We start from the raw sequence: 72,089 nt of genomic DNA on the forward strand, positions 1-72,089 counted from the left end.
TCATAGACCCACCACTAATTGTACAAGATATGGGACGGTGCAAGTTTTAGTTGGGAGGGCATACTAACTTAAACTTTGTGAGGGATCATTCTACTTCTAACATCATAGCATGCAGAAAGTAAAACATAAATAGAATAGCATTCACACAGTTGTGACACAGTATGGCCCATTTTTTCTTATGGTGATCTCCATCTCCATAGGATCTGTTCACCATGGTGATCTCCATCTCCATGTTCCATGTGCGCCATCCTCCTGGTGATGAGTCCTCCAAGAACTAGAACATGCTATTACGCCTAATAGCTAGTAAAGAAGCTAGTAATGAAGATTACATAGTTGCTTGGATCATCACAAATTGGTACGCAGACCATTAAATATATTAAGGTGACAACACATATGGCTCCTGCCGTGTTGCCGTACGCGCGACACGCAGGTCACGAATGAGTTACACACATGCATCACATACACAAAGGGCCATACTGATCATAAGATACATACATACATCCTGCAAAATAGAGTTAGGCGTTCTAACGTTCCAAACTTCGGATGCCCGAAACTCCATCTTCCAAGCCGAATTTGGGAAATCTAATTTCACCGAAAATGGCAAAGCATTTGAATTTCATGTGTAACTTTTTCTGTAGATCAATTTTCATATAAAATTCGCCCCGATCCAAGATCGTACCGAAAAGTTACGGCTGATTTACCGAAGCGGTAAAAATCCCAACCCCGGTAGTAGATCCCATCTACTTTTGCACATCTAATGCGCCTGGCGTATGACCCTGGATTTCGATTCGACCAATCATATTGATCTTCGCTCACTGCAACTGGATTTACGTGTATCACTTAACTCTGATGGCGGAAACCGACCAGTAGGAGTATGTCGTTACACTACCATTGTAGCAAGAGCACAAAACCAGGACATAGATCAAACTGAAAACTCGCATATCTCCATATGCACACATCCCGAATCCAAAACTAAACAGCTACGGCTCGGATACCACTGTTGGGATACGAGGTAGGCTACACTAGTGCAAATCAAAATTTCTACCGCGTAAAACCAGGAAGAACTGCCGTATAAGGATCACGGGATTACCACTCGACGCACTACTGGTGCGGAAGATGTAGATTTGCGTCGATGCAGTGAAGACGATCAACGTAGTCGTACGTAGTCGATCACGTCAACGTCCAGCAGTTCCTCATCAGCTCGTCCACGTGCAGCAAGATCGCCCTCGTGCCGCGGCTCGTCGGCGGCTCGTCGTGACTCGTCGGCGGCTCGTCGTGGCTCGTCAGCGGCTCATCGTGGCTCATCGGCGGCTCGTCCAAGTGCTACAGGCGCAACACCTTCAAGGTATCCACACGTGCAGGGAGGAAGCGTCGCAAGCCGGACTGCTAGATCCACGAGTTGCAACAGGCGAGGGCGTGGGAGGCGCGACAGATGTGTTTCGCCAAAAGGTGTAAATCCTAGGGCACCCCCACCCCTCTATTTATAGAGGTTCCTAACGGGCCTCTAGGTCTGAGGCCCATTAGTACTTCTAAACCTAATCCAACTCAGATCACATCCGAGCTGGGCTTCCAGCCCCTTAAGTGTGCGACCCTATGGGTTCGGATACGTATAGACATGGCCCGAGTACTCCTACTCGGCCCAATAGTCGGTAGCGGCCTCTAGCAAGACATGCCAACTCCTATACGCACTCGAAGATCATATTAGACGAACCATCACAACATAATATACATGCTATTCCCTTTGCCTCATGATATTTGGTCTAGCTTCAAGCCGACCGCTCTTTCTCGATCCTGTGATTCGGAATCCCTTTGTAGGTTAACTCTTAACCGTACGTAGCATGGCCATGCATTTTCGGATCCGATCACTCGAGGGGCCCTGAAATGTCACTCTCAATCAGAGAGGGGCAAATCCCATCTTGATTGACCATGTCTCATAGCATGCTTCTTGACAAACCCGAAAGCTACCTTTATAACTACCCTGTTACGGCGTAGCGTTTGATATCCCCTAAGTAGGTCGATCCACATCTTGAATACATGCGACAATCTCAGGTCTAAGGACAAAGCGTATTTGTTGTTTAAAGAGAGAACTACTTCTTGTTTTGGGTCAGTCCTAGCACATGTCTCCACATGTGTCCATATTATTAGTTCAACATCTCCATGTCCATCACTTGTGAAACATAGTCATCAACTAATACATGTGCTAGTCTAATATTCATGTGTGTCCTCACATGAACTCCGACTAGGGACAACTTTAGAATAACCATACAAGTAAAGAGTTTCACATACAATTCACATAATTGCAAATCAATTCAAGTAGCCTTTAATGGATATTCAATGAACACAATATACAAATCATGGATACAAATGGAATATCATCATCTCTATGATTGCCTCTAGGGCATACCTCCAACACGGCGCAGGATCCTTCCCGCATCCTCTTTGGTCTATGGAACTTTGCCGCCGAGTACTCCACCAAACTTGATTAGGTTTTCCAGATCCAATCTAGAGCCTTGCCTGAACCCGCCCACTTTTCGGACTATGGTGAATTCTAGGTGCCTCGCATCATCCTGACGCCAAATCCCTACGGAAGTGATGATGAGCAACTCCACGCCAGATCGTGAAGCTTTCATGGTCTTTGCTGACGAGCCACCTCAGGATGGCAAAATAGAATCTCAATAAGAAGACCGTAAGGCCAGGAACTAGAACCGCACAACATGGTGCTAACAAGAGCAAGCTGACGCTCAACAGCAACCTGCTGCTAACGCAGATGCAGTAGGCGACCAGCGCCAGCAGCTGCGCAACGACCGCGATGACACCGACCAAGGTGGCGCTTGGGAAAGACACAGGCGCCCTATACGTGTCGACAATATACTAGCCGACCTCGAGCAGGCTGGTCATAACGTCTTCACATCACCCCAGGCCAACCTGGGGGCTGCCTTTGCTAAGCTGGAAAATTTTCCAGATTCAGACTAAATGCGACAGATTCAAGCGTGACTCCAAGTCACACCTAGATCGGGAGCAGATCAACAACTGACTTGCACATTCTCGGTCTACATCTTCCAGGCACTCTCGAAGCTGGTTTGGGCATAGCAGATCTAACCACTGTCGAGACGACCGCGCAGGCTGTCGGCTGGAGCCAATCCGCGAAGAGAAGGTGGAGTAAAACACTATCTAACCTGCCAACCCACCTGCCAACATTAATGCCAACCCACTGGTCAACAACAACACCAACCCGCCCATCAACAACAACATCAACAATAAGTGACAGCGCGACAACAATGATAACCACCATCGTGGCGGGAGAGGCAATGATGACAACCGTGGCCGACCAGAACGGCAATGCGATCTTCGTGATGAGCTATGTGACCTTCGTCAGAACCGTGATAACCGCGCTGACCTCAATAATCGCCACAACGAGCGCGATGAGAATGAGCTCCGCTGCCGTGCCAAGTACGATCGTGACTATGGCGCTCCTATGCCCAACCGCCACGCAGAGCGTGAGGACCGCCGTCACCAGGAAGATGAGATGCGCTGCTGCGCCGGCTACGATCGTGTGTATGGCACCTCTGAAGACACCTACAACCCGCCCAAGCAAGACTATGACTACATGTACGGCGTTCCTAAAGATGCCTACTAGCCGCCCAGACGTAACCACAGTGGATGCTGCAGGGCTGCTCCCATTGAGTTCTACCTCGATGATGATTACGACGACGACACAGCGATCAACGGCTTCGCTGCTTTCACACCACGCCTCACGGTTGTTGATTGGCTGTCCACATTCAAGCCAACCATTAATGAAAAGTATGATGGTCACTCCGACCCCACCATTTGGTTCAAGACATACAGTATCGCGGTGAGAGCTACCAGTGGCACCTACGACCAGATGGCCGCCTACTTCGCGGTGGTGATGGGTCCGGCTCCGCTCCTGTGGCTGGAGAATCTCCCTCCAAAATAGCATCGACAGTTGGGGTCAGCTCGCTAGAGCTTTCACCCAGAATTACCAGGCCACCTATAGCCGACCTGGTAATAGGGAAAAACTTAGCCAAGTCCACCAAAGAATAGGCGAAACTATTCGAAAATATGCCAACTGCTTCTTCGAGAACCGGAACAGGCTGGCTAGCATCGAAGACCATGATATCATCTTGTATTTTTGCTCTGGATTGATGAACCACCCCATGTTCTGCAAGTTGTATGAGGCTGCCCCAAAGACGGTCGGGCAGATGATGGAAGTTGTCAATAGACAAGCAGACATAGAGGAGGCGGCAAAAGTTCAATTCTAGAACATCAAGCACCGCCCGGTCGATGACCACGATCAGCCAATCCACAACGAACCCCAAGCACGCCCAGAGTCCCAACTTCGAGAAAGGGCCCCAGAGGTCTACACTGCTAAAGGCGATCCGGCCAAGCCGACCACTTTCAACCGGGAAGAATTTGATGGAACCCTTAACGGTCCGTGCCCTTTGCACAAGGATGCACGTCATACTCTTTAGGATTGCACGGTCCTGAAGAAAGAGCTCGGTGCCCCGGTGGGATACAAGCGACTCCGCCGCAACGACAATCGCTGGGATAACAACAAGCACGACTACCGCAGTCGTGACGATCGCTACAACGATGACCAAGACCGCCATGTGGCAGAACCACCCAAGTTAACTCGGCTGAAGTGTTCTCAACATCACCTCAAATGTGAATAGACACTTTAATCGAATTAAAAATGGTAGTCTGTCATGTTCCACCCGATGCAACCATCTGTCTCGGATCGAAACAAAGCATACTCGCACGATGACGAGTCCAGAGATTACAACAATCCAGATATTTCATTATAGGTCCCAAATTAAGTTATTACAACTCAAGAGTTTAAATGCATAAAAGCAGTGTTCAGAGTTCAAAAGTAGCGGAAAACAATGATAGGTCTAACGTTGATACAAAATACCATGGTGAAGCCTGCCATCATATTAATCACCACATTCCTCACTGACTAAGGATGGGTCTTACCCGACCGTCCAACCCAGAGGGAGTTGGGTTGGCCAAGTCAAACTGACAACCAAATCCTCAAAATCAACATTACCTGAAAATATAGCCACAAGTAAGGCTGAGTATGCTAATACTCCGTAAGACTTACCCGTTAGGTGGTATCTAATCCACTATCTCCTAGACATGCAAGGCTTTTTGGCTGAGGGGTTTGTTTTTGCCCAAAACCTTCTAAAGTGGATCATTACTTTCAAGTTTTAGCATCAAGTTCTAGTTGATTGACCATTCTAAGTAAGCACCTATTCTAAGCAAGCATGGTGAAACAAGAAAATTAATCAAGCATCAATATTAATCATCAACCTTTGTTCCTCTTCTTACTCAATGCAGAAAGGCGATCAAGCAGTCCCAAACTATGAGAAACAGATGATTCGAATCAAGTTTCTTAACCTTGCAAGGTGGACCTAAACACATGACATGTGCGTACCACGACGGGTTCACATATATCAACGGTTCCATCAATTTGTGGCGCTTGTCTAGAGCCCACTTCACTTGGATACAAGGCCCTACCGGTCTTGGAACGATGTCGTACTATGGCTGCACTTGTACTCACATGGTGCACTAGGGGAAACTCGGTTCCAGAGAGAGCGGGGAAAGGTCCACGCCGATTCAATCAGGTACTAGGCTTCTTGATCTCATACTCGGTATGTGTTTAGTACTTTCAAACACTTGACCACAACTCTAACACATTTCAACCTTAGCAGTTTTCCTCTAAACAGATGGGGCATCCACCAATTCAGAACATAATTCCAAGCTCCGCCCGTTAACCTTATGATTCCAACATAAGTAAACAGGCAATTCCTATAGCTCGCGAGTGACACGAAATCACTCGACTTTTACCATGTCCCTATTTAGCATAGCAACTACTTGACTTAACATGCTAGTATTTAAGTCATCGGTACTAGGAGCATGCAACTAAGGTTTCAAGTAACTCCTATGAACTTAATGCACAAACATAAGTAACAAAAGTATTGAATAATTTTAGAAACCAAGGTTATGCTCCGGGACTTGCCTTCGTGTGTTATGTTAGTCTAGGGCTCGTTCGAAGCTTGACTTGGGTCTTGTATGACCTCGATTTTGTTCACCTCAACTGACGGCTCTTCCTCGGCTTTCGGGATCTACTCGTAGGTACCGTCGGCAAGATTTGCTTCTACATGAGATGCATATGCAAGATTTCAATTACATGCCTTTATGTGCAGGTTGCATTTCATGAATTATTACAGAAGCATAGATTGCACTCCGACCACATTCACCTAGACAAGATTCCAAACTTCTTTCTTCGTAAAGTAAGGTGTGTTGCAAATTGAAACTCGAGCTTGACTTTGATGGTGATTGCATACACATATAAAGTTTTTAACAACTTAGAAAGCACAAAGAAAGGTGGGGTCATTTTGGTGCTGCTTGGCATTCATTTGGAAAGTTATCTTGTTTTTGAATTTTTAAACCAACACAACTTAGCATTTAAGCATTTGGACTTAAAACAGTAAGATCATCAACTAAACCAGTAGTACAAATTTCATATCTAGAACAAGCATGCCAAGAGTGAACTAACAGAAGTGGTTTCACAATTTTCTCATTTTTCTAGGATGTATAAGGCATTTATTGTCTTTTACACAAAAGAAATCCTATTGTGAAATACAGAACAGTAGCATGTCCAAAAGTATTTTTCTTGTGAAACTAGACATCATCTGGAGTCCAACAAAACAAGTTTCATATTTTTACCTTTTTCTACAATTTTCGACAAGTTTTCAAAGTTTTGGCCCTTTTATTCATTTTAAAATAGAAAAGATTAAATGTGTTTTGCAGAGAGGCCTTTGGAACTTTTTAACTTCAAAGATTTAGGGGCTTGCAATGTGCCCCTCGGGCATCACCGGCGGCTTGCCGGCGCGATTCCGACAAAGTCCAGTGGGAAGGGGGTGAAATAAGGGCATGGGCATAGCCAGCAGCTCACTGGGAGTTGGCGTGCTGTGGAGGTCGAGGGCGGAGGGTGGCCAGTGGCGGTTGTCCGCGGCGGAGCTTCGGGCGCGGCGGATGGGCTTCTGCACCGGCGCCGGTGGTGGCTGAAGTGGCATGGAAGCTACTCAGGGAGCTGCGGTGGTGCACATGTGGTTCACTGGAGGGCTTAGACGACGGCGGGGATGCCCGGAGGGGAGGGCTCCATGGCGAGGTGCTACGGCGGCGCTTCGGTGTGGAGGCTATGGCGGGGCAGTGCCGGTGAGGGGCGGGGAGTCCTTTTTATAGCGACAGAGGGGTCTGGAGAGGATAAGGATGTCATGGGGAGCTTCGGCGATGATTGTAGGAGCACAAGCGCGGCCGGCGTCTGGCGGGTAGGCGTGCGAGCACGGTGGTTGGCCGCGACGGTAAGTGCGCGTGGGCGAGCGGCAAGGATTGGCGGGAAAGGATCGCTCGCGTGGAGAATCTGGTTTGCCTCACGTGCGGAGTGGCGAAGAGGGGCGTCCATTGGGTTGCATCACCAGCAGCTTTGGCCGGGCAGCGTCATGGTGGCGAACCAGGTAGGGGAGATGGCGCGCGTGCTGGGCACTGGTCAGGGCAGATCAGCTGGTCAGGAGGGAAGATGGCGCAGGCACGCAGTTGGGCGAGCGTTGGGCGCGACTTGTCTCATCGCTGGCGAGGATAGGCCGGTGACATTGTGCCAAGGGGCCATCACGACGTGGCGCGCCATGACACGCCGTGCACGATCACCCCGTGATCGCATGCATGTGTGTTCACGGTGGCGTGCACAGGCAACATGTTTGGGGTAGTTTTTCTGCAAAATTCAAATTCAAACATCAAATTTTCCAAATATAAAAGTTGTAGCCCAAACCATACTCTTCAACTTCTACAAAAGCGTATGGGTGAAATTCTCAACCGAATTTGGGATAAAACAGTTGGAATATTGGTGGAACGCCGGCTTGGCTGGTTTTGAATTTGTCCCCAAATTTAGCTGAACTTTGATTCAAATTTTGAAATATTTCCACTAAAAATCAAGGAAAGCTCAAATAACAAAAATTGTTTGCTTTCAAAATTTCTACAACTTTCATATTGGCCAAAAGTTATGTTCTTATATAGAAATTGGTTTTCAACTTTTGCCCCCAAAAGGTGCTTTTTAGGACATTTTCAACACTTCGAGATTTGAAAAGTCTTTTGAATTTTGGCACTTTGAACTTTGACTTGTTTCTAGTATTTTCTCCCTAATTCAACTTGTTTTTATTCTTTGAATCTTTTTTTCCCCTCTTGACTTCATATTGCCCCTTTTTGTGATGTTTTCCATCACTTAGAAACTTGAGTGCATTTGAATTTGACAAGTGGCAAATTTGAGTGTAGTGGGATTTGTTTGCTTAATCACTTTCTGACTCTTGATTTTCTTTGCTAATTACGAGGGATGTTATAGCCTACCCCCCTTAAAAAGAATCTCATCCCGAGATTCAAGTGATGAAAGGCTAGTGTGGTTGTGCACGTACCTCCCTGATCGAAAAGGAAACCGCAGAAATTTTTGTTGAGGTATTCTATGGTTTCCCATGTGGCTTCATCCTCTGTATGATGGCTCCACTGAATCTTAAACATTCTACCACTTGTCTCCGAGTCCTCCTTTCCTTACGGCCAAGAACTTTAATTGGAAACTCCACATAAGAAAGGTCCGGTTCTACCCATACTTCCTCAAGTTCGATAATCTCAGTGGGAATTCGAACACATTTCTTGAGTTGAGATACATGGAAGATGTCATGGATAGCGGAGAGTCTGGGTGGAAGTTTCACACGATAGGCAACCGGTCCACAAATTTTCGTGATTTCATAAGGACCAATATATCGAGGAGCTAATTTTCCTTTTACTTCGAACCTCTGCACACCCTTGGTTGGTGAAACCCATAGGTATACATGGTCACCAACTTCAAATTGAGTGGTTTCCTCCTCTTTTCGAAATAGCTCTTTTGCCTTGGTTGGGTAGCTTTAAGGTTTTCTCTTATTATCCTCACCTTCTCTTCCGCCTCAATTACCAAATCTGGCCCATATACTTTTCGTTTTCTCACCTGGGACCAACTCAACGGAGTTCGACACCTGCGATCATACAAGGCCTCAAATGGTGCCATCTTTAAGTTAGCTTGGTAGCTGTTGTTATAAGAAAACTTCGCTAAGGGCAAGCATTTGTCCCAGTTCTTGTCATAATGAATGACGCAAGCTCGAAGCCTATCTTCAAGAATCTGATTTACCCTCTTAGTTTGCCCATCCGTATGAGGGTGATAAGTCGAGCTGCGGATTAGCTTAGTTTGCCCAGAAGCGTGCTACAATTTGAGCACCTCGATCGGAGAGGATCATTTTGGGTACTCCATGTAGGCAAACAATGCGATCAAGATATAGCTCGGCATACTTCTTGGTTGTGTAGGTGGTTTGCACTGGAATAAAATCTGTAGTTTTGGTCAATCTATCAACTATAACCCATACAGAATCATGCTTTTGCGAGGTGTGGGACAAACCAATAATGAAATCCATGCTTATGTCCTCCCACTTCCATGATGGTATAGGCAATGGTTGAAGAGCACCAGCTACTTTTAAGTGGCTTGCTTTTACCCTTTGGCAAGTGTCGTACCCCGACACATATCTGTTGATGCCGGTTTTTAACATGTGTTAAAGGTTGGTGTCAAAGAGAGAAAAGTGGCCGATGTGGTTAAACAAGAAGCTGTGGTTAGGGGAATCGGCCGATCGAGCTATAGTGTTTTGGCCGATTAAGCCGAGGGAGTCAATGAAGACTGGCCGATTGGGAGCCAGAGCAGCTTGGCCGATGTGGGCCTAAAATGGGCCAAGGCGGTGACCAGATGAAGACGAGGATTGGCCCATGGAAAAGTTGAATAGTGTTCGACTCCGATGTGAGTTATATCCATATGTAAATATTTGTTATTTTGGATTAGAGATAAAATCATAGTCGGTTAAGAAATTAATTGTAGCAGGGTATAAATAGGTGCCTCGCAAGGCTTGTAAAATGATACAACAATCATCAATACAAATCTACTTTTTTCACGTAACTTTACTTTCAAGTTGGTGATTTCGCCAAATACTTTTTCTTTTTTACGAGTTTGTGCAAGTTGGCAGGACTGCGTTGACACGATCTCTGGCCAATTTGGAAGTTCCGCGTATCGAGTAATATCTAAGCTTTAACTTCAGGCGCATCCCTGTTGTTTCGTTTAGATTTATTCACCAGTTATCGATATTTACTAAGATCATAGGTTTTACCTGTTATTTTAGTGTTATCACCATTTATCCAGTTTGAGACACGATTTATCGGCTTTATCAATATTTTTTGTTTATCATCATACAGCCGATTAAGATCTGTTCCAAGTGTTGTCTCTGTAGCATTGTTTAGGTTACTCTAGTAGTTTCTTTTACAATTTCTATGTGATCTCGGCTGTTTCATAGCCGATAATCTTTATACTGATTTGGCTGATTCGCTGATACATCCTTTGAAATAGATCGGAACTTTAGTCGATCGAACCTTTGGAATTTAATACCTTTCTTTCCTTGTTAATCAATAGGTCAGATTGACTGGCACGCCGTGCGAACTACACCAGGGTGATAACCCGAATAGGAGCTAAGCAGATTATCCCGAGTTGTGTGTCCGACGCAGGAGCCGAAGCCATCGTCCAATTTTTAGCGTCAACAATATCTAGCAATCTCCGGTTTCATCCCAGTCCACCAAAAATTTTGTCAAAGGTCTTTGTACATTTTGGTGCTACCGGGGTGAATAGAGAATTCTGAGAGGTATGCCTCATCTAAGATTTTCTTTCGAAGATCGGGACTTGCTGGAAGCACTAATCGATCATGGTACCATACAACTCCCGTCCAGTCCTATCGGAAATGCTTATATCCTTCATCCCTTTGTGCAAGCTTTTTCTTGATGAGTTTTACCTCTTCATCTTCTAATTGTGCCAGGATGATTTGATCATGCAAGGTGGATTCAACAGAGATGTGGCTCAGTGTGCCGTGAAGGATAATTTCCAAATTAAGTTTCCTCATCTCATTACACAAAATTTCTGTGAAGTTTTCCGCGGAAAGGCAATTGCAATGAGCCTTGCAGCTTAATGCATCTGCAACCATATTTGCTTTTCTAGGGTGATAGTGCACTTCTAGATCATAATTCTTTATCAACTCCAACCATTTCCTTTGACGCATGTTCAGATCGGCTTGAGTGAAGATGTACTTGAGAATTTTATGATCGGTGTAAATATTGCAATGAGCACCCATCAAATAATGTCTCCATATCTTCAGAGTATGAATCACCGCTGCTAACTCAAGGTCATGTATCAGGTAATTTTGCTCGTGAGGCCGCAGTGCTCGTGAAGCTTAGGCAATGACCTGATTGTCTTGCATAAGAACACATCCGAGTCTAGTGCTTGAAGCATCACAGTAGACGTCAAATGGTTTTGTGTTGTCTGGTTGGGCTAAGACTGGTGCCGAGATCAATAACTTTTGCAAGGTGTGGACAACTTCTTCAAATTTTTCGCTCTACACAAACTTGACCCCTTTCTTTAGCAATTTTGTCATTGGCTTGGCTATCTTTGAGAAGTCCGGAATGAAATGCTAGTAATATCCCGCTAGACCAAGAAACTCCTGATTTGATGAATGGAGGTGGGTGGCTTCCAATCCATCACCTCTTGCACTTTGCTTTGATCAACTACTATGCCTTCGCTGGATATGGTGTGTCCCAAGAATTTCACACTATCCAGCCAGAATTCGCACTTAGAGAACTTCGCATAAAGATGATGGTCTCTAAAGCAGAAGAACAATACGGAGGTGTTGAGCATGCTCTTCTTCATTCTTGGAATATATGAGGATGTCGTCGATGAATACCACGACGAACTTGTCAAGCTCGGGCATAAACACCGAATTCATGAGATACATGAAGTAGGCAGGAGCATTCGTGAGCCCGAAGGACATGACCAAGAACTTGTATAGTCCATACCGCGTGGAAAAGGCGGTCTTAGGGATGTCACATGGCAGGATTTTAATTTGATGATAGCCAAAGCGGAGATCAATCTTGGAGAATACCCTGGCTCCGGCGAGTTGATCAAAAAGGACATCAATATGGGGTAGTGGATACTTATTCTTGATAGTTACTTCATTGAGAGGTCGGTAGTCAACGCACATCCTCAGACTACCTTCCTTCTTCTTTACACTACCTTCCTTGTTCTTTACAATGAGAGCTGAGCAGCCTCAAGGTGATGTGCTTGGGCGAATAAAACCCTTATCTAACAGCTCTTGAAGCTGGGTTTTCTTCTCTGCCAACTCCACAGGCGGCATTCGATAAGGCCTCTTTGATATCGGTGTCGTGCCTAGTTGCATCTCAATGGCAAATTCAATATCCCTATCCGATGGCATTCCTGGCAAATCCTCCAAAAAAACATCGGCATCCTCGCATACCACAGGGATATCCTCCAGTCGGGACTCTATTGCCGGATAAGCGCATGAATTTATGCACTCTCGGGCTAGCAAGTACAGTGTAGAAGATCCATGTGTAGGTGAATTTATTTGGATGGCCCGTGTTGCAATGTCTATCATGACCTTATGCTAAGTCATCCAATTCATCCCCAAAATAATGTCGATGCCTTCCAGCCCCAAGCAAATAAGATCGGTTTGGAAAATTTTTCTACCCAACTTGAGTGGCACACAACGTGTTATTTGGTCGGAAGCAATTTTACCACTAGGTGTTGAAATCATGTAAGACCCTTTGGTGTGACAGAAACCCAATCCACATTTAGTACTAAATTCCATTCCAATAAAGCTATGCGATGCACTGGAATCAAATAATATAACCGCAGGCTGCTTGTGGATAGAGGAAATACCCGTCATTACTGGTGCACCCTCAGGAACATTGGTGAGAGTGGTGAATTTAAGGCTCCCTTGCTTGACCTGGACCTTCTACCTCTGGCCCTTATTCTGGTTCGAGCTCTATCCCTGATTCTGGGTCTTGTTCTGCGGGCATTCCTTCGCAAAGTGATTCGAGCTTCCGCAGGTGAAGCATTGATTCCGATTGCTAGTGCGGGTTGGCGGTGGAGCATTTGGCCTTGGGCCCTGCTGCTAGAAGTTAGGGAAATGTGGAGCTCCCTGTTGCTGAGGTGGCTTGATGACCCAACGTCTAGGCTGAGGAGTTCTCTGAGGGACTCGAGGTGAAGCATTCGGAACTAGTTGAAACTTTGGGTTCGGGGCACTAGCTGAGGCCATTGGAGCCTTCCTCCTTTTATCTGCATGGTGAGCCATGATACAGTCCTCCTGCGAGATCGCCAAGCTCACCAACTTATTATAACTGTTTACTTTGATGAGGTTCAGTCGTTCCCTGAGCTTGGTGTTGAGACCTTGACGGAAATGGTCTCTCTTCTTCTTATCTGTGTCAGCATGATAGCCCGTGTACTGACACAAGTCATTAAAGGCCTGAGCATATTGGAGCACATTGCGAGTGCCCTGAGTCAGTGCCAGGAACTCATTCAGCTTTCTCTCCATCAAACCCTCTAGAATATGATGGCCCCTAAAAGCATCTTTGAATTCTTCCCAAGAAACCACATGATCGGTCAGAAGCATGGTATGATAATGGTCCCACCATAGGCGTGCTGAGCCACGAAGCTGATGTGCTGCAGACTTCGCCTTGTTCTCATCAGGACAAGGTGCCGTGAGTAGCGAGAATTTGGATTCGATAATGCGAACCTAAGCATCCGCATCCAAGGACTCCTCTGTTTTGTGAAACAAAGGGGGCTGAGTGCCCAGGAAGTCCTCATAACTCGTGATCTAAGGCTGGTGGACATTTCGCCCACCCTGAGGCTGCTGCTGCTGCTGAACAATATGCCGCAACAATTCTGTCTGGGCAGCCAGTATCGCCTCCATAGAATGCGGGTGGTGGTGTTTGTTGCTTGCTGCTGCTAGGTGCAAATCCACTAGGGTTCTGGCATGTTCCCTGCACCATCTGCAAGGGTGAACTTTTTCATTAGTCACATAATTTTCAAACTTCCTCACAAGAAGATGAAAAAGGTAAACTATGTGCGGAATGTTAAGTTCAAAATGCAGTTAAACAATGTGGGCAGACAACTGTCACTTCGGAGAAAATTCATATCTCCTGACTCAAGCGTCCATAAATTCTCGTTTTTGGTCAGTGAGTAGGAACTTTAGTATACTACAACTTTGGTATTCAACTCAAAAGCCATTTCAAAGGTTATCTAGGCCGAAAAATTCCATCTTTGGCTCTCTATCCTAGCTGTTTTTCAGTAGGCCGAGCTGTGATGTTTTGTTCATAACTCGAAAAGTACCCATCCAAAAACTTGTCAATGTTCTGGTCAAAATTGGGAGGCTTACTAGAATGTCCCTTAGGTATTTGGTTACAAGTTTGTTATTCAAAACTTTTGCTCCAACAGCCTCTAAGAGGGTCATAGACTTAGATCTTTCCACTGTGGTCTAGTCTAAATTTTCTGCAACTGTGCATCACAATTCTGACCATAACTCTCAAACCACTTACTCAAAAATTTTGAGATTTTATCAGAAGGTTATCTGATATGTTGTTTACAACTTTGCATTTAGGAAACTGGACAGAAACTGCTCCTAAGATGGTTGAAAGATTCAATCTCTGTCGGTGGTGTATTCTGAATTTTCAGGAGACATTAGGTCACTAATTTGATCATAACTCGAGTTCCACTTGGCCAATTTTTGTGAAATTATTACAGTACCTCAAATGTCAAATTTTGAACAACTTTCTTATAGTATGTCTCTGGAACAAGGACCATTTACTTGCTCAAAAAATTTCTGGCAGTGGGTAGCTGGAATTTGTGACCACTAGAAAATCCTTAAGTGATTGGCAAGGAATTTGTGAGAACTTCATTAGTTAACACGTTATTCATGCAGAGCTTGTTTAAGTCTTACATTATAAGTTTTTAACATGATTCATGCACGACCTATGTGTCGTCACAAATCAAACAACTGCCAATTACTTGGACTTACAGGGTTAGTGCCGGTGGCAAGGCAACAATTATGGCTCTCCCTATAATAGCTAGTCGCATTTCTAATTGTTCGTTAATTTAACGTAAGCGCGGTTAGTGTACCTATAGAAGATCACATGTACAACTGAACCTTTCGTGCCAGCACTCATGAAAGCATCCACATTCATTACCATTCACTATAAAAACGGCACCCGCATGATTTCCGTTGTACGAGCAATGTTCATACGCTATCCATCATATTCACTTTTATGTGCCGCCATCATATTTTCATATGATTCCGTAGGTACATTACAACAATCACCGTACCCGCCAACCATTATATATTTTTGGGTACCGCCACCATATTTGCATATGATGCCATGGGTACGTTACAACAATCGCTATACCCCTATGCCAACCGTTGTGCAAGAAAGTAAGTTTTAACAGAATGTAAATGTGCTGGGAGTCAGTATAAGATAACCAATAGTTAAGTAGCCACCTACTCAACCCATAATCCCCTAGGGCTTCACGAACTATCTTTCATCCTTAACGAACTTACGTATTTTTTTCAAACACAAATTTCTTGCAAGTTCTATTAAAAAAAGGTGTTTAGGGCTCGTTGCTTCCTCTGGGGTATGCTTTATAATTTTAATACCAGCTGTGGCAGAACCACCCAAGTTAACTCGGCTAAAGTGTTCACAACATCGCCTCAAACGTGAATAGACACTTTAATCGAATTAAAATGGTAGTCTATCGGGTTTCACCCGATGCAACCATGTGTCTCGGATCGAAACAAAGCATACTTGCATGAAGACAAGTCCAGAGATTACAACAATCCAGATATTTCAATACAAGTCCCAAATTAAGTTATTACAACTCAAGAGTTTAAATGCATAAAAGCAGTGTTCAGAGTTCAAAAGCAGCGAAAAACAACGATAGGTCTAACATTGATACAAAATACTATGGTGAAGCCTGCCATGATATCAATCACCACTTTCCTCACCGACCGAGGATGGGTCCCACTCGACCATCTAACTCGGAGGGAGTTGGGTTGGCCAAGTCAAACTAGCAACCAAATCCTCAAAATCAACATTACATGAAAACATAGCCACAAGCAAGGCTGAGTATGCTAATATTCCGCAAGACTTACCGTCAGGTGGTATCTAATCCACCGACTCTTAGACGTGCAAGGCTTTTTGGCTGAGGGGTCTGTTTTTGCCCAAAAGCTTCTAAAGTGGATCCTTTCTTTCAAGTTTTAGTTTTAGTTGATTAACCATTCTAGGTAAGCACCTATTCTAAGAAAGCATGGTGAAACAAGCAAATTAATCAAGCATGAATATTAATCATCAACCCTTGTTTCTCTTCTTACTCAGTGTGGAAAGGCGATCAAGCAGTCCCAAACTGTGAGAAGGAGACGATTCAAATCGAGTTTCTTAACCTTGCAAGATGGACCTAAACACACGACATATGTGTACCACGAGAGGTTCACATATATCAGCGGTTCCATCAATTCGCGGTGCTGGTCCAGAGCCCACTTCCCTTGGATATAAGGCCCCACCGGTCCTTGAACGACGCCGTACCATGGCTGCACTTGTACCCACGTGGTGCACCAGGGGAATCTCAATTCCAATTAGAGCGGGGAAAAGGTCCACGCTGGATCCACCAATTCAGTATGTGTTTAGTACTTTCAAACACTTGACCACAACTCTAACACATTTTGACCTTACCAGTTTTCCTCTAAACAGTTGGGACATCCACCAATTCAGAACATAATTCCAAGCCCCACCCGTCAACCTTATGATTCCAACATAAGTAAACAGGCAACTCCTATAGCTCGTGAGTGACACTAAATCACTTGACTTTTACGGAGTCCCTATTTAGCATAGCAACTACTCAACTTAACATGCTAGTATTCAAGTCATGGGTACTAGGAGCATGCAACTAAGGTTTGAAGTAACTCTTATTCACTTAATGCACAAACATAAGTAACAAAAGTATTCTATAATTTTAGAAATCAAAGTTATGCCCCGAGGCTTGCCTTCCTGTGCTATGTTAGTCTAGGGCTCGTTCGAAGCTTGACTTGGGTCTTGTACGACCTCAATCTTGTTCACCTCAACTGACGGCTCTTCCTCGACTTCCAGGATTAGCTCGTAGGTACCGTTGGCAAGATTTCCTTCTACACAAGATGAATACGCAAGATTTCAATTACATGCCTTTATGTGCATATTCCATTTCAAGAATTATTACAGAAGCATAGATTGCACTCCGACCACATTCACCTAGACAAGATTTTGAGCTTTTCTTTTTCCGTAAAGTAAGGTGTGTTGCAATTTAAAACTCGGGCTTGACTTTGATGGTGATTGCGTACATGTACACCCTAAAATTTTTGAATTTCAGGATGTGATTAAAAGGAATAAATAAACAAGGATTTTCTCAAAATTTTAAAATTTTCTCAACATTTTTTTTACAAGAAATTTAGTATAGGAAAAATAATTGTTTGTTTTCCATAATTCAATAATGTTGTTCTGTGCCTATGCATTCATGCAATGCATCTTTGTTTTCTTGAGTGCAAAAAGGTTTTAAAATGCGTTTAGACATTGTCCAGACTCTTCTGAGAATTTTCCATCTTTTGCTGGAATTTATTCTCATTTTCTACGAGCTAAATCTAATTTTTTGAAGGCTCTAGAATCCTTTTCACAAGCTCCAAGTATTTTCTTTGGACTCCTCGTGTCTCGATTTATCTCTAGGATTTGTCCTAGAATTTTTGGGATTTTTAGAATATTTTTCGTGAATTCAATGAGGTATCTCGATTTGCTCTGGATTTTCTTTCACAGGAATTATTTCTAAAAAAAGAAAAAAGAAATCCTTTCCTTTGGGTCGAGCCTTGGGCCTGACCCACTCCAACCGACCCAGCTAGAGCCCATCTGGGCCCGGCACACAGCAGTAGAGGCGCAGCATGGCCGCTGCCGCTTTGGCATGCGTGCCATGGCCGGCCTTGTGCCCTTCGTCTATTTAAGGCGCCATCGCCTTCTCACCTCGCGTCCTCGTCGCCAGTCGCTGCTGCGCTGCGCTACCTCCTACGCGCTGCCGTCGGCCGAGCCGCCACCGCCGCTGGTTCGATTCGGCTGGAGTTGACGCTAGAGGAGCAAGGGAGCACCTCCACGGGCCTCACCTCGATGAGCCATGCCTGTTTTGTTGATTCCCATTGCGTGTTGATCACCGGAGCGCTGCCATGGCCTGAAGGTCGAGCCGCTGCTGTCTGCCGTGCGCAATCACCGGTCATCGCCAATTCGCCTCGTGCCGTGCCCGCCGGATCACGCCGACGCCACTGGGACCTCTACGTCGCCAAGCCGCACATCCTCTGAAGCTCGCCATCCTCAACTCGTCGCCGGAGGTGCTCCCTGACGTGAAGCCCGAGCCGCCGCCAGTCAATGCTAGCCTCCTGCGTGGCCTGGAGCCTCACATGATTAATATACTTGAAGACGGACTTAAATATTGGTTATGGTTGTGCCATATGCTTATTGCTTATGTTTTTGTTAATTGTGGGCTGGTATATACTTATACCTTAGTAATTAGGTGCTAATAAAATTTTACCAACTAAAAATTCTTAATGCAGTAAACTAGTAAGCCTTTTCTTGTTAAGCCTTGTATTCATATTTTCTCCACACTTGCTGAGTACGACATGTGCTCACCCTTGCTATAACAAACATTACTCGGAAGAAGAAGCTGCCCTGAAGTTGTTGTGAAGATGATGCTAAGTTCTAGGCGTACGCAACCCCCCGTCGTTTGCCTGTGAAGTTTGGAGCCTTCGTTTCCAGGATTAAGCGTAAATATCTGATATACTCTCTTATCCCTTTATGTGATACTGTTACTGTTATTCACTTATGATGTCACTGTATGTATGAAACTAGATCCTGGCATACATATAGGTAGCACTTGGTTTTGTTTTAAAACCGGGTGTGATAGAAGTGGTATCAGAGCTGTATCTACTGTAAGACGTAAACCTAGATAGCAATGGTCGTATTCTAAGGTTTCTTTTGATATAAAATTTCTTATTGCCTTATCCTTGACCTCTTTGATAAATATTCTCATTCCTTGATCATTTTCTTTTCTCAATCCTCCTTGATAACTTGAGCCCTTTTCATTTGCACTTCATGTTTTGCAAATGTTAGGCTCTCGATCCTTGTCTATTTATTTCCTCTCTCCTTGATCACTGCTTGATCTTGATCATTTATTTATCCATATCTATCTGTCATGCAAGATATGTGTTGCTCAAATCCATTCTTGCCATCATGTGACATATCTGGAGCTACAGAATTCCAAATGACATGAAACCAGTTGGGTTAGTTTCAAAATTTTGTTTATTACATGCTGTCAAATTTTCAGAATTGTTTGATATTCTGTCTGGAAGATACATACAAATTTGTGAAGCGATCAGAATCTGATACGGTTACTTGATACTGTCATCTTGTTTAATTTATATCTCGAGATGTACACATCCGATTGAGGTGATTCCAGTTGTGTTGCTTTGAAAATTTAGTGTGTCACGACCTGGTAAATTTTCACTAATTTGGAGGAATTCTACTGGAAGCTACATCTGATTTAGTGGAGCTACCAGTTCACCGTAAGAAGTCAAGCCTTAGCAATTGAAGCATGCACCAAGAAGCTAGAGTCAATGCTTGACAAGCACAAGGTTGCCTACACCAAACATGTTGAAGCCTTACCAAACAACCCCTGCTTAGGAGTACCTCTTGCAGCCTTACTAACAATGATTAGCATCATTCCTTGACTGTGTGTTGATTGGTGAAGTTTTGTGCTTGCATGATGATGTTTGTCTTTATGAAATTGTCTGATTTGTTTCTTTGTAATGATTGTTGGTGTATTGTGGATCTTCTACCTACAATGACATCAGTTGCTTAGTTGGGTTCCTCTTTTGAATCTCCCATATCCTTGTCATCCATTCCTTTCTGCCCAAGCAAATGGAGGACATCAAGAACGAAGCTGAAGGCGACACCAACGTTAACAAGGAGATGCTATCGTCACCACCACCGTCTAGGTAGAAGCAATTAGAAGAAAGCAAGGGCTTACTCTAGTTCTTTGCCACCTTGCTGCTTGCAATCTCCCATCCACCTCACACCGATGACGGCCCCAGTACCCAAGAAAGATGGAGATTCAAGATTCTACACCACTCGACAACAGAGACTGAATGTCTATCTATCTCAGCAACAATAATCTTGTTTACCTCCTCCTTGTTTCTTCTCTCTTCGAATCTCGGGATGAGATTCTTGTTAAGGGGGGTAGTATTGTCACACCCTAAAATTTTTGAATTTAAGATGTGATTAAAAGGAATAAATAAACAATGATTTTCTCATAATTTTAAAAAATTTCTCAATATTTATTTTTCTTTACATGAAATTTAGTATAGGAAAAATAATTGTTTGTTTTTTGTAATTTAATAATATCGTTCTATGTAGACCAGAATGGGGACTTCCAGTGACCAGAGCGCCAAGTAAACATGATTGTGGGCGGCCGTAACGCCTTTTGAAGCAACCGCCAGCAAAAATTACGCCAGTGAGAGGTGCACTTTGTCTCCGTATAGGCGGCTTAGTATCTGCACTGGTCAGAGCAATACATAACTTTCTCTAGGAAAGATCATTGGGTCTACATCCCAGATCCCGGGTTCTATCTACTGGTGGTTTGCCTGACCATAGATCGGGCCCTACTCCCCAAGGTGATGATTGACAGTGGCAGCGGCTTAAACATCATCTTCACCAAGACCTTGAAGCGCATGGACTTCGACTTCGAGCGGCTCTAGCCCTGTGAAGAATCCTTCTATGGCATCGTCCCTGGCAAAGGGTCCTACTCGATTGGCTGAGTCGTTTTGCCGGTCACTTTTGGCACACATGCCAACTATCGCATGGAGCATCTCACATTTGAGGTGAAAAAAATTCAAGACTTCCTACCATGCCATCCTTTGTCAGCCCATGCTGGCAAGATTTATGGCAATCCTGCACCACACCTACCTTGTCCTCAAGATGTTCGCCCCAAACGGAGTCCTCTCTGTCTATGGTGATGTGGAGATGTCATCCAGATGCAACACCGATGCAGTGGAGCATGCAGAAGCCCTAAAGTTATCAGCTAAGGCTACCACCATAGTAGCCAAGTCTAGAAGATGAGCAAGGACCAGCTAACGATTCCTGAGAAAGAGCTGACCTCCATGGCGCTGTAGCCTGACCCCAGGGTCAAGAAGATTTGCCTCAGCCTTGAAGACCCAACCAAGATGACCCTCATAGGGGCCAACCTGTCGGAGAAATAGGAACTCACACTCACTAGTTTCCTCCAGGAAAACTCGGACATATTTGGGTGGAAGCCATCTGATATGCCCGGTGTCTCGAGGGAGCTGGCTGAGCACTCCTTGGACTTTAGCAAGACTGCGCGACCGGTCAAGAAAAAGCTTCGTTGCTTCGACCAAGATTGCAAGAAGACCATTAGGGTAGAATTAAATAAGATCCTAGTTGCCGGATTCATCCGTGAATGTAGGCATCCTGACTGGTTAGCCAACCTAGTTCTTGTAAGAACACTGCCCTAAGGACCCCTTCCCTCTTCCGCGTATGGACCAAGTCGTAAACTCTACAGCAGGGAGCATCCTGCTTTACTTCCTCAACTGCTACTCGGGCTATCACTAGATTGCCCTTGATCCAGCCGACCAAGACAAGACGGCGTTCATAATACCCTTCGGCATCTACTGCTACAACACAATGACCTTCGAGTTGAAAAATGCCGACGCCACCTACTAGAAGGCAATGCAAGGTTGCCTCGTGACACAGCTATTGTTGGAGGTATGCCCTAAAGGCAATCATAGAGATGATGATATTCCATTTGTATCCATGATTTGTATATTGTGTTCATTGAATATCCATTAAAGGCTACTTGAATTGATTTGCAATTATGTGAATTGTATGTGAAACTCTTTACTTGTATGGTTATTCTAAAGTTGTCCCTAGTCGGAGTTCATGTGAGGACACACATGAATATTAGACTAGCACATGTATTAGTTGATGACTATGTTTCACAAGTCATGGACATGGAGATGTTGAACTAATAATGTGGACACATGTGGAGACATGTGCTAGGACTGACCCAACACGAGAAGTAGTTCTCTCTTTAAACAACATATACGCTTTGTTCTTAGACCTGAGATTGTCGCATGTATTCTAAATGTGGATCGACTTACTTAGGGGCTATCAAACGCTACGCCGTAACAAGGTAGTTATAAAGGTAGCTTTCGGGTTTGTCAAGAAGCATGCTATGAGACATGGTCAATCAAGATGGGATTTGCCCCTCTCTGATTGAGAGTGATATCTTTGGGCCCCTCGAGTGATCGGATCCGAAAATGCATGGCCATGCTACGTACGGTTAAGAGTTAACCTACAAAGGGATTCCAAATCACAGGATCGAGAAAGAGCGGTCGGCTTGAAGCTAGACCAAATATCGTGAGGCAAAGGGAATAGCATGTACATTATGTTGTGATGGTTCGTCTGATATGATCTTCGTGTGCGTATAGGAGTTGGCACGTCTTGCTAGAGGCCGCTACCGACTATTGGGCCGAGTAGGAGTACTCGGGCCATGTCTATACGTATCCGAACCCATAGGGTCACACACTTAAGGGGCTGGAAGCCCAAGTCGGATCTGATCCGAGTTGGATTACGTTTAGAAGTACTAATGGGCCTCGGACCCAGAGGCCCGTTAGGAACCTCTATAAATAGAGGGGTGGGGGCGCCCTAGGGTTTACACCTTTTTGGCGAAACACATCTGTCGCGCCTCCCACGCCCTCGCGTGTTGCAACGCCCCCGGGGTGAATTTTATATGAAAATTGATCTACAGAAAAAGTTACACATGAAATTCAACCGCTTTGCCATTTTCTGCGAAATTAGATTTCCCAAATTCGGCTTGGAAGATGGAGTTTTGGGCATCCGAAGTTTGGAACGTTAGGACGCTTAACTCTGTTTTGCAGAATGTATGTATCTTATGATCAGTATGGCCCTTTGTGTATGTGATGCATGTGTGTAACTCATTCGTGACCTGCGTGTCGCGCGTACGGCAACACGGCAGGAGCCATATGTGTTGTCACTTTATTGTATTTAATGGTCTGTGTACCAATCTGTGATGATCCAAGCAACTATGTAATCTTCATTACTAGCTTCTTTACTAGCTATTAGGCGTAATAGCATGTTCTAGTTCTTGGAGGACTCATCACCAGGAGGATGACGCACATGAAATATGGAGATGGAGATCACCATGGTGAACAGGTTCTATGGAGATGGAGATCACCATATGAAAACGGGCCATATTGTGTCACAACTGTGTGAATGCTATTCTGTTTATGTTTTACTTTTTACATGCTGTGATGTTAGAAGTAGAACGATCCCTCACAAAGTTTAAGTTAGTATGCCCTCCCAACTAAAACTTGCACCGTCCCATGTCTTGTACAATTAGTGGTGGGTCTATGAAATTAGGGTACCACTAGTTTTCCTTGACTAGACGGGTTTGTGTCGGACACTTACACGCATAAGGGTTGGTTTGCTTAACAAGGTTATCTTAACGGTTAAGGACCTTGGGGCATAAAGGTTGGGCGCCAAGACATAGAGATGTCACCCAACAACAGGAGTCATATGTGATATGATTAGCAAAAGTTGCTTACCGATCTACCTTGTTTGCTAGCGGTGATGCTAAAGCTCACTAGTAGACTTGTTAGTTGTGGATCCTGAATCACTAAGTTTCAATAGAGGGATATTGATTTTAGTGGGAGTAGATTCTGTTAAAATAGTTTAATGTGATTTGCTCTATCATGGATACGTTTGTCTTAGCGTATTTTGCATTACTTTGTTGTAGATTAAATGGCACCTAGCAGCACTACACCGTTTGCTTTGCGTTCGGTCCTTGAGAAGGACAAGTTGAATGGAACAAATTACTCGGATTGGATCCGTAACCTAAAAATTGTTCTCAGGGCTGAGAAAAAGGAAGATGTTCTAGACAACCCACTACCAGAAGAACCTGCTGATGATGCACCCGCTGCTGCTAAGAATGCTTACAAGAAAGCATGTGATGCTAACCTCGAAGTAAGCTGCCTTATGCTTGCTTGCATGGAACCCGAGCTGCAGATGCAGTTTGAAACAAACCATGAGGCGCACGATATGATCGTAGCGCTTAGAGACATGTTCCAAACACAGGCCAGGACTGAAAGGTTCAATGTGTCTAAGGCCTTTGTGGAGAGCAAGCTAGCAGAAGGTGCAACAGTAGGACCACACGTAATCAAGATGGTTGGTTACACCCAATAGTTGGAGAAGCTGGGCTTCCCACTGGGCCAAGAGTTGTCCACTGATTTCATTCTTTCGTCTCTTCCGCCTAGCTATGGGAACTTCATCTTGAACTACCATATGCATGGGACGGAGAAGAGTCTGAATGAGCTGTGTGGCATGCTTAAAACAGCAGAGGCTGACATCAAGAAAAGCGCTAGTACCAGCCATGTGATGGCTTTAAAAAGAAGGGCAATTCTTCGAAGAAGAAGGGCAAGGCTGGAATGTCCAAGCCAAACCCAGCGCCCAAGGTTAAAGCTGGACCTGGACCTGCTCCAGACAAAGAGTGCTTTTACTGTCATGAACTTGGTCACTGGAAGAGAAACTGCAAGCAGTACCTAGCTTCGTTGAAGAATGGCGGAAGTAAGAGTACTTCTACCTCAGGTACGCTTGTTGTTAATGTTATAGACAACATATTTCTCGCGGATACAATTATTAATTCTTGGGTATTTGATACCGGATCGGTTGCTCATATTTGCAATTCGATGCAGGGAATGATAAGAAGTAGAAGCGTTGAAAGACGAGAAGTTGATTTTCGCGTGGACAATAATGCAAGAGTTGCTGCGTTGACCGTCGGGACGATACAACTCCACCTCCCGTCAGGATTTATTATGGAGTTGAATAATTGTTATTTCGTTCCTAGTTTAAGTCGAAACATTTTGTCTCCTTCATGCTTGATGAAGGATGGTTATTCATTTGCGAGTGAAAACAATGGTTGTGTGATCTCTAAGAATGATATGTTTATGGCTTTTGCACCCATTGTGAATGGATTATCTGTTTTAAATCTTGATGGTTCACTTGTCTGTAACGTAAGTGCTAAAAGGCCTCGGCCTAATGATTTGAGTCCTACCTACTTGTGGCATTGTCCCTTGGGTCATATAAGTGAAAAGCGCATGAAGAAGCTCCATTCTGATGGACTTCTAACTTCGTTTGATTTTGAATCATACGAGACATGTGAGGCTTGCTTGCTAGGCAAGATGACCAAGACGCCTTTCACAGGATTTCCTGAGAGAGCAGTAGACTTGTTAGAACTTGTACATAGTGATGTATGCGGACCAATGAGCAGGATGGCTAGAGGAGGATTCCAATACTTCATAACTTTCACTGATGATTTTAGTAGATATGGCTATGTCTACTTGATGAGGCACAAGTCTGAAACCTTTGAAAAGTTTAAGGAATTTCAGAATAAAGTTGAAAATCAGCGTGGCAAGAAAATTAAGGCCTTACGATCTGATCGTGGAGGTGAGTATTTGAGCCACGAGTTTAGCAATCATCTAAAGAGTTGCGGAATTGTTCCACAACTTACGCCGCCTGGAACACCTCAGAGAAACAGTGTGTCCGAGCGACGTAATCGAACTTTGTTAGACATGGTTCGATCAATGATGAGCCAGTCGGACCTACCACTGTCATTTTGGGGATACGCTCTAGAATAGCAGCTTTCACACTTAATAGGGTACCATCTAAATCCGTAGTTAAGACACCATATGAGATATGGACTGGAAAGGTTCCTAGTTTGTCTTTTCTAAAGATTTGGGGATGTGAAGTGTTTGTCAAGCGACTTCAGTCGGACAAGATCACACCCAAGTCGGATAAGTGCATTTTCGTGGGATATCCAAAGGAAACTTTGGGATATTATTTCTACAACCGATCAGAAGACAAAGTGTTTGTCGCTCGGAACGGGGTTTTCCTAGAGAAAGAGTTTCTCAAAGGAGAAAAGAGTAGAAAGACAGTGCATCTTGAAGAAGTTCAAGATGAACCGATCGGGCAAGAATCAATGAGTGATGCTAACGTAGCAGAACAAGTTGAGATACCCATGGCAAGAGAAGCACCGCCACAACCACGAAGGTCGGCAAGGCTCCGCGAAATGCAGGAAATATTATTGTTGGACAATGATGAGCCTGCGACATATGCAGAAGCAATGATGGACCCAGACTCCGAAAAATGGTAGAGTGTCATGCAATCCGAAATAGAGTCCATGGGAGATAATCAAGTTTGGAACTTGGTTGACCCGCCTGATGGTGTTAAAGCCATAGAGTGCAAGTGGATCTATAAGAAGAAAAAGGACATGGATGGAAATGTTCACATCTATAAAGCACGACTTGTCGCAAAAGGTTTTCGACAAGTTCAAGGAGTTGACTACAACGAGACCTTCTCGCCCATAGTGATGCTTAAGTCCATTCGGATTATTCTAGCTATAGCTGCATATTTCGATTATGAGATATGGCAGATGGATGTCAAGACAGTTTTCCTGAATGGAAACCTAGCTGAGGACGTGTATATGATACAGCCCGAGGGTTTTGTCGATCCGAAAAATGCTGGAAACGTATGCAAGCTTCAGAGATCCATTTATAGATTGAAGCAAGCATCTAGAAGTTGGAACATTCGTTTTGATGAAGTGGTCAAAGGGTTTGACTTCACCAAAAACGAAGAAGAGTCTTGTGTTTACAAGAAGGTTAGTGGGAGCTCTGTAGTATTTCTAATCTTATATGTGGATGACATATTACTGATTGGAAATAACATTCCTATGCTTGAGTCCGTAAAGACTTCACTGAAAAATAGCTTTTCGATGAAGGACTTAGGGGAAGCGGCATATATTCTGGGCATTAAGATCTATAGAGATAGATCGAGAAGGCTTATAGGTTTAAGCCAAGATACTTACATTGATAAAGTGTTGAAGCGGTTCAGCATGGAAGAGGCAAAGAAAGGGTTCTTGCCTATGTCATATGGCATACATCTCAGCAAGACTCAGTGTCCTTCGACTGCTGATGAGCGGGATCGCATGAGTAGAGTGCCATATGCCTCGGCTATTGGATCTATCATGTATGCAATGATAAGTACTCGCCCAGATGTTTCATATGCGCTAAGTTGATGTACCCACACCTTCTTGATCAATTTGCACTTGGTACTCATTCATCAATTGAGTTAGCAATTCATAGCTCTTATTGTTGGAGGTATGCCCTAGAGGCAATCATAGAGATGATGATATTCCATTTGTATCCATGATTTGTATAGTGTTCATTGAATATCCATTAAAGGCTACTTGAATTGATTTGCAATTATGTGAATTGTATGTGAAACTCTTTACTTGTATGGTTATTCTAAAGTTGTCCCTAGTCGGAGTTCATGTGAGGACACACATGAATATTAGACTAGCACATGTATTAGTTGATGACTATGTTTCACAAGTCATGGACATGGAGATGTTGAACTAATAATGTGGACACATGTGGAGACATGTGCTAGGACTGACCCAACACGAGAAGTAGTTCTCTCTTTAAACAACATATACGCTTTGTCCTTAGACCTGAGATTGTCGCATGTATTCAAGATGTGGATCGACCTACTTAGGGCTATCAAACGCTACGCCGTAACAGGGTAGTTATAAAGGTAGCTTTCGGGTTTGTCAAGAAGCATGCTATGAGACATGGTCAATCAAGATGGGATTTGCCCCTCTCTGATTGAGAGTGATATATCTGGGCCCCTCGAGTGATCGGATCCGAAAATGCATGGCCATGCTACGTACGGTTAAGAGTTAACCTACAAAGGGATTCCGAATCACAGGATCGAGAAAGAGCGGTCGGCTTGAAGCTAGACCAAATATCGTGAGGCAAAGGGAATAGCATGTATATTATGTTGTGATGGTTCGTCTGATATGATCTTCGTGTGCGTATAGGAGTTGGCATGTCTTGCTAGAGGCCGCTACCGACTATTGGGCCGAGTAGGAGTACTCGGGCCATGTCTATACGTATCCGAACCCATAGGGTCGCACACTTAAGGGGCTGGAAGTCCAACTCGGATGTGATCCGAGTTGGATTAGGTTTAGAAGTACTAATGGGCCTCGGACCCATAGGCCCGTTAGGAACCTCTATAAATAGAGGGGTGGGGGCGCCCTAGGGTTTACACCTTTTGGCGAAACACATCTGCCGCGCCTCCCACGCCCTCGCTTGTTGCAACTCGTGGATCTAGCAGTCTGGCTTGCGACGCTTCCTCTCTGCACGTGTGGATACCTTGGAGGTGTTGCGCCTGCAGCACTTGGATGAGCCGTCGACGAGCCACGACGAGCCGCCGACGAGCCACGACGAGCCGACGACGAGCCGCGGCATGAGGGTGATCTTGCTGCACGTGGACTAGCTGCTGAGGAGCTGCTGGACGTTGACGTGATCGACTACGTACGACTACGTTGATCGACTACGTACGACTACGTTGATCGTCTTCGCTGCATCGACGCAAATCTACATCTTTCGCACCAGTAGTGCGTCGAGTGGTAATCCCGTGATCCTTATATGGCAGTTCTTCCTGGTTTTACGCGGTAGAAATTTTGATTTGCGCTAGTGTAGCCTACCTCATATCCCAACACGCCGACCTTGTTGAGCGTAGCACCCCCTTAGATAATTCTATGCACTCAGCAATAGTACTGCTGATGTGATCTACCCTCGCGATCAGGTCGGAGGGCATGGGTGGGCGGGCGCCAACGAGTAGATCTGGAACCTTCTTGGAGAGAGAGAGTTCGCCGACTTGCTGGGCAAGCGGCATGATGATCCTTGGGTGGAGAACTTGTTCGGCTGAAAAAGATCCGATGGGTGACGAGCTGGTGCTAGACCCTGAGTTGACGGTGGGCGCCGAGTCGATGGAAGTCACCGGGTCAGCGAAAGAAGCAGTCAGATCGGAATCCACCGCTATGGTCCCAAATTGAATCTGGACCGAATTGGTGAATAAGTCCTTCATGCTATTAGAAAAAATAACACCGGGATAGGATGGCATCGAGGTCGCAAAAAGGATCTCGCAACCACCCCTACCTGACGCGCCAACTGTTGGATTTATAAGCCTGGCAATCCATCAGGGGGTTACCCAAGTGGTTGATTTGTAGGTGAGGGTGATTGCGAAATCAAGAACTCGATGGTGATTGCGAGAACACGAAGGGACACGGGGGTTTTAGATAGGTTTGGACCTCCAAGAGTAATACCCTACGTCCTATATGCGTAGATTGTATTGCTTTGTATGAGGTGAGTTGAGTTGTCCTCGGGGGTGCCCTTGGTTGCCTTATATAGGCTGACAACCTAGGGTTACAAGTCAGTTACAATCTTGATATTTACATGGAAAGCAATCTGAGTCGGACTACAAAACGCGTCCCACAATATCCGGGTAGATTTGAACTGTCTAGTTGCCTTGACGTGTACTCCAAGTAACTTCATGTCCTTGGCCCGTACATCTTGGTCGGCAGGCCCACTTGTCAGGTCCGGCCAGTATCATGATCAGTGGGGACCCATGGGGTACCCATATCTCTCAGTCAACTCAATGATCGATCCTCTAGCTGACGCGTTGATGATTGTCCTTGATGTTGCTGTCAGCCTTGATAGAACTTCTAGACTAGGTCTTCCTTCGGGAACTTGTGATGTGGAACTGCACGGACATAATCCTTGAAGCGCTCGTAGACTTCTGCAATTGTCTCAGTAGAATACTGAGAAAATGTAGCATTCTTGCTCCTCAGATTCCATATCTTGGCTGGAGAATAGTGTTCTGCCATGAAAGCTCTCATCAGTTCATCCCAATTCTGTACTATTTCTGCAGGTAGAGAATTAAACAATTGTAGCACTCTCCCAATTGTGCGGGCAAGGTCACGAGCGCACGGCCGTGTGGTAGTGCACGCCAGCGCGGACGAGGGCGGCGAGCCTGTCCCATCACAGCCACATGAGCACGGCGCGTGATGCGTACGGCGGGAGGAAAAGGGGAACAAGGGCGGCTGACGTGTGGGTCTCATGCATCAACAAGAGAAAAAGAGAGAGGGTGTGGCAGTTCTACCGGTCGGCTGACTGGCTTAGCTGGGCTGGCCTGCTGGGCTGGTGCGAAGGTGAGGCGAATGGGGTTAGCGGTCCAAGCCGGTTTGGTTGCGAGCTAGCCTGGTAGGTAGGTTAGTTTGGTTTTATTTTAGTTTGAATTTTGAATTCAATTCAACATTCAAACTCACTCAAATTTAAAATCCAAATAAAATCCAAGAAATCCAAATCAAACTAGCACTCAAGTTTTGAAAATAATTTTTCTTTGTATTTGATAGGAATTTTTAGGAGAGAAATTTAGAAGTTGTCCTGAATTTTCAAATGAGCACACAATTCAAAAAAAAATTTAAATTTCTGAAATTTCACTCAATTTAATATTGCTCAAATTTGAGGATATTACACAAAGGCTGGAGGCACATGCCGCGTGCGCCAAGAGATGCTTCTAGCTAGTGCCTAGTGGGCTTGTGGCGAGAAGAAGATACATGAATGCTCTGGCCCGAGTGTCCGACACCACACAAAAACATCTGACGCTAGGCCTCGCAAGCTCCCGCATATAGCCCCACGCTCCTAATTGATTCTTATCCACTCATTCCTCGTCCTCCAGAACATCAACCGACATAGCCTCCTCCTCCACCTCTTCTTAAAGCTCCTTTCACCTTCACGGCCTCACTAGACTAATAGCATGGTGACCCACGAGGTCTCTCCAGGTGAGTGTTAGGGAAACCATATCCCTTAGGAATTAATCTTAATGTCTCGTTTTGCTTTGTGGTGAATTCTGGGTGCAGGGAAGAAGAAGGTGTTGATGAATGTCTCTTAGGTGTATGAGGGTCCTTCGGAACATGACGATGGAGGTCTTACCCTCATGACTCAAGTAAGGGGCTTGTGCGTCTCATCGACGCCTCGGCCTATCCCCGAAAGGAAGAACAGGGATGCTTGATGAAGAGAACCTCGACCTCTGAAGCAAAGCGCGCATTGAGGATCACGTTGTCTGCCATGTGGATTGATGTGGCTATACGAGGAGCCAGCTGGAGAAGTCCGTATGAAGGTCGTATTTCCCATTGTACCCTGGAATATTCTTGGAATCTAGCCATTGTGTAATGGTAAAGTGTAATTTAACTTTGTGGTGATTGATCTCCCTATAAATAGTGGAGCTACTGTAACTGATGGGACAGCTGGTCCGAAGTTAATGCAAGTTATTCACATTTACTATTTCGCATTTATTGTTCTTACTTCATCTTTAATTTTCAGTCTGTAGGCAGGAAGTTAGGATAGACACTTGCTAAGATCCTTCGTTGGAAGAAGTTTATTCCATTGACGAAGGGGAACTCATTAGCTGTTGTGACGGAGTCCACTTTGGGGCCGTCCTACACCATCCTACACCAACAGTGAGCAGTGCGAGGAGCTCGGCCATCCCCATCTCGAGCTCCTCTCACCCTCACCATCTCGACCAACCGGATGGTCCCCTCCATGAGGCACACGGCATGCCGCGGGTAAGGGGCTAGGGGTAGCACTTGGCAAGCTCTAGCACACGCAGATAAGCTCCTAAAAGCGGGCGGTGCGGTGAGCTCTTCCAGCCCCAATGTGTCTGAACTCATGGGTTGCTCCTCCGCCGACCTCCTCCCCCTTGTCTAGATGTGCAGCAACCAACGACTCCTTCTAACTGAAGAAATGTTTAAATTTCTAAAGTTGTCGAGTTCGAACAGTTATAAATGTTGAAATGGGTGATTCCTGATGTTTCAATAGGTGATTATAAATGTCACAACTTTCTTAATGTTGCATTCTTCATCAATATTATGGATGTGCCTTGGTTTTGTTTGCTGTTTTGCTTTCCCCATGTTTGTACTGTTGTTTTCAGATGTTGCAATTAGTGTTTGTTGGGTGTTGCAGTGTTGTATTGCTTGATGCTGCAAGATATCGGGCCTGTTCGCTTCAGCTTATAAGCCGGCTGAAAAGCTGAAACGGCTGATTTGTTGTGAGATGAAAATACTGTTTGATGGCTGATAAGCCGGCTGAATAAGCTGAAGCGAACAGGCCGATCTATTGCAAGAGTTGATTTTACTTGTTGCAGTAGGCATCTATCGATGTTGCACCTAAGTAAATACGTTGAATCCTTGATATGCATTCGCTATTTCCCTTCATTGCACTTTCTTGTGTTCCTATTACTATTTTTTAATGTTGCTGTCATTATTTTCAAACGTTGCGACAATGTTTTAAGATAAATACCGAGACATTTGTAGCATCAAAATAGGGACCTATGGGGAAACTTGATTTTAAACTAGTAACGCGATTCTCACGATTTTCCATGTACGATTGATTAAGAAATGGAGTTTCTCTGTAATCATCACCTGGTTATCAAGCTCAAGTCACCCACTGAGCAGGAGTACCACGGATGTTGCATGAAACATAAGTGCATGTAGCGGTGGGATTTTTTTCTTTCCCGGTAAGATGGTGAAGTTGCGTGTACCATTTGATGCGTCTGACGCTGGACGTTCGAGCGCTAGCAGTGCTAAGAAAATAACGTCAATAACTTTTTATTACCTATAGGTTCCACAAAGTCCAAACCCAATTCAAAAAATAAATATAGGATAGGGATAGAAGTCTCGTAACCCAATCCCTTTCCTACCTCAGCATAAGCTAAGTCATTTCCTTTTCTCAATCAAGCTCCTATCCAAACGCCACCTCAGTCTCCTTGTACCTCAGAGGCTAAGAACATTAGGTCTTCTTGGAGAATCAACACTCTCATATAGTCCCAAATTTGTTGAATGTCTACTTCCTCCGTCCCGCAGAGAATGTCTTTTAAGTTTGTCCGAAGTCAAACTATCTTGACCAAATTTACAATGTATGCTATGTATATTTCATAACGAATCTAATAAAATTTGTTTAATATTGATAAATTTTTATATAAACATGGTTTACTCTTTGCGGGGTAACTATATTTTCTAAAGGCTGAAAAGTGGACCTATCTTCGTTGTCTCCAATCTTTTCCTCCGACCAGTAGAGCAACTAAACCCCTCCGTTCCGCTCCCAGCCTCAGGATAACACTAGCAGCAGCAGAAGCCCGCCGCCGCGGGCCAAGGAATGGAAGCCGCGGCAGCAGCCATGGCGGCGCTCCCAGCGCCTCCCTGCACTTCCTCCTCTCCTCCGTCCGTATTCCTCACCCCCAGCTCATCCGCTGACCGGAGGAAGGCGCCAAGGGCGGTGGCCGTCCGTGCATCTGCGGCTACAGCGGCCGCGGCCCGACGGTCGCTCTCTGCTGGGTGGGATCCGTCCGGGCGTTCAGCAGCCAGGCCGGCGGCCAGAAAGGCGCGACTCGAGGAGCTCGACACAACCAACATGCTCCTCCGCCAGCGCATCGTCTTCCTCGGCTCCCCGGTTAGCTTCTTTGATTCGTTTCCTGCCCAAAAAGTTTCTCTCTATATATTCTTACTGTATTTACAATTTTCGGTAAGTTAGCCGCATCCAATTTTCTCTCTGTAGATGCCACGCTCGGAAAAGTTAAAACATTTGAATTTCATTCTGTGGTTCACACTAGTTAACGATGGTAACCGTACTAAAAATAGCCAGCCTTATATGCTAGTATACAACACAAAAAGAATTTGTTCAAGACAAAAGGAAGTTACATTTGTATGATCGTACAACATGGTTAGGTTCAATGCTTCAATGACGAACATACATAGAAATATTGAATTCATCGTTAAGTTACATATGTAATCATACTTGGTATGACCATCATGTATCTCAGGAACTCATGGTTATTCTGAAAATCTAATAAAATGATATGAGCTACTTCCTAGGTTACAGTCTATTCTTACTGAACATTGGTCTTTCAACATATATATATCTGCAATAGTGTTATTTCTTTGGGATTCCTGACTGTGAAGTGTGCATTTCTTGATTGGGATTGTTAGCATGAATGACTTTGGGCATCACTTTTTGTTGGAACTGATTTACTTTTGTATTATTCATGCTTGCATTTATTAGCAAATTGATTCAAGGGAGCTTTTCTTTTTTCCATCAGTATGTTCAAAATAGATTTCGAACTGAATATTTATGGGTCTGTTGGAATGGCTTATGATATGTAGGTGGATGATACAAGTGCTGATCTTATTATCAGCCAGCTCCTACTGTTGGATGCAGAGGACCAAACTAAAGACATTAAATTGTTTATCAACTCACCTGGAGGTTCCATAACAGCAGGTTTGTTTTTCACTTAGCCATTGCAAGAGCTTATGCTGGTGCTCTTTGTGTGAACTGATGAAATTTTCAGATTTATTTTGATGCACTGCAATAAACTGGCATTATTGTCTTGTCGGGCTTGGTTCATTGGGTCAAGTGACTGGATCATCAGTGAGATGAAGGGTTATGTACATCCCCTTGACCCCTTCAAATTATTCCAATTGCAAAACTATCCAACCAACTGTATATCCACAGGTACTATGGAGGTGTACAAGTAGAAATAGTTAATAAAGGTAGAATAAGTTTACCCTTATGAAGTATGCAAATTAGTCATGCTTCTTTCTCATAGCTGCAAAAGTGCTTGAAAGGTTGTAAAATTGTGACAACCACAATTTTAATTTATTTAATGGACACGTTTCGTAGAAATGACATCTCCAAAAAAAACATACTGAACTTATAAATATATTTATAGACACCTGTGATGTTAGCGTTGTTAATGTATAAAATATGTATGTTTCTAATCTAGTAATGAAACACTAGTCTGATAATGACACAGATGTCAGAATGAAGTATTAGATATGTACAGCTATTGCACTATTCCACATCAACTTCGCTATTCAAGTTTATGATTTCACATTATGTATGATTTACTTTTCTAATTAATCAACCTAACTCAGCTGGTAGGTGGTATGGATTTATGCTCCCACCACCCAGATTCAGGTCCTCTTCGGGCTTGACTTCGGGTGCCTATTTCTTCTAAATTAAAAAGATATCTATGTCCTCCTAGATTGGTTGAGTTTTTTGTAATTAGTCTTTAAATGTCCCTGCACAAGTTTATCAAATAAGAAAAAGGAACTAGTTATTGATATTTGGGCCAGAAGAAAATTTCATTAGACTTTAGGGATGATTATCTGGAATTATCAAGGCATAGAACATGCATTCAATCATAAGCATTCCATGGTTAGGCTGTGGTGCAGCAACCAGAAATTTTGACAATCTTGAATTTTCTTATTGGTGCTCAGTTGTTAATTTTGGTGCTTGTGCACCTGTGAAGTGCTGTTAACACTGTCAAAAGCTTTTAACTTCCTGTGGAAGCACCATAAAATAATTTGGAGATCTCAAGCTGTGGACCAACTACAGTAGGGTCACTGTATGTTGTCATTGAAAGATCCCTGATATGATACATATTCTGTGTGTCATGGTTTTATATCATAAACACATCAGGGATTGCTGGTTTATTTATGAAATTAAAATTTCTTAAAAAATTCACATATTTGAGATAGTTCACTGGCAGTGATTTTTTTTATGGTCACATATGTCATGGCCGCTCGGCTGGGCTGACGCTGGGCCTATTGGAGGCCTCCATTAGGATTAGAGTTAGAGATAGAATTAGAGATATATTACTTAGCGATCAAGTAAGCCTCTTATATAAAGAGAGGAGATGTATCAATTAAGGAAGTAACAATTATTAGGAGAGATCCTCATCTACCTCCGGGCCTTGAGATTGGGCGCAGCTTGATCCTCTTTAATTCAAGAGAGGAGATGTATCAATTAAGGAAGTAAGAATTATTAGGAGAGATCCTCATCTACCTCTGGGCCTTGAGATTGGGCGCAGCCATCACCAGCGTGCCTGATCTCAAGTGTCCGGTTCAGCGTCCATTTATCCTCGCAATTCCCTAATCCCTCCCATTCTGCACGGCTCCCTGATCAAGGCCGTGACAATTGGTATCAGCTTGCCGGTGATCCCATCCCATGGCTTCTGCTGTCGACGATCCATCAACCCTCTGTGCCAATCTGTTAGCAGGTTGTGCAAAGATTCGAACCTTGCTTCTAGAGTTAAAGGAGAGCTTGCAGCGTAAGGAGGCGGCAGTGCGGCTACAAGCGGCGGTGCATGGCTTCCTCACGCAGCGTCGAGCACAGGTCTTGCACGCAGAGAGGAAGGCAACGTTGACACTGCCACTTCCTGCTACGTTGGCAAAGCAGCGGCTCCAAGGACCGGCTTGCTCCTGTTCCTGTACATGTGCTATGCTGCTCGAGTACCAATCTGCAGCAATTGGTGGTTCCCGGCCGCCGCAGCATCTCCATTGTCTGGCTCGCTTCTCCCACGAAGGCAGATCAGCTGCTACTCCTGCATGCATCTGTCTGGGAAGAGCAGGATATCAGGGTCTCCGCATTGTGCAGCCGTACCTTGGCGCCGGCCATCGAGAGCACGCCTCCGCTGGCCACCGTGGTGGTTAGAGCCGATTCTAGCCAGATGCAGCCTGGCAGCCATGTGTTCTGGCACGCAATCTTCGCAGCACCTTCTTGGGAAAATGTCTTCCAGGGCATCAGCAGGTCGTCAAACTCTTCAACAAGGCCCTGTTTGTGTCCATGCTAATCACGTATGCATGCACAAGCTAGTATTTCTTCCATGGGATCCAGGAGCAAGGGAACCTGCATGCACACATGCAGATTGTTTTCTTTGGAAGCAAGTGCCTCATGCTGCAACTGAAATCAAGTATTGCATATTTCTTGGAGACCAAGGAGATTACGTGAAAGGTGCAGGAGATCACAGCAACCATGAATTGCTTTCCCTTCACGGTTCAGGATGGGGCCCGCCTAGAGTCCAACGTCAAGGAATTCCATAGAAATAAAATTTCCGAATTTATGTTATGTTTTACTAGTCAATAATAAAGGAATAAGCTGAGATGTAAAAGGCTTGTTTCCAGGTGATAGGTTTGTGTCGAGTTATATGCTGCAGCTCGAGGACGAGCTGCTCAAAAAGGGAGTAGTGTCATGGGCACTCGGCTGGGCCAATGCTGGGCCTATTGGGCCTCCATTAGGATTAGAGATAGAGATAGAACTAGAGATATATTACTTAGCGATCAAGTAAGCTTCTTTATATAAAGAGAGAAGATGTATCAATTAAGGAAATAACAACTATTAGGAGAGATCCTCATCTACCTCTGGGCCTTGAGATTGGGCGCAACTGTCGCTGGCGTGCCCGATCTCAAGTGTCCGGTTCAGGGTCCATTTTCCCTCGCAATTCCCTAATCCCTCCCGTCCTGCACGGCTCCCTGATCAAGGCCGTGACACATATCAGAGATGGGAACAAACTATGGCAGATAGAAAAGAGCCAATAACGTCCAAAAGAGACAACAAAAGTAATTTTGTCTATTTGCTTTGTGCTATAGTTTGTAGAACTGTAGTGTAGGAATTATGGTAACCACGTTGCTACTCCATTGCTAATTGCAACCATTGAATACTCTGCAGATGCAACAGATAGTGCAGAAGCATTCATACTCAGCTCTGAACTAAAACCATATAGTATCACATTCATTGCAAAATTTCCTTTCAGTACAACTAATAATATGTTACACCTTGTTCCTGTTCCTATTTTATTCTTGAATTGGTGTTATTTTCTCAACAGCAAGGACTTTCCATACAGACACATTTTCTCCTTCTGCTGTCTGTATTAAAGTATTGTGAAATGACACCAGAAATCATAGGTGCTTACCTGCTTAGGCTTTTTTTTTTTCTCAAACGCGCAAGAGAGCTCCATGTCATAATATTAAGAAGGAAAAAAGGGGAACAGCCCTTACAACACACAATCACTCACAAAATTATAAAAGGAACAAACGTGCCTGTGACTAATGATTACACCACCATGACCAGCACCAACCTACTCTGGTACAAGTAGCAAGGGAAGAAATACATCTGGCCCTGGCCAAACCCCAGAACTGCATCTCCTCACTAGCGAGCAATAGGGCTCTAGCTAGGCTCGGAGAAACACCATTTAACGCACGTCTATTCCAGGCACCCACAATAATCAGGGAATTGAGGCCTTTCTGTAATTGTTCTCCAACTCCAGAAACCACTCTTTCCCACCAATCATTGAAGGAATCCTCCCCAATCAGTGGAGCAAGGCACTGCAGGCCAACTCTCTGTAAAAATTTAAACCCACTTAGGCTGACAGTGGTGTCAAGGCCAATGCCAGTTACGAGGATGGGGTTAGTCTAAAGTCCTCACTCTTCACCCTTGAACTAGTCATGAGTGGTCAAACTCCATCAAACATTAAGAGCATGTCCTGAAACATTAAAGCATGAAGCTTCATCAAATAACAATACGGTGATACAGTCGTTTAAGAAAACTAATATTTTAAAGTCCTCTCGGTGGACTCCTTTTGGTCTCCCCTAAATCTTGTAAGTTCTTTGAGACCCAGGTTATTCTGGGTTGGCCGAAACCTTGCCGATAAGGTTTGTTTTCTTTCCCCGTATTACCCTTCAGGTAAGACTGTCTTGCAAGTATTACCCAAACATGGATGGAAGTAAATGATTTGGTGATTTTGTCTATTCTAATTTTGTATAATACTAAACTAAGTGAAAGTAGTAATTCCTTATGACAATTGTACAGATTATTTCTTCATCTTAATTTGATAATAAGTGAAGTTCAGGTCTTAATTATGACATATGAGACATCAATTTACAGGTATGGGAGTATATGATGCTATGAAATTTTGCAAGGCTGACGTCTCAACTGTTTGCTTTGGATTGGCGGCTTCCATGGGTGCATTTTTACTTGCTGCTGGGACAAAGGGTAAGAGATATTGCATGCCAAATGCGAGGATTATGATCCATCAGCCATCAGGTGGTGCTGGTGGGAAAGTAAGTAACAATTGTTTACTTTTTTATTGCTTTGTGCTATTTATTTATTGTAAGATATGCTATTTTACCTGCTTCTATTTAATTGGGTCAGGATATAACATTGAGCTCAAAGTTGTAGCATCTTTTGCTTGCTGTTCTTTTACTACTACCTCTTTTTTATGCTCATACTCTGCGGCTCTTGCTGTGGTTCCTCTGTAGCCTAACCAATTTGCATGGGACTAAACGGCCTTGTTGCTGCCACGACTAAGACTGTTTTTTTTTCTTTTTCATTATTTTCTCTGCATGGAAGGCATGTTCATCTTGTTAGAATTTGCTTTGATACAAAAATGGGGGATTTGGTGTAGCCAAATATCACAATTACCCCAAATAACAATAGTACACTATATTCCGTTGATGATAGATTTGTGAGTGCAATAGTGATACCAACTCCTTATTAGCTCATATCTACTTTAGTTGTGGTGCATTTATACTTATAACTTGTGAAATTGGAGACTTACTCTGAACTAAAGATTTCAAAATCAGAGGAAAAGACCCTAAGAACTGAGATTGGAACCTACATTCTACAACCCAAAATCTTCCATTACAGCTATTGGTTTGGTTTCTGATCCATGTCAAATATATATGCTGTCAGTACATTGTGCAGTTTTTCTGACTTTAGAATGTAAAAAATAGTGACTGATTTATGTATTTACCTGCATATACTGGTAGGTCACAGAGATGGGACTGCAGATAAGAGAGATGATGTACGAGAAGATTAAGATCAATAAAATATTGTCGAGAATTACTGGAAAACCTGAAGAGCAGGTACTTCAGAATTTCTTGCATGATGCTTGCTTTTTGTAAAGCAACAAAAACTTTTGTTGCGGACATTTACTGATTGCCATTTCTTGTAGATTGATGAGGACACGAAGTTTGACTATTTCATGAGTCCTTGGGAAGCCAAGGATTATGGGATAGTCGATAGCATTATAGATGAGGGAAAACCAGGGTTGGTGGCTCCCTTTGCAGGAGCTGTGCCACCTCCAAAATCACGTGTGTGGTACTTGTGGAAGGCTTCAGGGCCGACTAGGAAGATCATGAAGGATCTCCCTTCGGAGGAGAAACTTATTCTCAATGGTAATGGTAGTGCAACTGGAGATGACGGTAAGCTCAAGGAGGCCTCGGCAACTTGAAGCCTGCCTTAGCTTACAATTCAACGGAAGATGGCTTTGCTATGGCCGAAGGTGATAGTAGGATGATGGATACAAAATAGAGGCTACTGCTCTACCTGTATGCCAGATCATTGCTTGATTACATATTATGGACAACGTGTTAGTTGGTAGAGTAGAGAAAGGCTGTTTGTGGAGATGAAATGCAAAGAAATGTTTTGTATGCTGCATTGTTTCTTGTTCTTTCCTTGCGATGCACCATTAGTTCAAAACACCAAGATTTGCTTTCACATTGTATGCTGCCTGTTTCTTGTTCTTTCCTTGCGATGCACCATTAGTTCAAAACACCAGGATTTGCTTTCATTCTAGGCCATGTTTGGAAACTTTGGATCATTTTGCACTGCAAATGAATTACACCTGTAACTTTTCGGTGAACAAGAAAACAGATGTATTTTTTCGCATCTTAAAACTAATGTTTCGGTAAGGCGATAAAAACAGCTGTGCGTAAAAAACGCCTCCGGCGCGGCCTTCAACAGAGGCCAGGTGCGGTGCGGGTTCGAACGCCCGCCGGATGCATCCCACCCTTGGGAGCGTGCCACTGAACCATGGGCTTTTGCTTCTTCATAGCTGTGCAAATTAACCATTCCATCAGGCGCGCTTTACGTGCCCTACCATTACGTAAAAAGAGGGTAAAAAAAAAAAAGCAAAGTGCACCTACCATACAATAATTTGTCAGGTGGATTATGGTGGGTACAAATGAATCTAACAACTTCAACTTGTAACATACTCAATCTAGTAAAATAACTTATCTGGTGGGTGGAAATTGGTCGAACAATATAAAATGCTAAATATAGAAAAGGCTAGAAGCGCCAACAGATAATGGAAAATTTGCCTTGCAGCTGGGAACACGGCCACAGCCGAGATGGTGTCCAGCCGTGCACAAGGAATGAAAGGACAAGCCAAAGGACTGGAAGATGAAGTAGGCAAGAATATTAAGCCTTTGGTGCTTGTCTCCAAAGTTTGGAAGCCGAAGCAAACTCCAGTGCTAGTCTAGTCACCCAGTGATAATGAAGATGACGTGCTAGATTATGAGGGATCAATAGTGCACAAAGATGTTTCCCACTTCTGTGAAGGTATGAATGTTAACACAACTCATGTATTGCGTTTGAACTAGTGAGTTGAAATTATGGCTGACATTGTTAGTATCTCCCTTAGAAAAATATGGATATGGAGGCCGACGTGCTGATCATCGTCTTGAGAAAAGAGCCAAAATTTATTCGTATATTGATTGCAACAATGACAAGGATAAATATTTATTTTTTGACAAAACTTTGCTAAAAAACAGGGGGTATGTGTTGATGGCAAAAAAAAAATGGCATATCAAATCTGTATACAACACACTCATAATATTATCCGAGTAATTGATTATTTTGGTTAAGTTGATAGTTATCTTATTCGGTTTTCTATTTAGATGATTAAGTTTAAAGCGAGGTGTTGATTTTATGAGTTTAGTTTATCGGCTTATTATTAATTATTATTGGTAAGCAAGGCCGATGAGCTAGAGCAATTAGCAAAGAGAGAGATGAGACGTAACTTCGGGTACCTCTTTGAATTAATTACTAGCAGAAATATCCGTGTGTTGCTATGGGTCCTTACTTGCTCTCACGACAGCAGAAATGTCCGTGTATTGCTACGGGTCCTTACTTGCTCTCACGTTATTATTCGGTTGTTCCTTGGTTTCGCTTCATAATATGTTGGTGCGTTATCCCTATAGTCCTCTCTTTGCAAGTATAATAGTAGAAGATATTTGTGGGTGGTTTGATACTATCTGTTTATTATGTGGAATTCACGTATGGAAATAAAAAAATTCACCGCTTAACCTCCGCTCTATCCATTCATTCGATTTCCCCCGTACTCATCATCATCCAGCCAGTCGCATTTTGCTGTCCTTGCCGTCACCTAGGCAAGCGCTCGTCCTTCTCGCGCCTAGCCTAATTCCCGCTTTGAGCGCTAGGCCACATCGCCTCTGGCCGCCATGAGCAGGAGTGCGTCCTCCTCTTCTTCTCGTTTCCATCCACCTCCCTTCTGTAATCTACTCAAAATCGTTCCAATCAAGTACAAAATCGAGTCCCCAATTGCTAGATGCCCTCCCCCCGCCATGCCCTCGATAGCACATGGCTCTACTTGGTTAACTCCCCCCCCCCCCACCATGATCTCGATAGCACATGGCTCTACTTGGTTAACTGCCACAAACAGAAATAAGAGAACCAGACATAGAGTTATGAAAACATCATAATTAAGTGATAAAAACAATTGTAAACATGAAAACATCATAATTAAGTGATAAAAAAACAATTGTAACACCACTTAGTCGATTGCGGCTAGGGGACGGAGTTAAAATCATTCTACTATTTTTTATGGCATGAAAAAGAGCGTGCTTCAAAATTCTTATGATCATGTCCTCGAAGCTCACAACTATCAATTATCAAATAAAACTTGAGTGCATCTAGAAAATACATCTAAAACATCAAGACATGAGTAACGTGCATTTGATTTGTAGTCAGTAGTGAGAAATCATATACCACACATTCTATACATCAATTATCCAATTCCAATATAATGAATCCAATCTACCAACCTTTTTCCTTTTGCCCTATTGTGGTTCGCCTAATTAGCATGCCCTTGGCAGTGATCTCTTCTGGCTCCCTGCCCCCTCCACGATCCGCCTGGTGAAAGCTGTCCTGTAAACGAGTTCACTTTTTTTAAGAGAACTCACTTGTTCAGCCAAATTTGCCAATTGTTTGTCCAAGCCTATCAATCTGGACAAGGATCAAAAACCATTATCCAATTGCCTTATGTCATGAAAAATTATGGAATGGAGACTCACAAACCTTAGAACAGTTGTTCCTAATTTTCCATAACAGCTTCAAAATCCATGAACATTGCCTGAAATTTAGTTGATGGAATGAACATTTTTTTATTTCCATTTTCAGGAGGCACGCTGAAACCTACTCCTATCTCCCCTGTTTTCTCCTTCCTTTGATCTTCCAATCCTTCCTCAACATCATTCTTAACTGAATCAGGGACATCACTTTTGTCTGTTGACATTTCAGGTTGTTGATCACTGCCTTTGCAATTTCGCTTGTCGCAGTAAGCACCAAGACTGAATCTCTTGCTTCACAGGTACTCCATGTTGATCAGAATCTGCACCTTCATCTTCAGTGGTTACATTGATTTCCATCTTCACCTTTTTTAACTGTTCGATATTGTCAATCATGCTGAATCTTCCCAGATTATTTCTGGGACTGTTTTCACCATAGGATTTTATCGCTCTAAAATTATGACCACTTATCAAATCTACTGCCAGTCCTCCAAACACAATGCAATCAATCTCTTCTTTGATAAGCCTCTCACTGTGAGACATTTCAGTTGTGCTCTTCCAAGAATTTAAAGTCTTGGCAAGAAAAACTGCATGCACTTCATCTTTTATGAAAGTCTTGATAAGATGATCAACAGAATCAGCAGCCATTCCCTTCAGCAAGTTTTTGACTATTGTGCTATATATTTCAATTTGTACTTCTCTTCTGATGTCCACCTCATCTCTTTCTTCAGTTACCCTCTGTACATCAGCCAGAACAGCCAGTTTCTTCACCAAGTCTCTGGATGCTGCTGTATATAACACACATTGTGGTTCAGATCTTACATCTGAATCAATTCTCTCTTCAGCAAGCCTTTCAGCTTCCTCACGGTAGATACATTGCTCTTTTGAATGATAACACTGTCTGCTATCTGACTCCTCTGCTATAATACGCCTTTCTGACTGCAGCCGCATAGTTTCATCCTTTGTAGATTGGAGTTCTTCCAGGCAATTCTCAGTAGCGTCACTGTCATGTTGCAATGTAGGTGTACGAGCTCCTTCACCCGGAGAAGACATGCGATTGGATCCCACGTTGATCTCCCTGAGAAAACCTTCCACGACGGCGCCGTACATCTCCCTCTCTGCGTCCACGAGCCACTGCTGCTCATCCATGGCCGCACGCAGCGCGGAGATCGACCCCTCCATCGCGTCAAACGAAGACGCGACGATGTCTCGGACGGCGCCGGCGTCCATGACCATCTCCTGGAACTCCGTGAGTAGCTGCGCCACGCTGTAGAATCCGGAGAGCCCCTTGACCCTTTCGCCCTCGTGGCCGGCCTCCTGCAGCCTCGCCATGGACGACGCCTCGCCGCTCATCCTCTCCATGAGCGCCGCCAGCGTGGAGCTCGCGTCCTCCAGCCTGGCCCCTGGCCCTCATCCTCGACATCATCCGGCTCACGGACCCCCTCAGGTCGCCGAACGCACGGCCGCCGTCCTCCTCGTCCTCGGCGCCACCCCTGCGAGCGGCCGCAGGCGGCGCCCCGCTGCCGCGCGACGGGCCGCCGAGCTCCTCGCGCCTCCGGCGCATGTAGTCACGGTCCGCCTCGGCGACGACGAGCTCGGCCTCGTCGAGGCGGGTCTGGATCCGGTCCCGCGTCTCCTGTATGGCCGTATCTCCTCTTTCTTCATCCTGATCAAAGCACCGGCTGCAGCAGCATAGCAGGGTCAAGCCGTGCGCCCGTGCCTAGCCAGCCTGCCGGGTGGAACCGGGTTGATTTCATAAAAGTAGGGAACCTTTTTAAAATATGATGACATTTGCACTATTGTTCTAAAGACGGTGGGTATTATGAAAAAATTGAGGAATTTTTTTGCAAAACAACTACGATGGTTAGAAAAAACAACCGCACTTTATATTAAAGTATAGATTAATTAACATTAAGTTTTATATGGCCGATCAATTCTCTGATCAGGGTGCACCTGTCTGGCATGTACAAGTTGAGTTGGATCCATTCTTACAACACGTCACGTTAATTAGCTACGCAAGGCATCGGCAAATCAAAATTTTACATGATTGCTACAAGGCTCGACCGTAGACTAAGGGTTAGATTAGATGGAATCTTTGGAATTATACGGCAAGGAAGTCCAGCCGCCTCCATAGATGAATGGAGGTCGCAACCGATTAGAACCCCCAGTCGGAAAACACAGCTACTATTTCTTGTTCTTACTTTTTCCTAAGGTTAGCTACTCTTCACCGATTAGCTTGTAAATCGGTCGCCTACTTCCACGTAACCAAAGCAATCTTTGTTGATTAGCTTGCAATCGCTTCGTCGTAATCGAAGCCCTATTGTCATCTAACCATCCGTCATCGCTTCGTCGTAATCAAACCCCTATCATCATCGGCGGCTCCCATCGCTGAGGATCATCAAGTCGGCTCGTATAGCCGGCGTCTACTAGATTGGCGTGCTAAGTCTCAAGGCCATCACACTATCCATCTCCGTCTGGTACTGGGCGTCATCATCGAGTCGGATTGTCGTTCACCATGAAGCTCGAGAGGATCGGAAGGCATCAATTATGTTGTCAGGTGCATGGCAAGATCGACAAGTGCCAAGCTGTCGCCGTTGTTTGGGCTTGAAACATCAGAAGAAAAGACTTGTCTGTTAGATTAGTTTGCTGTGTCAATAGAATATTTCACGTTTGTGCTCAAGTCGTTGCATTGTCCTGCTACTTGGAGATTAATCAAGGAACAGATTTTTATTTCAAGCCCTTGAGCAATATTTTTGTGTGTTGGCATGCGGTGCATTTTTGTGCCAACCCATTTTGACAGACTCCACTAGGAATGAAGATTGCGGCTGCGTCAACAGCCGAATCCATCATATCAGACATATGCTCCAATACTGAAATCGACAAGCACAACATCATGAGTGTGACAATTGATGTGTTGCCAGAGGAGGATCGACAAGCTTATGAAGCAATGTGCAAGGCCGACAAGGAAGAACGCCGGCGAGTGGAGTGTCGGCAAGCGTTTCTTTCTTGCTACACCAAGACAAGACAAGGGGTCACAAATAAACAAGGCATTGTACTTCCTGTTGGTGCTAAACCAAAGGTAAACGCACCCGTAAGTGAATCCCCACTTTCTCATGATGATATTGCGAATATGATTGATCAGTCTCTTAGTTCTAAGACTGTTAATTCTGTTCAGAGCATGATGAAAAATGTTTGATAGTAATCTTAGACCTTCTTTAATGCGCATTCAAGAGGAACAACTTTTAAAACGGCCTGTACATGATAATCTTAATACATTGGTTGCAATTACGGCCTTTGTTGTTAATACTATTCTTAGTGCATCGAATGTATATTTAAGCAACACTCAAGATGGCCGGTTTTACATGGGTTCTCTGTTACCACACCACCTATAGTTAATCCAACTAGAACGCCGAATGTTTATTCTACACCTAATGCTTCTACTTTGGCTCCAAAGGCCGAATTTTTGAAACTTCGGCGAATTTGCAAACACCTTATTACCAAACTATTGCATATAGTGTACCGCCTATACCTCCACAAGGAAAAAGGAATTCCTATGTGATATGACCTGTTTATTGATATAGGGATATAGCAGGTGAATCACAACTAACTCGCCCTCCCCTTGGGAGGCTCTGAGATTAGAATGATCTTTCTGCTTGATCTCTAGAGTTCGCTATCAAGCAGTACATACACGACTCTCAACCTCCTAACAACTTATCCCTATCTTGCTGGCCAATCCAGCTACTAAGGTCTCGTTCGGTTAGGTCGGAACGGCATGGAACGCAGCCCAATCCGGACGGATTGAAACGGCCCGGAATGAATACGACCCAACATAAAAATTGTTGTTCGGTTGATCTGGCCTGGAACCGAACCTGGGCCGACTCGGTTTCACTCCTTCACTCCGAGGCCCGGAAGCAATTCCCACCTCCAACCCTCCGGAACGAATCCTCACGCGAGACGACGGGCGGCGGCGCGTGAGGAGACGAGGCGGCGGCGTGAGGTGGCGGCGTGGCGGCGCGGCACAGCCTGGAAGGAGACCCTCTCCGCCACCTTCTCACCGGTAAGGCGCCGCCCTATCTTCCTTCCCCTCTCCTGTCCTCGTATTCTTGTTCTTGATGTTGCCGAGTTGAGATCCGTAGCGAGTTCTTGATGGCCGCGCTTGGGTGGCCTGAGAATCGGCTGGAGGAGGAGTCCCTGCCTACGGAGGAGTGGGAGTGGCGCGAGCGCCGGCGTGGAGTGGACGGAGGTGGCCGTCTTCTCGCGGTCGTGCGAGTCCCTGGAGGGGACGGGGCGCGTGCGCGGCGGGGAGCGCGGGGATGGCGCAGGCTCGAGTCCTTCTTCGCTCCCTGCAGCAATGGCCTGGCGTGCTCTCTGCAGCAATGGTCTGTCTACAGCTACTCGACGAAATGCTTCCAAGGCAAGCTGCTCACGGAAATAACGTTGCGCCCAGACGTCCTCAGACCTGGAGCAGAGCAGCAACAGGCCAACAACATCCTCGGCCATGTCTTACTGGCGATCGATGGAGTCATCTTCTCTGTCAGCAATGTGTCGTTTGATGGAATTCTCTGAGTGCGTGATGGAGAGGCCGGCTATGTACTGTCAGAGCATGGTAGCCTGGCTGGGTACAGACTACAGAGCAACGTCCGCTAGCATCTTGCTGCCACATCTTAGACAAGCTGAGATGCCCATGGTCTATACATATTTGATGAAATGCTCAAACTTGGATTGGACCAGAACATTCAGTCATAGTTGTGGCTGATGAACGCAGCTGATTGGAACTGTTATAAAAAAACACCATACCCAAGACACTTTCGTTAAGCCTGGATATTACTATAGGGAAATTGGAACTGATGAGCATAGCTTGGATTCAAATTATTTTTGGTAACCTATAATATCCGAAAAATAATTTACAATGCTGCAGTGTAGGACTTCCTCTCTGACCAAGAAAAGAAGGCAGCCATGGAAATGAAACTGAGAGACAGAAGTTCACTCTCAATTGATATGGGTGAACTTCACCAAGCCTATTTCCTTATGTGTGATTATCTCATCACCCTTCTTTGGATTGTCACTAAGATATCCATTTACTTTGGTCTTATCTATTTCATAATTTTGTGTCCAATCTAAGGCAGAAAAATATAAAATTAAGTTTTTGAGAGTAATACACTAGTGAGAAATATAATTAGTTCCTGCCTACTTACTTTTATGTGTAATGAAGGTACGGTGTTCCTGCCTACTTTTATCTCATCCCCAGCATGATCTTGACTGTAATGAATAACTGTCATATTGACAGTAGCAGCACCATTCTATGTGATGTGCTGACTTTTTCCATTGTCATATTGACAGTAGCAGCACCATCATCATGTCATAACTGTCCTTCTATGTGATGTGCTGACTTTTTCTTGTTACTTGTAGATCCCACCAGCACCATTAAGAGTTGGGGAAGGTGAACCACCTCCTTCTTGGGATCCGGTACCAACTCCAATAGGTACATAATTCTATCTATGTTTAAGTCTATTCTAATGAGTAGTTTTTTCTATTGCAATGAGTAAAATTGCCATGACAACATGTATAGTATTCTCGTTCCTAGAGTACTTTGTTTAGAAACAAGTGGTCAAATTTTGAGTGGTTATATATGAAACCGAAAATGGATACTAGGCCTATGAGAGAAGTATAGTAAGTGTTTATTTGTTTTAAACTAGAAGACTTGAAAAAAGTGAGACCTTAATGTAACAATTCCTATTCTGATTTTCTTACTTTAGTGTAACAGAAATAACATTTAAAGAATCATTATACAATTGGAGCTCAAGTTACTTCTGATTGATGGTAATTTTTATCTTGTAAGGTGTCCTGGACCCCATGTTTGTGCTATACTGCTATTTGAAGATAATCCTCTTGGTGATACTGTCAAGTTCATGCTCTTTCTTTGAGTTATTATCAATATAAGCACTAATATTATTGATATTGCATTATCTGATAGTCGTCTCATTTCACTATTATGACCATAGCATGAGTTCATTCTTTTCTTCTACTTACATCGACAGTGCCAAATTAGTCCAGCCTTCATGGGTGTTACCATTTCACCATGTTTATATCTTACACCCTAGATTGGTTTGCTTTGCCCACTTGTGAAGAGTTTTAATTTGACTTTGTTAGGCTAGGTTAGCATATAGTATCATTTATATGTTTCTATCTGACTATAAATTTATATGCTTTAGTTCTGCAATGAATATCTCATTGAGAGATCGTATTAGAAAGAGGAGGGAGGAAGAAGATGATGACATGATGATGTTTCTATTCCTTGCCTTATATCTGATGGGTTCTGCTAGAGAAGGAGGAGTAAAGAAGAAACGTCATACATCAGAAGAAACAGGAGAGGTTAAGGTTCGCCGAGTCCTTGAGGGACATATCAAGAACTGTCAAGTTACATTTAGGATGGAACCCCACATCTTCAAAGAGTTGGCAACTTATCTTAGAAGGAAAAGACTCGTTGTTGATACAAGGATTACGGTGGAGGAGAAGTTGGGCTTCTTCTTATACATGTTAAGTTGCAACGCCTCATATGAGGATCTTGCAGTGACCTTTGGGCACAGCAACGACACCTTCCATCATCACATCAACCACTTCTTTAAGAAGGTCATTCCCACACTCTCTCGTCGTTTCCTCCAGTCCCCCGATCCTAATCAAGTGCATCCGAAAATCCAAGATAATCCTAGATTCTATCCATTCTTCAAGAATTGTCTTGGTGCCATTGATGGAACTCATATCCCCGTTTCCATATCCCCTGAGAAGCATTCTCCTTTTAGGAATAGAAAGGGCACACTAAGCATTAATGTGATGGTGGCATGTGATTTTGATCTCAACATCACTTTTATTTCTAGTGGATGGGAGGGATCAGCTACAGATTCCAGAGTGCTAAGATCGGCTATGAGCAAGGGCTTCCAGGTACCTCCAGGCAAATTCTATCTGGTTGATGGAGGGTATGCAAATACTCCATCTTTCCTCGCTCCATATCGAGGGGTTCGATACCATTTGAAAGAATTTGGAGCTGGACATCGAAGACCACAAAACTCAAAGGAGCTCTTCAACCACCGCCACGCACTACTGAGGAACCATGTCGAAAGGACTTTGGGAGTGCTTAAGAAGCGCTTCCCCATTCTCAAATTTGCCACATTCCATACGTTAGAAAATCAAGTGAAAATACCTATAGCTACATCCATCTTCCACAATCTAATCCGATTACTTCATGGAGACGAGGAATGGTTGGATCATCAGCCGGATAATATCGATCCAACACACTTTGTTTCTTTATGTTGGAGGTATGCCCTAGAGGCAATCATAGAGATGATGATATTCCATTTGTATCCATGATTTGTATGTTGTGTTCATTGAATATCCATTGAAGGCTACTTGAATTGATTTGCAATTGTGTGAATTGTATGTGAAACTCTTTACTTGTATGGTTATTCTAAAGTTGTCCCTAGTCGGAGTTCATGTGAGGACACACATGAATATTAGACTAGCACATGTATTAGTTGATGACTATGTTTCACAAGTCATGGACATGGAGATGTTGAACTAATAATGTGGACACATGTGGAGACATGTGCTAGGACTGACCCAACACGAGAAGTAGTTCTCTCTTTAAACAACATATATACGCTTTGTCCTTAGACCTGAGACTGTCGCATGTATTCTAGATGTGGATCGACCTACTTAGGGGCTATCAAATGCTACGCCGTAACAGGGTAGTTATAAAGGTAGCTTTCGGGTTTGTCAAGAAGCATGCTATGAGACATGGTCAGTTAAGATGGGATTTGCCCCTCTCTGATTGAGAGTGATATCTCTGGGCCCCTCGAGTGATCGGATCCAAAAAATGCATGGCCATGCTACGTACGGTTAAGAGTTAACCTACAAAGGGATTCCGAATCACAGGATCGAGAAAGAGCGGTCGGCTTGAAGCTAGACCAAATATCGTGAGGCAAAGGGAATAGCATGTATATTATGTTGTGATGGTTCGTCTGATATGATCTTCGTGTGCGTATAGGAGTTGGCACATCTTGCTAGAGGCCGCTACCGACTATTGGGCCGAGTAGGAGTACTCGGGCCATGTCTATACGTATCCGAACCCATAGGGTCACACACTTAAGGGGCTGGAAGCCCAATTCAGATCTGATCCGAGTTGGATTAGGTTTAGGAGTACTAATGGGCCTCGGATCCAGAGGCCCATCAGGAACCTCTATAAATAGAGGGGTGGGGGCGCCCTAGGGTTTACACCTTTTGGCGAAACACACCTGCCGCGCCTCCCACGCCCTCGCCTGTTGCAACTCGTGGATCTAGCAGTCCGACTTGCGACGCTTCCTCCCTGCACGTGTGGATACCTTGGAGGTGTTGCGCCTGCAGCACTTGGACGAGCCGCCGACGAGCCGCCGACGAGCCACGACGAGCCGACGACGAGCCGCGGTACCGGAGGCGATCTTGCTGCACGTGGACGAGCTGCTGAGGAGCTGCTGGACGTGATCGACTACGTACGACTACGTTGATCGACTACGTACGACTACGTGATCGTCTTCACTGCATCGACGCATATCTACATCTTCCGCACCAGTAGTGCGTCGAGTGGTAATCCCGTGATCCTTATACGGCAGTTCTTCCTGGTTATACGCGGTAGAAATTTTGATTTGCGCTAGTGTAGCCTACCTCGTATCCCTACACTTTACCCAATGGCGATCAAAACAATGACTCAGGCACTGCACAAGGCAATGCTTTGAGAGATACCATCGCCCAAGAAATGTGGGTTCAGTACCAGCAACATGTAAATTAGTTTTCATGAATTAATAAGCTTGTATCATGAATAAGTTGATGAATAAGTTAATAAGCTTGTATCATGAATAAGTTGATGAATAAGTTTTTTCTTTTGAAAAGCGATGGTTGGAAAAGGCTCCCCAAAGCTCAATGTGATTGCAAGGGGGTCGCCAAAGTTGAGTAGGTTCCTGCCTACAACAAGTGCTATAAAAAAGAAGCCTTCTCCTACATGCAGTGGGGCAAAGAGGAGTGGAGGTACGGTGTTTAATGTTTCTTCATGCTTTCTTGTCAATTTTGTATTATTGATGCTATGAAATTTCTGTTACTAATGCTTGACCATTGTTTATGTAGGAAAACAAAGAGCGGATTGGAACCCAACTCTTGAGAAATCACTTGTTGAAATTCTGCATGAGTATAAAGATAGTGGCTATAGAAGTGACAACGGTTGGAACACTGAAGGGTGGAACAAGATGGTGAAGGAGTTCCATCTGAGAAACAAGTCTGTCTCGTACACAAAGGCACAAATTCAAGATAAAGAATGTCAGCTTAAGAGAGACTACAAAATGCTCAAAGCGGCAAGAATGCAAAGTGGGTCAAAATGGAATGAGCAAAGAAATATGGTTGAAGGATCAGCCTCAATGTGGGAGAACCTCATAGTGGTAAGTTAATTTCTTGAAGTAATTCTATGGATAACCTCATAGTGATAACTTTGTATTTGATCAATATTTTTTTTAAATATGTAGACTTTCCCCAAAATCAAGAAGTTTCAAAACAACAAGGCAAGCTTTCCGCTCTTTGATGCTTTGGGAGAACTCTATGATGGTATGTTCTGTATAGTAAGCTATTTCCTATTTCTCTATGATGTAAAATAGGTGATTGTCCTATTTCTCTGAATGCATTGTGCCAAATGTAGGTCATCTGGCTGAAGGGACATACAATTTCACTTCTATTGAGTCAGAACGTGTGGAAGAACCCCTTCAACAAATTGATGTTGTAGAGGAAGAAGCTGAGGAGAAGCCCTACAGGAAATTCATGAGATACGTGATGAAGAGGATGAAGAAAAAGATGCAAGAGATAAAGAAGAGGAGGCAAGAAGTGGACAACGAAGAATGACTGCATCAAGAAAGAAATCAGAAAAGGAAGGACAAAGGCCTAGAAAGAGTGCAAAAATTGAAGCTATGATGGAGAGATTCCTTGAAATGAGGACAAAGCAAGCAGAAGATGAAGCTCAACAGCTAGCAAGAGAAAATGAGACAAGAGAAAAGGAGGCAAGAGATAAGGAGGCTGCTAAAGGTGATGAATACTCCATCAAAAGGTGCATATCGATTATCAACAAAATGGAAGTGACCAAACAGGAAACGGCCAAAGCTTATGCAATCTTCACCAAGAGCAAGGAAAACAGAGAGACTTTTATTTGTGCTAGTGAAGAAGATGAAGAATCCGCTTTGATTTGGCTTAGGAATGAGATGGTCTAGCAGGTAAAGTCGTTATCTACTTATCTCATGAATTTACTATCTACTTACCTCATGAATTCGTTGTTTGAATCACTTTGTGTTAAGGTTTGAATCACTTTGGTTAAGCAAGTTTTAGATCCTAACAACCCAAGACCTTATTATGATTGAATGTAGAGGACATCGTTTTCAGAATGGAAGTTAACTCAAATTTGTAGCATCAAAACAGGTCTCATCTTTTTTTTTCTGTAGGCAATGGAAAAATGGAGCTGACCTATCATTTCCAAACTCTTGAAATAAAATGATAAGCAATCAGGTCTGGAAGGAAATTTCTTAATCTCTGATTTGTCCTTGTTAAGCCTCACACAGTTCATTAACGGGATTTTCCATGATGGTGAAACATTGTCGTTAGATTCACAAATATTCAGTAGCTTCATATCAACATTTTTCTATCGGCAGGATTCATCTGCAGGTTTGACCCAAATAGCTGTCTGAACATGCTTAGAAATAAGCTTCCAACACATTGCAGTTGTAATATTAACTAGTTTGGACCTTGTTGCACCGACTGTCTTGCATTAGGAATTGCTTTGACAGGAATTTGCGTTGTTGGACTATTAGGCTGCAAACTAGTTTAACTTTGTGTGTTCATGACTAGTCAGTGATCAATATTTTCGACAAACTGATGTCATTTTGAAAAATATGTTTATGCAGCACTCAAAGGACAAGTGCTGGTGAGGGATTTGGAGTCGGTGCTTCAACTGCATCACTAAGAAGCATAAAATGTTAACAGAGAACTAGTGGTTTTGTTTCTATTTGGTTGTACTAGTCTGTTTAATTAGGACAAGTGCTGGTGAGGGATCTTGAGTCCATTTTGGTTGTACTAGACTGTTTAATTATGACAAGTACTGGTGAGGGATCTGGAGTCTCTTTTATTTTTGCAGCATTTGCAGCACAAAGAACTGGCAGGTGAGTTCTTGCCGCTTTGTCAGGTGACCATGCAATGGTGGTTCTATTCTGTTTCAGAGCCATACAATTTCACTGTGGTATTGTTGTTCATCTTCTATTGTAGTAAGAAAGCCTTTTCCCTGTGAGATGCTTTTTGAACATTGCCAGTAGTACACCGTGTGATCATAAATTTGTGGCAATGCAATGCAGAAGCTGGAATAGTTCTTGGAGCTGGATTTATTCCTGTCCAACCGAACAACATACATTTTGAAGGCTGGAATAGTTCTTGAATAGGAATAGAACCGGACCAGGATTGAGTGAAGGAGCTGGATTCACTCAATCCGGCCCTAAAACAAACCCTAAAACAAACTCAACAAACTTATCTGAACACTAGTGGACGCTTGGACCTTCTTATTCCTACACATGAACTTATTTCTAAAGAACGAGTCCATAACATCACTTCCGCCCCCCTACAGAAAAGCTCATCCTTGAGCTTGAATGCTGGATAGCGTTCTGTGAATGTAGGCAGAGCTTCCCAGGTCGCGTCAGCTGGACCATGACCCACCCACTGGACGAGCAGCTCCCAGGAGTCCTTTGATGGCCGCGCGCAGGACCTTCTCAGGAGTCCTTTGACGGCCATGCACCACATGCGGCAGAGCCACAATTGAAGCAGATGGCTCCCCTTGATGTTTCTTGAGGAACGCCACATGGAACACATCATGGATGCGCGCCTTTGGTAGCAGTCGAAGACAATAGGCCATAGTACCAACGTAGCACCGATGCGCTCCACAACCTAAAACGGACCAAAATAGTGAGGTGCCAGTTTGTTGTTGGTCTTGTCAGAGATGCTCACCGCGGATCGTTGATGTACCCGCAGCCTTGCTCATCCCCCCACCTCAAATTCCACATCCCGGTGAGCCTTATCATGTGAAGCCTTCATGTAATATTGAGCTTGCAACAGCCTTTCCCTGATGCCCGCCAAGAATTCATCGCGGTTTTGCAGCTGCTTATCCAGAGCCACCACCCTAGCCAATCCTGACTGATAGGAGAACAGCGTAGGAGGGTCACGGCCAAAAACCACCTTGAATGGCATTGTCTGGAGGGCTGACTGGTAGGAGGTGATGTAGTAGTATTCTGCCCATGGGAGCCAGCGGAGCTAGCTCCGCGGACGATCACCGGCCAGACAGCGGAGGTAGACTCCCAGAACACGGTTGGTGACCTTCGATTGGCCATCGGTTTGTGGATGAAAGGCAGAGCTCGGTCGGAGCTTGATGCCCACTAGGGTGAACAGTTCTGTCCACTGTGTGTTAGTGAAGACAGGGTCGTGGTCGCTCACAATTGATGATGGTAGGCTGTGGAACTTGACGATGTTGTCGAAGAACGCTTGAGCCACCGAGAGTGCCGTGTAGGTATGTCCTAGGGTGACAAAGTGCGCGAACTTGGAGAAGCGATCGATGACCTTCAAGACAACCGACTTGCCATTGACCTTGGGGAATCCCTCGACGAAAAATCCATGGCGATGTCGCTCCAGTTAGTCGACGGGACGTCGAGCGGCTGCAGAAGGCCGGCCAAGTGAAGATGTTCCGTTTTGTTCCTCCGACAAACGAAGCACCCCTTCACAAACTCGCGCACCAGTTTCGTGGCATGCGGGTTGTAGAACAACGAGCGGAGGTGGTATAGGGTCTTCTAGGCGCCCTCGTGACCGATGCCTTGCACCGTGGCATGTAACTGCGACCACAGGGCGGACGATGATAGGACAAAGATGCGCCCCCAATGCATGGCGAATCTATCGACCAGGGACCATGCCATGACCGCCGTGTTGTCCTCAACTTACTTCCGCTTGGCAAGGATTTCATGCAGGGGCTCAGATTCCCTGAGGAACTCGTCGAAGAGCGCGAACTCAGGCCTGGAGATGACGTGGAGGCGCGCTCCGAACTCATTCTCATCGTGTCTGGACTAGGCGTCTGCCGCAGCATTCTGCTTTCCAGGTTTGTACTCCACCTAAAAGCTATAGTCGAAGAGCTTTCTTACCCACGTGTGCTGCGGGATGGTGGATAGCTGCTGGTCTAGAAGATATTTGAGGCTGCAGTGATCGGTGCAGATGATGAACTCTTGTGTCCAGAGGTATGGTTGCCAATGCCTGACGGCATGAACGAGGGTGATGAGATCCCTCTCGTAGGCGGCTAGCATGGTGTGTTGAGGTGCCACGGTCTTGCTGAAGAAGGCGATCGGGCTCTGGCCCTGGTGCAGCACCGCGCCGAAGCCTGTCCCCAAGGCATCGCAGTCCACCACGAACAGCTCATCAAAGTTGGGCAGCTGGAGCACTGGCCCTGTAGTCAAGGTGCGCTTGAGGTCGTCGAAGGCGTCCATGGCCGCTTGGGACCACACGAAGGCCTCTTTCTTTAGGAGCGCCGTCAATGGCGCCATGATGATGCCATAGTGTGGATGAATCGTCGTTAATAGCTAGTTAGGGCAAGGAAGCCCCACAAGGCCTTCACGGAGTGGGGCAAGGGCCATGCCTGCACCGCATGATCTTTTCTTCATCCATGGCAATGACATTGTTAGCGATGACATGCCCCAGGTACTGGACCCAACATTCCCCAAACAGGCACTTTGAGCGCTTGAGGGTGAGGCCGTGTTCTGTGCAGAACAGAGAACATGGCGCGGACATGCTGGATGTGCTCGGTCCATGACCGACTGTAGATGAGGATATCATCGAAGAACACAAGGACACACCGGTGGAGGAAGGGACCCAACACGTCATTCATCAATGCCTTTAACGTCGAGGGCATGTTCGTCGATCCGAACGACATCACCAAGAATTCGAAGTGGCTGTGGTGAGTGCGGAACGCCGTCTTGTAGACATCGTTGGCAGGATGCATCTAGACCTAGTGGTAGCCGCTACGCAGGTCGAGCATGGTGAAGAACATGGCGCCCTTGAGCTCATCGAGGAGTTCCTCAACAACCAGGATTGGGAACTTGTTGCGGACTGTCTTGATGTTTAGCGCCCTGTAGTTGACACAGAAGCGCCATTTCCCATCCTACTTGTGTGCTAGCAAAACCGGGGATGAGAACGCCGACGTGCTCCCTCGAATGATGCCCAGGTCCATCATGGTGTTGCACTGCACCGCAATTTTGTCCTTCAGGAGCTTGGAATAGCAATATGGTCGGACGGCCATCGGCGGCGTGCCTCGCAATAGATGGATGTGGTGGTCACAGGCGTGTTGCGGTGGGTGTTGGTATATTTAACGATCAAGAATAAATCTATAAGCCCACGAATATACCGTTGTAGCATTTCACCCAAGAGTATTCCTAAAGGTATCATATTTCCGAAAGGAAGGCATGTAGGTCAAGAGTTTACTATGCATATGAATATATCATAAGATGGATAGAGACAATACTCATGGCAAGGGTAAGATAATGATAGAAGGGGTGTGACACACACAAAAATCATCTCAAGATAACTAAGCTAGGGAGAAGGACTACGAGTTAGCTCTAGGTTCATATGTACTTCCTATATACTACACAGATCATACAAGCATAACATACATACACATTGTATAGGACTCAAGCCTATGCACCCAGGCACACACGGGAAGACAATACCCGTACCAGTTCCACCCGGCAAAGTTACTGCTAATTTACAAACTCCCCAAACGTGGGGGATTACAAAGGACAGACAGGGTTGTCACCACCTGCCACCTACCCCTAGTAGCCCATGGGGTAAACTCATATCCAATGAAGCTAAGCAATCCAAGCACCATGCTTGCATTGTTAACAACACTCCAACCATACCATGCTATTGTATCAATTGCTGAAGCCACCATAAACATGGCCATCGAACCGATACCGTAGCATAGATCAACTAAGCTATACATGGTATATACGCACACAGATTATATATTATAGCATGGTCTAAAGGCAGACATGAGAGTATATAAGTCTTTACTATGATATTAAGGGTATATGACTAGTATACGAGTGTATAATCCTATCATATCAACATAGCAAGGATATATGACTAACTGATGCATATAAGATCCAAGCACAACACTATACAAAGAAGATACTTTGAATCGAATAAAGTCAACTTAGGAATGTAAGATACAAGAGCCATACCCTAGACTCCAAGATGACCTGAAAACCTAAAGTAGAGCTACTCTAGCCTAACTCCCCTAACTTGGAAACTAAGAGGGAGAGAGTGATTCAACTTGAGCTGTGTGTAAGAATGGAGGGCTGCCTCTCTATTTATAGGAGCTTGGAGGTGGTTCTGCCAGGGAATCTTCAGGGAATATCACATAACCGACATAGGACCCAGTCAACCGTCACCACGTGGAAGCTGATCACGAGGGGCGCTAGAGGCGGTTCGACCATTCAAGGGTTCGGCCGAACCCTTGGTGGCCCCCCTCGCAACCGCCTTTCTTCGGGTCCCAATGACGGTTGTGTGCGTTATTCGGTGGATTGAGGCGGTTGTGGTAGTTTGTGGGCCCTTCAATCCATGAATGCACACGTGGTAACCTCCTATTGGTTGGAGTTGTGTTTCTTGCTCCTTATAGTGTGCTTTCACTTTTCTTTTGTGCTTATTCACCTACAACCAAATGTTCTCCAAGCATAAGTGGAACTATATTATTCATAACTAAGAATGTATGTAATAAATGTCAATCCTCCTTTATACTTGAGAATATTGATGGTCATATTTGGTACTTAACGATGGTCAACAGTGGGAGGCATCTAGGCTCAGTGAAGATGTCCACGATCAGTAGCAACCCCATGGGGTTGTTCAACGGAGAGGAACAGGCGTGGCATAGGTTTGGCGTTCACGCCGTGCCACTTGACATTATGGTAATGGTGCCAGAACACCATGGAGAGGCGATTGAAGTCCCACAGCATTGGGTTGAGGGTGCACGACCACTCGTACCCAAGGATGAGTTCATACCCGCCCAGGGGAATCATGTACCATTCACGGACGAATTCCTCATCGCCGATGGTGATGGAGATCCCCTTGCTGATGCTCAATGCTGGCACGCGATCGCCATTGGTGATGCCCACCGTGAGGCTCGACCGTGGTTCTGGAACAAAACTAAGGTGCATGGTGGTTGAGGCAGTGATGAATGAGTGGGTGGAGCTGGAATCCACCAGGGCGCCGAGCGTGATGTCGTGGACCACCGTGGTGAGCTGTAGTGTGGAGCTGGTGCAGATGCTTGTGAGCCTGCACACGAAGATCTTCATGTCATCCTCCGACGTGCTATCATCGGAGCCGTCAGTGTCGTCAAGCTCCAGGAAGCAGATGCCCTTCATGGAGCACTACTTGATGTGCTCCCATGAAAATTTCTCAGGGCAGTTGTAGCACAGCCCATCCAGGCACCACAACGCCATCTCCTCTAGCGTGAGGCGCGTGAACGTGTGCCTGGCAGTGCGGCGGGCTTGATCGGCACGCTGGCATCGTTGAGGAAGAGCCCGATGTCGGCGGAGTAGATGGAGGCCGGGCCGAAGTGGCATGGAATGCGCCGGAGCACGATGATGAACACGATGAGCACACCAGGGAGCAGGAGCCATCATCAACAACCTGGGTGTATTGCTCGTAGGCACGGGCAACCGCCATGGCCTCCTCAAGGGTCTCGGGTTTATGCATCTCCATGTTGATGCTCATTGGTTGGAGGAGCTCGACGGAGAAGATATCAATCTGCTGCTTCTCGTTCACGCCATCGCAGTGCATCAGGAGCTTGAGGAACTGCTCCTGGTAGTCATTGACGGTATCAGGGATAGATCCCCATTACCCATAAGGAAGGAAGAAGATGGACTCCTAATAGAATTCCTCTGTAATCCTACTAGGACTCGTACCATGTAATCCTACTAGGACTCCTCCTTGTAACCGACTAGTAATCCTGCCTCTGGAGTATATAAAGTAGGGTAAGGGTCCCTAGATTGGTAGGCCAAGACCTCATAGAACTATAATAGAGGACCAAATCCTTAACACCAAACAACACCCAAGCGCAGGGCGCAATATACAATACCCCAAACAAAAAGTAGGGTATTACGCTACTCTGGTGGTCCGAACCTGTATAAAGTTGTGCCTTGTGTCCTCGCTTTTACCTTCAAGTTTCAGGTCCAGCGATCCCCCGCTAACCAATCTACTACCTCGAGATACCCCTTGGTAGGTTGCCGGGTATTAAACACCGACATCGGGCATGCCAGGTAGGGGTGATCGTCAAGATCATTGTACGAGCTTGATGGACCTCATCAAGACCAATCTACTCTACAAGATAAGAACGCTGTTCTCCCATCCAATCGACGACTCGATGTGCAACTACATCGGATTTCGAGGCGAAGTCACCGAATAGGCTAATTCCGAGCTAGCATCTATTCTCGACGAATTGGAATTCAAAATGGAGTGCAGAATGGAGAAATTCACCTGCCGCTGATCGTCTCCAAGCATCAAGATCAAGATGGAATAGAATTGGACGGTGTCAAGATGGAATCCTACAGGGAATCGATTTCCTTAGTTGAGTCCGAAGCGGAGACTAGCTTTGTTTATTACAGATGGAAAAGCACACCAATCATCAAAATAAAGAAACAACTGCCGCTGTTCTCTCTAGCGCTACAAATCAATGGTGTATTCAGCTATGCGCACACCAAAAAAAGCTACTAGAAGGACTTCAGTTTGCATGGCAACACCAACAAATCTCCGACGATGCGATCGACTACTTCTGCAAGATCAAGACGTCTACGCCGGCTCGCTAACGACTACTTCAAGGGCGGGCCTCACACCATCGACAACTCATTGGAATCGACTCCGACTAGTTGGATTCATCAACAACCGTCACGGCTTCACGACGACCGTCATGGATTCATCGACAATCATCCATGAATCAAGCTAAGTCACTTTTTTAATTATTTATATTATTTTAATTTTTCGGCTTGTTTTCCACATGATGGGCAACACGCTGAGTACTTATGTGTGTACGCCTCTCGACGGTAATTATCCTCCAGAGCTACACTTCGCTGACTATTCTTGGGGCATGTTGACCGACAGCTATGGGCTTGGTACACTAAATTACGGAGGCTATAGCCACGGGTTTTGTGCACTGAGTTCCGAAAGCTCCGCCAACAGGCTTGGTACATCAAATTTCGTAGTTACGGCCACAGGTTTGGTGCACTGAGTGCTGAAGGCTCGTAGCGGCTACACCCTAAGGAGGCACAAATCCTATGTGCGGCAACATGCACTCTCCTCGCTAAAAATGCAAAAAAGTCTTAATGACTACTTTACGTGCAATCTCGTAGTTTTTTTGTCGCAATGCCAACTACTTATTTTAAATGTCTTCTCTTAGCGGTCACTAATCTCCTCGAGTTGAACACGCCTTAATTCGTGAAAGCCTCGGATCATCTGTCATGCCTAAACGCTTGGAGGCGTACACAAGACAAAGATCTCAGAGGCATAGCAGCAGTCCAGTATGCGTACATGAGACAAAGATCTCACACGCAGTGGCAATGGCTAAACAGGGACTGAGAGCCTAAACGTAACATGCTAACTACTCGGAAAAAAAATATAGCTGAAACAAGAGCATGACACACAACATTTACATTACATTCATCACTGAATAAATTTCAGTTGTTTCAATATTCTACAATACATAATGTATGTATCTTTTTTTTTTCAGGTCAAGTTTCGATGATGACTCTCCAGGACACTCAGCGTACCTCTAATGGCTCCGCTAGCTCCCAGGGTTGGGGGCTAAGCGCCAATTAATACTCGGAATGTCTCCAATGGCTAAGCTAGCTTGCAAGCTCGGGGGCTAAGCACCAAATAACTACTCAACATGGCTTCTATAGCTCACCTGACGTATAAGCTCGGGGGCTGGATGCCGCAAAACTACTCAAAAGATGACTAGCGTGAAGACTAAAGACCCTCAGATTGATTATTTAATCATTCCAAGGCTCGGGGGCTGAAAAGCTACACCCAATAATTGATTTTTTTAAGATGAAAGAAGAAGATTCAAGATTTTATTGACCCTCAGCTTGATTCTTCGATTCAACGTAAGGCTCGAGGGCTACTCCATATGGAGTGCGACTTCCGTCGCTCTCCATATCACATTCCAAAGATGAAGATTACAAAATCAAGACGATCAAGGGCTTGAGCACACCATAGCCTCGTGGCAGCTTTGAAGAATTTTGAAGATTCAGCCAAACAAAGTTCTCGAAGAGCACCAAAACTACTTGGCAAGGATCTGAAAAGTACTCGAAGGCTGCTACATTCGACTATGAAGCACTTAGGGGCTTGTTGGGGATAGATCCCCACTACCCGTATGGAAGGAAGAAGACGGACTCCTATTAGAATTCCTCTATAATCCTACTAGGACTCATACCATATAATTCTACTAGGACTCCTCCTTGTAACCGACAAGTAATCCTGCCTCCTGGAGTATATCAAGGAGGGCAGGGTCCCTAGATCGGTAGGCCAAGACCTTATAGAACTACAATAGAGGACTAAATCCTCAACACCAAATAACACCCAAGCGCATAGCGCAATATACAACACCCCAAACAGGACGTAGGGTATTACGCTAGTCTGGTGGCCCGAACCTATATAAAGTTGTGTCTTGTGTCCTTACTTTTACCTTTGAGTTTCAGGTCCGATAATCCCCCACCAACCAATCTACTACCTCAGGATACCCCTTTGTAGGTTGCCAGGTATAAACACTGACAAACGGATCCCGTGCGCTCCCCGAGCGGATTGCTGCGCACTGGGGGGCCAAACCTCTTGTTGATGCCATCGACGAATGCGGTCAGGGTTCAAATGCCACGATTCTTCTCTAGGCGGTAGTACCACTGCGCGGTGGTGCCCTCCAGGTAGAACGATGCCGTCCAGACCTTCTGTTCCTTCGGCGTTCCCTGTGAGTGAAAGGACTGCTCGCACTTGTGGAGCCAGCCTAGGGGATCTTCAGCTCCATCATACTTCAGGAAATGGAGCTTGTGGACCGGCAGCGAAGGGGGAGCGTACTTGCCATCGGTGCCAGACGAGGAGGAGGAATTGAACCAGCTGTGCTTGTCCAAGACTTGCGTCTGGACGTTGCTGATGGACGTGGAGAGGTTGCCCTGCTCCAAGTCCAGCTTCTTGCCGATCTTGGAGATCATCCTGTCGATGGCATCGTCAAAATCTGTCTTGCAAACAGACTCATCGCCCATGGTTGTGGTGGTGCGGTGGGTTTAGCGGTGGTGGCGGAGGAGGGAAGGGATTGTGGACAAGGAAGCAATGGATGTGGCGCAGGAAAGGACCCAGCGGATACCAGAGTTGATATGACCTGTTTGTTGATATAGGGATATAGCTGATGAATCACAACTAACTCGCCCTCCCCTTGGGAGGCTCTGAGATTAGAATGATCTTTCAGCTTGATCTCTAGAGTTCGCCATCAGGCAGTACATATAGGACTCTCAACCTTCTAACAACTTATCCTATCTTGCTGGCCAATCCGGCTACTAAAACAAACTCAACAAACTTATCTAAACACTAGTGGACGTCGGGACCTTCTTATTCCTGCGTATGTACTTATTTCTAAAGAATGTGTCCATAACAGTATGGGCCATTTCCTAATGCTTATTTTAATATGCCACAGCCAGTAGCCCCTTTACCTCAAGTACAACCTGAACTGGTCCGGCCTGTGGCCGACCCTGTGCTAAACTTGAGAGATCAGGTCACAGACATTCTATGGGATCAACTCGGCTTAAATCCTAGGGGAGCAGCACGTGCGTATCAAAAATCATACCCTGAGAGAATTATGATAAGGTCCCACATCCACCTGGTTTTAGAGTTCATGATTTTGTCATGTTTACTGGAGAGGACAATTGGAGTACACGAGAACATATGAGCCAATCCCTAGCACAACTTGGTGAATCTGGTTCCAATGATATTCTGAAAATTAGATTGTTTTCTTTGTCTTTATCTGGGATTGCTTTCACTTGGTTCACCTCTCTGGCACCAAATTCTATTTACATATGGTCTCAACTAGAAGAGAAATTTATGATTACTTTTATACCGGAGAAACTCAGTTGAGGCTATCACATTAAACATCAGTTAGACAAAAACATAATGAATCGGTTGCTGAATATTTTAGAAGGTTTAGAGCCACTCCAAGAGGCTGCTAATCTTACCCCTAATATTTTTTAGGAAAAAAAGGAGAAAAAACGAACTCCAACAGTCCACCCAAACCTTCCCCATTTTTTTAGCAATGCTAAAAAACAGTCTACCACCGCATATATTTTAGCGTTGACATTCCTCCCCCAATCCTGATTCCCGCACGCTCGCGCGTCCCTTCCGATGGGCCCAATACGATGACGTGGCCTGTTTTAAAATATTGGGGGCTATTTATTAGCGATTTGCTGTGGATTGATATGTTTTTGGGGAAAATTTTTTTTGGAAGAACCCCCAATACATAGTTTTGGGGAAGAATTTTTTGGAGTACTCTTGGAGTTGCTCTTAGGGATACTAAAAACCTATGTTTTAATTTGATGCTTTCTGAGAAGTATCTTGCTGAACTAGCTTATTATGGTTTACTTTCACACCTTAAAGAAAAGCAAGAGGGTTGTGATTTCCTAGATGTCAGCCAGGTGTTACAAAAGGCTCTGGATCAAGAAAGCTGGGCTAAAGAATCTAGAATTTTCAAAGGCCTGGTAATGGAAATAAAACTGATCGTCCAAGTGTTAATATGCTAGGTTGTGATTGTGAGCTATCGGACTATGAGGATACAAACATTTGTGTGGCCGGACGGTCCTGGTCATCGAAGTCTAAACCATTCATTTGTCCTATCTTGAAGCAAGCTCCGAAGACTCGCCATGATGAAATTAAGTACACTTTTGATATCACTAAATGTGATAAGATATTTGACTGCTTCTTGCTGCAAGAAAAGCAAATTAAACTACCTGAGGGTCATGTTATACCATACGTAAAACAATTAAGAAGGTATGCTATTGTAAGTTTCAGAATTTCTATTCTCATGCCACTAACAACTGCAATGTTTTCAAAGACATATTCAATCAACCATTAATGAAGGACCATTGAAATTCATAGAAAAAAAATGCAAGTGGATACTCATCCATTTGCAATTAATATGGTTGAGTTAGGAGACAAAAGGGTGTTTATTCGGTCATCTCAGATCGAATCCACAACGACTGAATGTGATTATTGGTGAACAAAATCCAAATCCTCTAGGAGATATTAAAGATATTTTTAGGAAGTATTGGCGGCAGTTAGCGTACCAAGTTGTGACCTGCAAGCGCACAAATCGGTTGTAGCTCTTTCTTCAGAGTATTCTCCTAATGTTTATGAATCCGTGGAACTTATATCGCAAGAACTATTTCAACTAGCATTGTCAATATGATTCAATTTTATGAATAGTTCAGATGTAATTGGCACGTACAGACAGATAACAGATAGGAGCAAGAGATAACCAATCTAAAATAATCTATAATAAAGCAAGACAGATGTGATTCTCATTTAAAGCATCTTTAAATTTATACCTCCGGTATGACTTCCGAAAACCCCTGCCTTACAAGGAAGCAGACCTTGCCAGGACCCCCCTATCAACACAGACAATTCAAGGACATGAACATAAACAACATGTCATACTCATCGGTAGATCATGTATGCAAATCTAGTCACCACGATCACATTAACATCCTATACAATCTATTATCAATCATAGATTAAAAGTAGGCAAACCCGATAAAGCATAAAACCATAGAAGGAGATACTTAGATCGCTAAAGAATAAAAACACATCTATTACTTAACCATGAATGATTGTACATCACCAAATCTCTACTGAGATCCTACCTTGATCTGTTGATCCTAGCTCCAAAACTCAGACGTGGATCTTCCTCACAGGATTCCCACATTGGCTAGGGCTTAGTTATGCTAATCCCTAGACAACTGCACTCCCCTCGGCTCTTCGGAATGGTGTACCTCAGGCTCCTTCTACTTCGCTACTGCTTGGCGATGAATACATTGAATGGATGCCTCATGGTGATAGAGAATGGGGTATTTATAGTCCTAGGGAGCCGTGGTTGAAATGGTAAGTCAAGAGGGCCAAGAATGGCCCAGGCCGATCGGCTTGGGTGGGTCCAGGCCGATCGGCCTGGTCCTTCCTTTTGGGCTCTCATGCCTTCCTTCGTTCCCAAGTCCTCTCTGATGTTCTGGAGTCTTCTTTTCGCTTGCATGTGGCCCTGGCTTGATGATAACCTCGAGATGAGAATAGTTCTTGATAACCTTCCAAATCTTCACTTGATTCTCTTTGATCCCAAGATGAACTTGCCATATCTTCAGAAGCTTAGCCCCTAAGTCTTCCTAGAGGATTGCACGCCAAGGATGAACACGAATGGGGTCCTAGGCCCTAGGCTAACTGACTTGGGCTCCATAGGCTGATCGGCCTAGGCCCTTTTCAGGCCCTCTAGCCTTCATCTTTCTCTGGGTTGTCCCTAGTTTAGGGCCTCATCCAGTTATGCTCCATTATAGTTCAAATTCCTACGAAAATAAAATATCCTCCAAAATACAATGCACATGCAAAAATGGCCCAATTATTATGTATGATCAATATTTATAGTATTAAATTCATGCCATAATTGAAGATAAATAGGGGTAAAAAGGTGGCATTAACAAACGCCAACAATCCCCCCATTCTTGAACCTTGCTCATCCTCAAATAAGTCGTCAATAGAAATCAGCATTGCCCTTTGGTGTTCAATCCCGCACTTGATCATAAACTAGAAAACATGATGCTCTCAAAGGATTTTTTCAATGTAACATTCAAGCTGTAACTAGCCTCATCTATTATGGAGGATATGTATCATTTAAGCACAAAGAAACTGTCGGTGTTTTAGACCGGCAACCCGCCTAGGGGGTACCCTAGGTGGTCTTTTATGCGGTAAGGGTCGTCGAGAATCAAGGAATCAATGGTGATGCAAGGAACACGATTTAGACAGGTTCGGGCCGCTAGATCGCGTAATACCGTACGTCCTGTGTGTTGGTTTGTGTTGATGTATGTTCTGGTCCTGAGGATTCGTGTTTGAGGGGGGTCCCTGCCCGGCCTTATATACACGGGAGGGCAGGGTTACAAGTCTGAGTCCTAGTCGGGTACTATTACAGAGTTCTACTCGGTAACGGCCCGAGTAGTTTTCTATAAACATACAAGACTAGTTCGAGTAGGATACGCCCATCCTTGTTCTGATCATGTCCGAGTACGTCCCTTAGTGGGCCGTCCGAGGCCTACTCATGGGTCTAAGGAGTAGTCCCAACAAGCCCCTGAGTACTTTGTAGTCGTGCGCCATAGTCGGGCACTGCAGGCACTACCCGAGTAGTTTTGCGGACTAAAGCGCCCGAGTACTGTCCCGTGGCTGGAAGGTACTCTTTCTGCAGCTTCGAGTTGTCTCCGTCCTGAGTAATTTTTATATGGAAGTGCGATGTCAATCGCACTCCATATGGAGTAGCCCCCGAGCCTTAGGTTGAGTCAGAGAATCAGGCTTAGGGTCAAACCAGCTTTTGCCCATTTTACCCTCGGAGATCTTGGAAAAGAAAAAACTGACCAACGGGTACAGTACCCGCAGCCCCCGAGCACTTAGGCGATTCCTGTCGTTGAAGTGGTCAGCAATCCGTTGAATGTAGTAACCGTTGGGTGTTTATTGCGATTAATACGCGATTTATTCTGTCCGTTGCGCAACTGATGCGTCAAATCCGGAGCCAGTGGAGATAAATCTGGAAAGCCCCCTTTTCGGTTGCTGTGACGCTGTACGGGCATTAGATCTGTTTCTTCCTCCTCTGTGCCTTCGCTCGCTGTGTCGCCGCCGCCAGTGCTGCCGCTTCCGCCATTGCCATTTTTTGAGAATAGATCCGAGTGGAAGCCTCTTCCTTAACTTGAGATTGAGTCCATCGAATGCGCTCCAAGAAGATGGGAAAGAAACCCAAGAAGATCCAAGGCAAGGCTCCGACGACGGGCAAGGTCAGATCCAAGAAGGGGAAGGAGTTGGTGCTGCCAGCACCGAAGGTGGGGCCGACGAACCAGACTGCTCTGCCGCCACCTGGGGCAACTTGGCAACACTCGGTGATAAAGGAAGAAGCAGTCCAAGCGCTAGTCGATGCCAAGCTTCTTCAGCCGAAGGAAATCGTACAGTAGCGCCCCGCATTTCCCAATGTGTGGCAGTTTGAGGAACATCAAGCGAAGACGGTGATGCTTGCTCACTTCGTGGAAAGGGGATTGGCCGTGCCTACCTCCGACTTCTTCAGAGGTATTCTCGAGTACTACAATCTCCAGCTTGTCCACTTGAATCCCAATGGAGTACTGCACATGGCTATATTTGTACATCTGTGCGAAGTTTTCCTAGGAGTACCTCCAAGTCTCGAGCTATTTAGGAAACTATTCCGTTGCAAGCCTCAGCCGAGTGCCCAGCGGACAGAAGTCTTTGGAGGCGCCGGGTTCCAACTCAGGAACTCGAATGCATATATTGAGTATAATCTGACCGACTCCCATGGGGATTGGAAGAAAAGGTGGTTCTACATCGAGAACCATGATCCTCGCTTGCCTGTGGTGACTAGTCACGTGCCCAAGCATGCGGAAAATTGGATAAGTGAGCCCGAGGACACCCTTGAGCTTGATCTCCAGATGCAGCAGATCACTGAGTTGAAAGCACTCGGTCTGACTGGGATCAACGTGGCAGCCAGCTTCTTGAAGAGAAGGGTCTCGCCACTTCAAAAACGTGCTCACCCGGGAAGTGAGTACGGAGGTCTGAAGGATCCATCGCGTATGTCTGAGGAGGACATATCTGACGATGATGTGGAGGCACTGCTGGCAAAAATTTTCAGGAACTATCAGGGAGTACCAGCAATCCCTGCGGCCCTTCGCCAGTATGAATCCTGGTACGAGCCAGAGGTGGTAAGTATGTCCCTCCTGACTTGTTTTCTTTTGACTTATGATTCTTGTTGCTGACACCGATTTTTAGAAGTCCCGAGTTCTTGACGGCTATGTGGCACAGTCAGAAGAAGAGTCAGAAGCCGCCATCGAGGAGTCGGAGGACGAGCCTTCTCCTCCTGTCAAGAGGCGCAGAGTAGTTCGCAAGATGGCTGCGGCTAAGTCTGTTGCAACCACTGAGAAGTCTCGGGGTACCAAGGTATGTAGTCGATAACGTGCATATTACTGATGAACTTGAGATGCGTTATTGATGTGGTGAATCTTGTATTTGTTCTCGAAGGCTGTAGATGAAGCTGCCTCTAAAGAAATAGCCGCGTCCGACCCTGAAGTCGATGAGAAGGCTGTTGACATGGTGCCGGAGAAGGTACCATCAACAGGAACTATGGTAGCCCCCAAGTTAACTGCGCCAACTCCTCCGGCTGTCATGCCGCCCATTGCCGACCAGGCGGTTCTGGGGCTACCTGCTGGAGTAGTGAAGGAGGTGTCAGCAATACTTACTACTGGCACCTTGCTGTCCAATGTGATCGCCAGTGGTAAGTGTTGCCTCTTTCGATTGTTGTCAATTGAATAGTACTGTTGGTCTTGACTTCGATTTTGCAGGTCTTGGTGAGAAGACAGTGCCGGCGGCTGTTCCCGCGGCTCCGAATACTCGGCCGCCTGTCGCCGAGAAGAAGCGTGTGCGACTGCCGCCACGTTCAACCTGGTGAGCCTCCTTGTTTTGTTGGATGCCGTTGGATTTTCTTAAAATCATGTAGTGACACTTTGGCGGTGCAGGGATGAAGAGGATACTATCCGTGGAGAGACAGGGATAGTGTCGAAACCGTCAACTACAACATCTATTCCTCTAGAGGACTTTATTGTTGAAGAGATACTTGAAGTTGATGACGGCCGTCTTGGAGGTACTATGTCGATGCTTCAAGATGTAATTCGCTCAGTGGAGGGTCCTGCCACTGCGTCAGGCTTGGGAAGTGCCGACCTATCATCATCTTCTGGCGAAGCACTAGCTGTTGTTGAAAAGTCCAAACAAACGACTGCTCCAGGTGAGTGCCTGTAATTTGTTATTGTAGTCATAGTTGATAGCTGACATGGTAAATGTTGTAGGTGCTTCTCTGGATACGATTCCTCATCTTGTGGAGAGTACCCAAAGGCCAGTACTCGGCCCGCCTTCTAACTTGGAGCTCCAGAGGGCCATGGATGTGTTCCGGGGCGTCCAGGTAGATATTGCTGATGTTACTGCATGACCCGAGTAGTCGTGCGTGGAAACTCACCACAGCGTACTCGGATCCTTTCAGGAAAGAAACCATCAGCTGGAGCAGGAATGTGCCCAATTGAGAGAAACGCTTCGGATTCATGAGGTCGGGGCGAAATCCTTTGCCGTGGAACGCGCGGATCACGCCGTTCTGCAGGAGAAACTGGAGAGCCGCTATAAAGCCTTGAACAAGAAGTATCAAGGTAAGCATTGCGACTACTGTGGGTGTGTCCAACTGTAATTGGCTGTGGCCTGAGTTCTTTTGCTTTGTAGAGCTCAAGAAATAGGAGGCGTCTGCAAGGAACCAAGTTATTGATTGGAGGAACGCTCATGACCGAGTGGCAGATGAAGCCGAACATCTTCGGACCGCGCTCACTGAAGCACAAGCTGCGTGCGAGCATCAGCGGGACCAAAAGGTGCAGAATGGCGTGATGCTCGCCATGGCCATGGTGGCATGTAGAGATCATGCCCAGACCTTGGGAAGACTTCGGGGCGAACACCGAGAGCTGTCTGGAGCGGCCGAAGATTTGGTGAATGCCATAGCCCCCATGGAGGAAGGCGCAGGACCGCAATCGCTAGTAGAGCGACTAAGAGCTGCCCCGAGCAAAGTAGTGGGACTTTGCAAGACTGTTTGCAAACAGGTGCTTGCGGTTGTGAAGTCCTACTACCCGTGGGCAGACTTGGGGGCAGCTGGAGATGGCGTGGCTCGCAACTGCACAGAGGAGGCCTATGTGCAGTACCTTGAGGAGGCAGAGCCCATTGCGGCCAAGATGTCGGAGTTCGTCTCCTTAGAAGAACTTTGAGCCTTTTGTGTGTACCCTTGTTCTTGTACCAATTATGTTGATACTTTTGAATATCAAGCTTTTTGGATTTGTTGTATCATCGTCTTGCGAAATACATTATTGAGTCCCAAAGTATTGCAACTCTGCTGTGCCCGACCCTTCGAGGGTGGAACTCCGCCTCGCCCGACCCCGAGGCCGGGGTCGGATGCGCCCGACCCTTCGAGGGTGAAACTCCGCCTCGCCCGACCCCGAGTCCTGGGATCGGGGGCGCTCGACCCCTCAAGGGTGGAACTCCGCCTCGCCCAACCCCGAGTCCTGGGGTTGGAGTAGTCGGAGCCCCCGTCGTGTAGGCTAAGCTTGGCTTGTAGTCCTGAGTGTCGAGTAGTCGTAATGCTGTTTGAGTACTCGTCTTCTGAGGGACACGGGTGTACTGTACTCGGCTATCCTTTGGTGATGTACGGTTGTACTGTGCTCCTTTATCTGTTGCAGCATGAGTGCAGTCACATGGGCAGAGCTAGGAGTTGTCAGACTCATTGATCACGGGTGCACAATAACTCTTGGACCAGTGGTAGTTGAAGCTTTCGGCTATAAATAGGGCCATCTGCTGGTCGAACCAACTCAAGCTCCTGAGTAGCAATGGAGTGCCTGCGGTTGCTTCTGTTTGAGTGTAGAGAGCCAGCAAAGAGCGCACCGGTGCTAGAAGATTCCTCGTAGATTAAGGCCACCTTGCCTCCACAGGCTCTTGCGCTCGTAGGGATAGCCGCGATGCTAGAAGAATCCTCGTAGGAGGGTTCATCAATTACCTCATCTTGCAGCTACTGATCCAGTGGAGTACGCGTTGGAACTCGCAACGAGTGATGGGTGATGAGTGCCGCGGTCTTCATCCCGCTCTGAAAGATGGTGGAGGTGCGGCCGTAGAGTAGATAGGCTTCGAAAGGCTAGCAAAAGAGCAGCCTTGGTTCCCT

At 45.1% G+C, this 72,089-nt stretch overlaps 2 protein-coding genes and 1 pseudogene across 2 annotated transcripts; 2 read left to right on the forward strand and 1 right to left on the reverse strand.

Annotated features, from left to right (window-relative positions):
* The first annotated feature begins 33,085 nt into the window (after positions 1–33,085).
* On the forward strand, positions 33,086–40,358 carry LOC117857220 (ATP-dependent Clp protease proteolytic subunit 3, chloroplastic). The gene is made up of 5 exons (XM_034739742.2): positions 33,086–33,473; positions 34,184–34,298; positions 38,745–38,920; positions 39,629–39,724; positions 39,814–40,358. Exons 1-5 carry the CDS (start codon positions 33,180–33,182, stop codon positions 40,090–40,092), a joined length of 960 nt encoding a protein of 319 aa, XP_034595633.1. The 5' UTR covers positions 33,086–33,179; the 3' UTR covers positions 40,093–40,358.
* Positions 40,359–42,322: 1,964 nt separating this feature from the next.
* On the reverse strand, positions 42,323–44,935 carry LOC117856303 (uncharacterized; annotated as a pseudogene).
* Positions 44,936–46,946: 2,011 nt separating this feature from the next.
* On the forward strand, positions 46,947–54,111 carry LOC117858379 (uncharacterized). Its single transcript, XM_034741438.2, has 7 exons — positions 46,947–47,006; positions 48,359–48,431; positions 51,869–52,003; positions 52,100–52,407; positions 52,492–52,570; positions 52,662–53,226; positions 53,911–54,111. Exons 3-6 carry the CDS (start codon positions 51,871–51,873, stop codon positions 52,859–52,861), a joined length of 720 nt encoding a protein of 239 aa, XP_034597329.1. The 5' UTR covers positions 46,947–47,006; positions 48,359–48,431; positions 51,869–51,870; the 3' UTR covers positions 52,862–53,226; positions 53,911–54,111.
* The last annotated feature ends 17,978 nt before the right edge of the window (positions 54,112–72,089 follow it).

This window comes from Setaria viridis, chromosome 5 (genome assembly GCF_005286985.2).
Source record: "Setaria viridis chromosome 5, Setaria_viridis_v4.0, whole genome shotgun sequence".
Taxonomy (NCBI): domain Eukaryota; kingdom Viridiplantae; phylum Streptophyta; class Magnoliopsida; order Poales; family Poaceae; genus Setaria; species Setaria viridis.

Excerpts from the sequence above, each read along its gene's own strand:
- LOC117858379 (XM_034741438.2), top strand. The coding sequence starts at position 51,871 with ATGGTTGGAAAAGGCTCCCCAAAGCTCAATGTGATTGCAAGGGGGTCG. Across the intron at positions 52,004-52,099 it reads TGGGGCAAAGAGGAGTGGAG|GAAAACAAAGAGCGGATTGG; the intron begins GTACGGTGTTTA and ends TTGTTTATGTAG. Across the intron at positions 52,571-52,661 it reads TTTGGGAGAACTCTATGATG|GTCATCTGGCTGAAGGGACA; the intron begins GTATGTTCTGTA and ends TGCCAAATGTAG.
- LOC117857220 (XM_034739742.2), top strand. The coding sequence starts at position 33,180 with ATGGAAGCCGCGGCAGCAGCCATGGCGGCGCTCCCAGCGCCTCCCTGC. Across the intron at positions 33,474-34,183 it reads TCGTCTTCCTCGGCTCCCCG|GTGGATGATACAAGTGCTGA; the intron begins GTTAGCTTCTTT and ends TATGATATGTAG. Across the intron at positions 39,725-39,813 it reads CTGGAAAACCTGAAGAGCAG|ATTGATGAGGACACGAAGTT; the intron begins GTACTTCAGAAT and ends CATTTCTTGTAG.